The following is a 72089-nucleotide window of genomic DNA, read 5'->3' on the forward strand; positions in this document are numbered from 1 at the left end:
AAAAATGAGTGAAATAGTAGATTATTGTATTAAAAACATCCATTGCATGAAGAAAATATTAGATGAGTCGATGCCCAGAACAAACACCATCATTTTTATTTATTTATTTAGTTTTCAGTTAGTTAAAACAGATTTAAGTATATGTGAGACTAATTTAATTTAATTATGCATGTTTATTAACTAAGTATATCAATGACATGAGGTACCACACCCAATATCTGCTTATTTGGAGGACAGCGGCGCCCTCATACACACACAATGGTAGGTCTAACCTACTTTTAATTTCGTATGCTCTGCTTGTAAAATTATTTATTTAATTGTGGCCTACATAATTCGGACATGTGACATATTACTTGGTGGGTAAGTAAATAGATATCAATTAATATTATTTATTTTTGGTCAACTTATAATTACCTTTTTGGTAATTACTTATTGGAGAATTGTTTTCCTTTCTTATTCCTTACTTTGATGGAAAGTAGAATTATGTTACTATAAGGAAAACTAGTCCTCTCTCTGCCTTTATAAAAGTGCATATACTCCATCAATTATGTACAATTAATGATACAACACGTAAAAGTTTTATGTGTACAAAAGGCCAAGAGAGAGAAACCAGTTTACACCTTTGCCTGTTGATCAGAGTTGCAGATTAGTTCGTGGTTAAAGAATTTAGAAGTTGGATTTAATCTCAACAAGGTTTGATATCATGAATCGAGGTATTTATATCTAACTATTTATTTATGCATTATAGATATGTGAAAATCATGAAGTTTTAAGATTATGGGATTCATGTTTATTTGTGATGAATGGTTTAACACGAATAATTATAGTTTACATGTGGTATCAGAGTTAACGGTTTAGGAATTCATTATTTTTTATTAAAGTTGCATAAATAATATATATATATTTAAAATTAAATGATTGTATAATCTATTCTTTTAGAATCGTATGTTTAGATCAGTCCGTGTGGTTTTTGGGTTCGGGTACCTCAATTTCGTAGCCAAAATTGAATTATGCAAGTTGGCTACTATACATAGTTTACATATGTGTAATAGTACGAACGTATGCATAATGTGTGTAAGACAAACAACTTCAATGCTTTAGATTACTGATTTTCGTGCATAACTAATAAAGAACATTGAATTAAAAAATAATAATAATAATAATAGCATTTGTCTTGCTATTATTTATAGAAACAGTCAGTTGTGAAAGGATTACAAAAACTCATTATTATTATTATTTAAAAATTAATAAATACATAAAGTTTGTGTATTTATTTATTTTATTAAAGAGGTTTAAATTATTGTTATAAGTATTTGTCCAATGATTTGAAGATTCTGATTTTAATTTAAAATAAATTAAAATTAAAGTTATTGAATACATAAAATATATGTATTGATTTATTTATTTTAGGAATTTCAATTTCTAGAATAATTTGTGAGTTTAGAAATTTAATCTAATAAATTAGACATGCAAATAACTTGTTGTTTCGTATCCAAACATACATACATATTGTAGAATCAATTTTAAATTGATTCAATTATGATCTTTAAGTCCGAAAATAAAATAATATATTTTATTATGTATATAAAATAAAAAGATATTTTCTATGAAATTTCGGACTATTAAGTTTTTGAGATAGAAGTTGCTTAAACTTTAATCGACAATTATGAGTATGTGTGTATAATGTTAAATGGGTAAATTAATAATTAATTAATTACTAGTTAATTTAATATTCACATTATGTGTGGGTTAGTAGCTACCAAAGTGGCCTAACCATAATGGTCGATGAATATTAATTTTAGTAGTAAATATAACTTAATGATGAATTAATTACTGTCTAATTTAATATTCATATTATGTGAAGATTGGTAGTTACTAAAGTGGCCCAATCATAATGATTGATGAATATTAATTTTTGTAATAGACATAATTAATCATAAATTAGTTACTATCTAATTTAATATTCATATTATGTAAAGGTTGGTAGCTACCAAAGTGGCCTAACCATAATAGTTGATGAATATTAATTTTAGTAGTAAACATAATTGCAATATTTTATGAATTATGATACTTATAATTTTTTGTGATATTCATGAATATTGATTTTATTTAATTATGAGAAATAATTCCTCAAAGGGAATTGGTTTTCAAGTGATTAAATAAAAATTAAAGGGTCGTATGTATTTTTTTTTTTAATTAGGTAAATATAGGATATCCAAAGGTAACTTATTTGTTTCATTAAATAATGCATCACCAATAAAGGTATACATATAAATACATGTAAGCATCATTATTAGTATTTTATAATTGCCACCCAAAGGGGTACTATAGTTATACATTGTATTTATATTTTTAAGTTATGCATACGTGTTGTTAACTCAAAGCATTATTGTTGTTAAGATTTTATCTTATTATGTTAGTTTTATTACATCCCTTAATGCGAATGCTACATCTGTTCTGATTCTCAATATGACTAACTTCTCATAATGAAATGAGTAAGTTGTAATACCCCTAATTTTAAAAGGATAGTCTCGGTATTTATTTATTTATTTTTATTATATTTTTTAATTGTTTAATTGATTATTTGACTAATTGTTTATGTGTTTAATTGAATTAAGTGTTACTTGATTAATTGGCTACTTATCTATGTGTTATTGGTATTTTGTCTAGGTGTTATTTGTATTATTTGTTTAATTAGATTGTGTGCTTAAATGATGTATTTGATTAATGTTAATTAATTGTAAATTAAATGTTTTCATTTCTTTTATTATTTTATTTTATTTTTATTTTGTGGTTATGGTTAGTGGTAATGGGCTAACTAATTGGGTCTTATGGACTACTTGGATAGGAGGTTAGATGGGTATGGATAATTACCCATAGATAGTTGTATATGTATATATATAGATATATATGTATATACATATATATAAAAAGGAAAGTAATTTATTAATATTATAGTAACTTTAGTATTAATAAATAATCTGATGTATATATTTTATATATTTATATAATAAGGATATACATATATTTTATACGTAACATGTTTTAAGTTACCTTTTTAATATTATGGTAACTTTAGTATAAATAAATAATCTGATGTATATATTTTATTTATTTAATGAGAATACAGATAGATTATATACTTAACATGTTTTAAGTTACCTTTTAATATTATGGTAACTTTAGTATTACTAAATAATCTAATGTATATATTTTATTTAATTAATAAGGATATACATAGATTATATACGTAACATATTTTAAGTTACCTTTTTAATATTTTCATTTTTATTTTATTTTATTAAGTTGACTTGGATTGGGAAAAGGAATAGGGTTATTATTTAGCCTATAAATACACAACTATAGGTTGAAAAAGGAGTGAAAATATATCACGCAATATATTCTAGAGAGAGAGTTAGAGAGAGAAGGAGAAAGAGGGAGGAAGGAGGAGAAAACCCTTTAGAGAGAAGATCAAGGAAGAAGAAGTTTAACTTTCAATCCGAAAGTTTAAGGCAAGTTCTTCTTCTATCTCTTTCCCTTTGATTCGTGTTTCTGTACATGCCTAGGAAATTCCAGGATTTACTAAACACATAAAATTAAATAATTATGCATGTTTAATTGGATTAAAGTATAAGTTTTTGTGAAATTGGGTCATATCTGTTCTTGTGTTATAAATTAAAAAATGCATGATTTTGATTTGATTTCTGGTGTGAATTTTTATATGTTTGAATTATGTATTTTTCATATATGTGGAATGATGGAATGTAGAAACATGCCTAGGATTCCTGAACATTAAATAGGGATTAGGTTTGGGTTTAAATAAATTTAAATACACTCAATCATAACGATGCTTGCTATTTAAATGTTTACACAAACGAATGGATTTAATCTTTTAAAATGCTTTAGCAATTGAGAATAAATGTGTAGGATGAATTGGATATGGAGAATACTTATTTGACGATATAATAAAATATCATCATGTATAAGATTCAGTTTGTGTAGGACATATGATATATGAGCTTAAATAAATAATAAGTCATTCATATTCTGTGATAACTTGATATCATATTATCATAGTTATTTCTGGAATGTTTGATGTATTTCTTTAATTATTACATCAATTGTTGGATTGTGTGGTTTAATGCACCGGTATGGGACGGTGGCATTCTAGGGACGGATTAACTTATCAGTTAAGTCCTACCTATTTTATATAAGGGAATGGATTAACTAAAATGTTAAGTCCTACTTATATTCAAGTCAGGTCAGCTGAACAAGTTGAATGACTTATAGAGGATTAATTTATTATATAAGGGAATGGATTAACTAAAATATTAAGTCCTACTTATATTCAAGTCAGGTCAGCTGAACAAGTTGAATGACTTATGGAGGATTAATTTATACTGGATAGGATGGTCACTAGATTTTATATATATAAGTATGGTGCCATGATATGAGCTTGAGTCTCAGGATCAGTGGTTAGGGTGCGTATATCGCCAGGGATGTGTAGCTAGATATAGTGTAGTTGTGTACCCTGGTAGGTCTAGGTACTCATGCCTACTATATGTGCGTTTTGCATGTTGCCTACTATTCAGGTTGAGACAACCCTATAGTCTAGTGAGGTTCCTTTAGTGTGTATATATATATATATATACGGACTACTAGTTACTGTTGGATTGACTAGGATGTATACGTGTATCGGATCTCTGCTTGGACTGTAGTAGAGTAGAACTTGTTTGTGGGCCTGACCCATCATTATTTTTCAGGTGTTCGTCACGAGTAGAGGTTGTTCGTGCTGAGCGGGGATCAGTCTACTTCATTCTTCCGATGCTACATAGGAGTTCCTTTATGATTCAGTTTCCTGTTTTAGATTACTGTCATTTGTTTAGTTTGGATTTTCTAGGGGTCCACACAGTATGGATTCCCGAGTTGTATTTTGGAGGATCAGTTTTATCAGAAGACTTTATTAATTAATGGAAATATATTATGAGGTTTATTATTAGATTATCATTTTAGTTTCTTGTCAGCATTTTATTTATTCTTCTTTATTCTTTTGTACTCTGTGTTCGTTTATTATCAATTTGTTTTGATATCCTCGGGTATTCGGGCGTGGGCCTGGCCAACCCACATTCGGAAATTCGGGGGTATCACATAAGTTGAGTTCAAAATTTAGATGTGTTAAATCTTGATTTAGCATTTTAAATTGAGAAACCTACCGTTATTACTAATACAGACAGTGAGTGAGAAATTTTTTTCCATAAAGCTTGGGAGATATTGAACAGATTAAGCATTATAGTTATGCAAATAATTGTTTTCCATAGTTATAGTGCTAAGGAATATTTTGACTAGAAGAATATTTTCGTATCGTAAATAAATATCTAAAACGAAAATTATTAATTGATATCACTACTATGCATTTTTGTTGGTACTCTTACCATGTATGGGTAAGTTCTTAGGATGACTAATGTTGCTACCAAATTGAGAACCTTATGGATGATTATGGATAAGAATTTTCTTATTCAATTTATCTCAATTTTTGTCTACTCGGTATGGGTCATTTCGAATTAACACTATTAAGACAAGTGGAAAGTAAAAGAATTGACCATTATGTTAATTTAGGAGGAGACAAAGCTAAAGTAGAAGGTAATCATTATGTTCATCTGATAACTCAAGAAACTAAAAAGAAATTTGGGAATAAGTCAGAAAAGGCATTAAGTGAGCAACACCCAAAATTAAAAGATTTAGGTCAATCTACTAAAAGAAAGTAATGTAAAAATAAAAAAGTGTCATTAATGTATTGAACACTTTTAGAAAGATTACATGACATATAAAGAATGATTTGAAAAAGAAAAGTACGCTTTTGACTTTTGTATATTGCGAATTACTTGTTGAAATTCTTTTTAATACATGATAGGTTGATTTAAGTACTAATATTTATGTTTCTAATAGATGCAAGAATTTTTTATGGCCTAAACCACAAATTCAAATAAGAATTTCTTATTTATTATAATTGGGAAAAAGTTTTGTTGAAACCATTGTGACACTATGTTTAATGTTAGACAATGGATTTTATTTAAATTATTTTAAAAATTTTATGTTTATTCAATTTCCCATAATTTGATTTTATTTCAAAAACTTTATGTTAATGGTTTTTCATTTAAATTTGGTAATGATATTTATTTAAGAAATTATAATTTGTGAATTATGGTATTATTGTTGATGATTTCTGTAAATTCAAATTTGATGGTTTATTTATTAAAATTCGTTTGATCTTGTATCATAATGTTAGAATTAAGCGTAGCTCAATTAATAGAAAATTTATCTTTGGTATAAAAGACTAGGTCAATATCTAGTGAAAAGTTAGGAAAATTAGTAAAGGATGTGATTCTTCTAAATCTAAACTTTACTGATTTTAATGTGTGTGTAGATTGTATTAAGGGTAGAAAAACTAAACGCATAAAGAAATGAGCCACAATAAGTACATAGCTTCTTGAAATTATTTGTAGACCTTCTGATGTTCCATCTTTTGGAGGAGAAAAGTATTTTATCACCTTTATAGTTAATTTTTCATGTTATGGATATATCTATTTGTTGTATGAAAAATCTCAAGCAATGGGTACTCTTAAAGTATACAAAAATGAGGTTGAAAAACAACTAGATAGAAAGTGAAAATCATAAGGTCATATAAAGGTGGTGAATATTATGTAAAGTATGATAAAACAGGTTAATACTCTAACCGTTTGTTAAACTCCTTGAAATGTATGCCATTTGTATTTAATATACTTTGCTATACATGCCACAACAAAAGCGTGTAGCTGTAAGGCATAATCGTACTCTTATGGAATTGGTTAGGAGTATGTTAAGTAATTCCTCATTACCCATAATGTTGTGGATATTAAGTAATCTAAAGGGTACAAGTTTTACTATCCGAAACATAGTACGATAATTATTGAAACCGGTAATGTCAGATTCATTAAGAATGGTGAAATCAGAGGGAGTGATAAAAATAAGAATTTGATCATTTCAGAAGTTAGGGTACAAATATCTTTACCCATAACTTATAAGGAAATAATTGTTCCTTCAGTTGTTGAACCGTATAACAACGAAGAACAATTAAATGATCAACAACTCTACAATGAGATTGTCACCAATGAATAGATTGTAGAAGAATCATAAGGAATAACATTAAAACGATCTCAAAGAGAAAGGAGATCTGCTATTCCGGATGACTATGTGATATATCTGCAAGAATCTGATTTTGATATATAGTGAGATATATACGGATCCGGTTACATATTCACAAGCCATTAACAGTAATGATTTTACTAAATGGATTAGTGTCATGAATGAAGAGATTATAAAGAAACCTTCTCTCTAGTATTTAAGAAGGAATCTTTTAAAATATCATGGCATTAGTAGCTTATTATGATTTAGAGTTACATAAAATGGATGTGAATACAATTTTTATGAATAGGAGTTTATAAGAGGAAGTCCATATGGAACAACTTGAAGACTTCATATTAGAAGGTAAAGAATTCATGGTCCGTAAACTTAAGATGTCAATATATGGATTTAAACAAGCTTCCAAACAATGGTATATTAAGTTTAATGATATCATTATTTCTTTTGGTTTTAAGAAAAACACTGTTGATCAGTGTCCATACTAGAAGGTTAGTGGGAGTAAGTTTATATTTCTGATTCTATATATTGATGATATTTTATTTGTTAGTAGTGATCTTAGTTTATTATATGAAACTAAAAGTTATCTTTAAGAACTTTGAAATGAAATATATGGATGAGATATCCTATGTGATAGGAATAGAAATATTTCATTATAGATCACATTGATTTGTTTTTAGAATTGTCTCATAAAGCATATATTAAAAGAGTTCTAGAAGATTTGGTTGGAGGAACAATATTATGAAAAAGTGCAAAGTAATTTATGATTACTTTGTCTATTATGAAATTTTAATTTGTAGTATGTTTTGAGATTATAATTTATGGTTGCAGAATTTATTTCAGGACTTGGAGTTATGGGTACCGTTTTTAGATTGCTGAAAATTTATGCTGCAATTGTTGATCTTCTTGTATGAAAAATGATAGGTATTCTAAAGTTGAAATACTTTATCATTAAAGAAGATATTTAAAAACAACGAATGTCTATTGAAATTATAAGCACACAACTTATGATTGCAATCCATTAATGAATGGACTACCATCCAAGACATTTATGGAACATGTTGAAAGAATGGGTCTTAAATGTAATCAACGATGATTATTTTTTAATTGTGGATTGCTTAAATAGTGCTTATATATATTTGACATTTTGCGCTGATTAAATGTGTTTCTGATATTTCCTATTAATTAATGTACATATACGTATTGCTTTAATAAGTGGTAATAGGAATAGTCTTGGAAAAGATATTATTGTTAGATCATTATTGATACTTCTCATTTATAAACTATGTTGAATAGATTACTAGTGTTGTGGTACATGGAAGGGACTGTGTCATTTAAGGATATATAACCGCCATGACTCGCATTGGTAATTTATTTACCATGATATTTATGATGACCAATTTAATGAGTTAATCTGATTTATGGTGCATATTAATGACCATTTTACTAAACCACTACAGAAATTATCATATGTGCCAAGTGGGAGAATGTAAGATTATTTATTTAATTGTGGCCTACATGATTTGGACATGTGACATATTACTTGGTGGGTAAGTAAATAGATATCAATTAATATTATTTATTTTTGGTCAACTTATAATTATCTTTTTGGTAATTACTTATTGGAGAAGTGTTTTCCTTTCTTATTCCTTACTTTGATGGAAAGTAGAATTATGTTACTATAAGGAAAACTGGTCCTCTCTCTGCCTTTATAAAAGTGCATATACTCTATCAATTATGTACAATTAATGATACAACACGTAAAAGTTTTATGTGTACAAAAGGCCAAGAGAGAGAAACCAGTTTCCACCTTTGCCTGTTGATCAGAGTTGCAGATTAGTTCGTTGTTAAAGGATCTAGAAGTTGGATTTAATCTCAACAAGGTTTGATATCATGAATCGAGATATTTATATCTAACTATTTATTTATGCATTATAGATATGTGAAAATTATAAAGTTCTAAGATTATGAGATTCATGTTTATTTGTGATGAATGGTTTAACACGAATAATTATAGTTTACACTGCTAGCCAACTTTGTCTCTTTGATTAAAATATTTCTTTGGTGCTCGATGTAAACTATAATTAATTCGTGTTAAGTTATTCATCACAAATAAATATGAATCTCATAATCTTAGAACTTCATTATTCTCACAAATCTATAATGCATAAATAAATATATTTGGATCTAAATACATCGATCTGTGATTGCAAATATCGTAGAGATCAAGTCCAACGTCGAGATTCTTTCTGCGAAACGAACAACGTGCTAAACTGCAATAGTCAAAACGTGGAAACCGATTTCTCTCTCTTGGTCTGCACACATAAAACTTTTACGTGTTGTATTCATTAGCGTACATAACGGATGGGAATATGCACTTTTATAAAGGTAGAGAGAGAACCAGTTTTCCTTTTAGTAATTTTAATTCCACTTTCCATCAAAGTATGGAATAAACAGGAAAACACTCTTCTAATAATTAATTACAATAAAGGTAATTTATAAGTTAACCAAAAAATATAATATTAATCTGATACTTATTTAAATATATCACATGTCCAAAATATGTGGGTCACATAATTAATAAATAATCTGTCAATTTCAGTGCCTTTTTTAAACCTTAAATCATTTATATGCAAGTCAAAGTCTTCGCATATGCTAACAAAATAGAGGGAGGGCAAGTAGCCCCGGGAGAGTAGTCTTCGGAAGGTACACCATTTAAGTCTTTAACCTAATTAGTACGTGGACAATACTTGCATCCAACCCAGGTTGGATGAAGATTGTCCAACCTTGGTACGTGGCACAATCAGGACATAAAAAGTGTCCATTACACTATTCAACTTAAGTTGGGTAATACCCAACTTAAATGGGTTTGACCTGACAGATTAATTTTTATTTTATTTATTTATTTATTTTTTTTTTCTTTTTTCAGAAGATCGCTCCCTGCCTCGTATCTTTCCGTCGCCGTCGCCACCACCACCACCATTCTTGACCTCCTTTCTCTTTCTTTTATCTCTCACCCAGCCAACTAACCCATCTATGGCCATCTCTCTTTCACTCACCTAACCAGCGAACCCCATTAAAAATAAAAATAAAAAATAAAAAAAAAACCCATTTCATCATCAATCTTTCTCACCCCTAAAACCAGTAAACCCTTACACAGATATATATATATATATTATATATGTACACCACAACTAATACCTGCGAGCTGTCGGCGCAAAAGACGGCGTCCTGGCAATTGTAGGAGATGACGGCGGCAGGGCAGACGACCCACCATGGTGACGAGATACCGGACGACGACGGCGAGGATGATTGGTAACTCGTCCTGACCCAATAGAGCGCCGCTGCTGGGAATTCAACCAATTCCGCCGTCAAATCAATAGACGATGATGGCTGATTCGTTCTTCGATTTGGGGATTTCGGTGATGAATCAATAGCACAAAATGGTGTCTAAACCTGACCCTAGATTCTGACTATTGTGTGATCTAAACGGAGAGAGAGAGAGAGCGCTGGCGGGGATGCCGATTGTGGGTGGTGCGGGGAAGGGGATGAGATGGTTGTTTTGTATGGTGGGTGAGCAGTGGTGGAGGGGCTGATTGTGGGTGGTGGTAGGAGGTTAGAGAGATGAGAGGAACGACGGTGGCGGCAACCATGGTCGGCTACCAACCCTCCACCCAAATCGAAGCCATCGCCGTCGGCAACGAGGTCTTTGTCAATTCGGCCATGGCTCTGCCTCGCTATCGAGTCAACTCAGTCTCCAACAGCCACCAATCCAACACCATTCGCTCTATCCTCACCATACTCTTCTTAGGCCACCTCGGCGACAACAGACTACACCGCCGACCTCAACGCCGGTTGCTTCTTCGCCAATAGCCACCAAACAAGAATCGAATCTGAGGGAAGATGGAGGAGTTGACTCGGCAGCGAGACAAGAGAACGGGTAATATCCGAAAATTGACGGGCAATATTCAACATAATTTTATATTATTTATAACACGTGTCATGACTTGATCGGGCCACGTACCCAGGTTGGACAGCTTCATCCAACCTGGGTTGGATGCAAGTATTGTCCTTAGTACGTCTAGACTTTGTAGTGCCATATTTTGGCGAACATATTTATTAATTTATATATAAAGCGCCTTGATCACATTACTTGCTGTGAACCTCCTTAATTTCTCTGCATAGCAAAGAATCTAAAGAAAGCTAGCAATGAAGGTCTCGTTTGTGTTTTTAGGTTGTTTATCATTTGCAATGCTGGTTCTAGGACAAGATCAATCAGGTCTTTCTCTCTCTCTACAATATTTTTATGATCAATCAGTGAGAATAATGTTTTTGGAATTTGCTTGATTCTCTGTTGTTGCCCAATGTGCTATTATATATTTATTTATTTATTTGTGTGCGCGCGGGGTTTGTTTTCTTGGTTGTTATCTAGCTTGTTGGTCTTTGGGTATTTTTCCCCCTAGTTTGGCATTACAAGTCACCCAACTAGAAAAAACTGAATATATAAAGTTGACATATATTTGATTGCGTGGCAATTTGTGATTTGTCAATTTAGTTTGGGTCTTTTGAGAAATTATTGCATATATCGTCCCAGGGATTACATGGTCCCGGGCAATCATATGTTACCATGAAAGCAAAAAGCTATAAAAAGCTGACACAAAAGTATACATGGCTGCACGTGATTGGCTAACATCATGTAGTCCCGGATCATGTAATAATTTCTCAAGATTCTTCAGGGTTATATCTTAGTCCATACAAAAACTAGTTAGAAAAGAGTAATTGTCTCAAAAGAGCTCTCTTGATAAGAGACAACTATCTATATTTAATGTCTGGATTGAGACAAATTTTTTATATATATGTGAAAATTCAAACTAATCATTTAATACATATTTTACCGATTAAAATGGAGAGTTCATGACAAGAGAACCCTCTTAAGAGCATTACCATTTAGAAAGTTAGATCTTAGTATTACTCAATAATTCAAACGCCAACAATAATTTGGATATCAGTACCAATTTTGGTAACTACTTATATAGGTAAAGCAATAGTAGTAATATTTGTCTGGCAGAGATTGAGACCAAGTGGAAACTCTTTCCTCCTTCCTGATGGAAGATAGAGAATTTGAGTTCTCACGGAACAAATTGATGCATTTTTAACAAAGCATATAGCTAATCTCTCTCTCTCTCTCTCTCTCTCTTTCTCTCTTTCTCAGGATTCATAAGCATAGATTGTGGGATACCTGAAGATTCCACGTATACGGACACGACAACAGGAATATTTTACAGTTCAGATACAGGTCTTATAGACACTGGTGAAAGCAATACTATATCTTCTGATATTAGGAGTAAATACGCCTTTGATAAACATTTGTTGAACCTTAGAAGCTTTCCTGAAGGAAACAAAAACTGTTACACTTTGAGTCCTCAACAAGGTAGAGGTAATAAGTATTTGATAAGAGCAAGGTTTCTGTATGGAAACTATGATGGTAATAATCAGTTACCACAATTCGATCTATACATTGGAGCTGATTTCTGGGACACGGTGACACTGTCTAGTAATTCTTCAATGACTTCGAGGTATGAGATCATACACATATCCTCTACAGATTATATACATGTCTGTCTTGTAAATACAGGCAATGGAACGCCATTCATATCAGTTCTGGAGTTGAGGCCTTTGAATAATCTCACGTATGCAACTGCAAATGGATCATTAAGTTTCTTTTGGCGTTACGATTTGGGTTCAACAGCCAAAGACTATCAACTTGTCAGGTGCGCCATATTAATTTTGTGCACGTGGTAGGAATTAGAAGAATCTTGCTGTGCTTTATTTATTTATTTATGGGTAAAGTGCACTAAATCCCCTAGACTTTTTTCTTCTCTCTTCCTGAAAATCCCCCCTGAACTTTAATGTATACACTTGACTCCTAAGGGTGCGTTTAGTAATGTTTTCGTTTTCTATTTTTGCAATCTTAAGAAAGCAGAAACATGATTTTGTTTTCTCGAATGACAATAAAAAACAGATGTTTATTAACACTTGCTGTTGTCACAATTTTGAAAGCATAAAATAATAAGAGTGTTTAATAATACATATTTGTTACAGATTTACTTAACATTTTTTAATTATTTTATTTTTATTTTTATTTTTTTCATTAGTACAAAAAAAGCTTTAAACATTTTTGTAATTATTTTAATTTTAATACATATTTGTTACAGATTTACTTAACATTTATGCAATTATTTCACAAATATTAAAAATATTCAATACAGGATAATAAAATATAATATTCAATTTAAAATCTCAAATCCTAATAATACCCAATACATAAGTACAAAATAAAATATATTATGACAAAAATACTCACACCAATTATGTATATAACTGCATGCATATGCATCTTCTATACATTTATTATAAAATATATAATATAATTAACATATATTATATTATAATAAATAAAAAAATAAATAATATAACTATAATTTAATATAGATATGGTATATAATAATATATTAGGTCCGTTGCATAATAATTTAATAATATTATATAAAATAAATAATAAGTATATAATAAATCATATTTTTTTCTCAAAAAATAATTTACACTATTATATAATATATTATATTTTAAAAATATATTTTTTTTAAAATAAAAAACAATTTACACTAATATATAATATAATATAATTGTATATTAAAAAATTATTTTTATTAGTATTTAATATGTAGCAGTAGTATATAACATGAATAACATACAATTTATTTGAAATAAATAGTGTATATGTAATAATAATAGTGAAAACATTTTTGCTCAACAATGTCGAAAACGTAAGAAACACCTTTTCTATGTTTCCTCTTTTCTTCGCAAAAATAGAAAACGTTTTCTGTTAAAAAACAAAAACATATTATTAAACATGTTTTTTGTTTTTGTTTTGTCTTTTTAGGAGTTGACAACAAAAAACAAAAACGTTTCCCGTTACTAAACGTAGCCTAAATTATCCTATTTGTTGCAAAAAAAAAAAAAAAAAGTCTGTTAGTTGACCATCTTATAATTAATGTTTAGTAATGACACGTGTGATACCCCCGAATTTCCGGATACGGGTTGGCCAGGCCCACGCCCGATTACCCGAGGATATCAAATCAATTAGCAATAAACGAACACAAAATATAATTAAGAAAAATAGGAATAAATAATTTGTTAAAAAGAAACTAGAATGATAAACCAAAACTGGAAACCTCAGAATAAAATTTTATAAATAAATAATTAGTCTGATACACCCAACTTCTCCAATTCTATTACAACTCGGGAATCTATCTCTAATGGACCCCTAATAATAATCCAAACTGTAATGGAAGCTACTTAAAGAACATCCAGAGTAAACCATGGAGGAAAGTCCTACGTCGTCGGAAGAATGAGTAGTAGTCTACGCTCAGCACGATCAAGTCTAAGTCTGGAACTGACAAGTACCTGAAAAATAGAGGTGGGTCAGGCCCACGAACAAGTTCTAACCTACTACAATCCAAGCAGAGACTCGATACGCATATACATTCTAACCAACTCAATAATAACTAAATAGTCCGTAGATATGTATATTCACACTACAGGACTCTCACTGGACTATGGAGAGGGCCTCAACCTGAATAGAAGGCAACATGCGAAAACGCACCCATAGGTGGGCATGAGTACCTAGACCTAACAGGGTACACCTCAACCTCTCATATCCAGCTACGCATCCTACTGCATATACGCACCCTAACCAACGAGCCTGAGACTCAAGCTCATCTCGTGGTACCATAAAAATATATTTAAAATCCATACATATCCATCCACAGGAAATCTAATAAATCGTTCAGCTTATTCAGCTGCACAGACTTATACAAGAGATCCAATAAGTCGTTCAGTTTATTCAACCTCACAGACTTAAATATAAGGAGAATTATGTTTTTATAATTCACACCCTTATTCCAAAATAGGTAGGACTGAGTATTTTGAATCAGTCGGTCCCTAGTATGCCACCGTCCCATACCGGTGCATACAATCCACAAAATCCATATAATTGATAGAACAAGTAAAACCGTTCAGCAATTAAAATCCATAAGGTAGGAATTAGCGTTTTGAGCTAAACCATACCTAGTATGTCACCGTCCCATACCGGTGCATACAATCCTCCATATCCGTGTAAATTACAATATATAAATAATAAGCAAGTAATTTACAGTCCTAAACCAAATATTCATACCATTGCAGAAAAGTAATTAAAATTTTAGCAATTTAAATCCAAGATCTAAACCATGTATTTGCAAGAAACGGTGTAATAGTTCAACAACCAGCATCCAGAGCATGCATAGATCAGTTTTAATAAATCAACAACTCTATCATGCATTTAAACCAGTTTTATAATCATGTTATAATCCAAACAATTGCTAAATTAATTTAAGCAATTTAGTTCTTTCCATCCGGTAACAGCGTACTAAGTGCTATACTCGTATTCTGTTTTATCCTTTAACATGGAGCCATACCCTATGCCCCAAGTCCAATTTACTAATTAAAAAACTCCACCATGCATCTAAAACCTAATTTAGAATCATGTTATAGCATCTTAAAGTGTCAAATTAAACTAGACAATTAATTGCCTTTCAGTCATTAACCGTACGTATAGTTGTTAAATAGCGTACTATTAATTCCATTAACACAAAAGGGGTATTTTATGCAATTAAAGACCTTGATTACAGGTTAAACTAATTAATGAAAACCCCATTAAAATTCTAAAATTGTTCAAGAACCCCAAGTGCCCAAAGAGTAGCTAAAAACATTACAGTACTCGTCAAATTCCATCAAATTGGAAAGAGCCTGCTCTTGGCAAAGTAGAGCAGGCTCCAAAACAGCCTAGAGCCGGCTCTATACAACCTTGGAGCTGGCTCTAATCAGGTGGGAGCCGGCTCTTGGCATTCCAGAGCCGGCTCTCCTTTCCCCTGTGAGCCTTCTCTCCGTTCTGCTCTGTCTCAGCTTCTCTACTCCTTCACCGGATCATTCCTATCACTCTATTGGTTTTTAAAACTAATCATAGGAGTCTAATATACACCCAATAGCATCCCATCAGATTGTTATAACAGTAGGAATTTAATACGACATCCAAAACAACAATCGACTTAACATGTCTTTATGCTCAAAACTGAAACGAGTTAAGTTCTATATAACAGTTAATCCATAGCTAGCAGTAATTAAAGCTTAGGTATACTTGTTCCTACCACAATTCCATGTTTAAAATGGTGTAACCATCCTTAGTAATCTGCTAGATTAGATTAAAGGCAATTAAACCTCTACATCTCCAAAAACGGTAACCAGATTTGCCTTTAACAATTTATGCATTGTTTTATTATAAACACCAGTGTTTTAATCCAGTTAACCAACCCTTAGAACTTTAATATGGCCTTAGAACATACTGAAAACCCCAATTATACCTTCTAACAGGATCTGAAATTTCCAAAATCCAACCCTCGTAGCCCAAACGGTCGCCGAAACATCAAAATCTGGACAAACCTTGAAGGAGCCTGCTCTTCTAAAAGAAGAGCCTGCTCTCTTTTGCTAGGAGCCGGCTCTCCTAGTCTTGGAGCCGGCTCCAAGTCCCCTACTCTTTGATTTTAAGAGCCTGCTCTTTGTTTCCAAAGAGCCTGCTCTTTAAACTTTGAGTCGTCTCTCTTCCCGTGTGTTCATCGTCTCTACGTCCGGTGAATTTCTGAGGAACTGTCTTCCAATCCTAAGGTTCTTAGATGTTTAAACTAAGTTTCCACATGTTCCAAAATCTATTGAATTCTTTGTTCAATTACCAAACTCAATTTAATACATGGATTTTGCAACAAGAATTTAATACGAGCAGTTTAAGCATTCTTGAGCATCGACTGTTGCAGCAAATCAAACTTGCAACCTAAATTAATTCTAATGTTTCCCAACATGTTATAGAACTAATTAGAATCCTTACTCATCAGATTACACGAATTAAACAGAAGTTACACAAGGAAGACAATTAAAACAACTAGTACACATATTACAACTACAATCAGTTTTAAAACAACAGAGGTACAAGAAATCCAGTTTAATTTTAATCCTTAACAGTTCCCTGGAGTTGTGTTAGACATGCAAAGAACACGAATCAATGGGATAGAGTTAGGATTAGAACTTGCCTTACACTGACGTCGTCCTAAAGTCTCCGGCCAACCCTCTGTTTCTTCCCTCTCCGTTGCTTCCCAGACTTCTCCCAAATTACTTCTGCCTTTTCTATATCGTGAATACAACCCTCAACCCTAGGCAGAACATCACTGGTATATTTATAGACCACCAATTCTAGGTTCCATTAAACCCTAAATGATTTATCCGACCCATAGACCAACCTATATTATACCAACGTCGGCTGCATAATTGAAGGTAATAATAACACTAAACCCTAACCTAATCCTACCATAGTGGAAATTAAATAGAACAAATACAAATTCACAATTTAATTAATTCAAATAATTCACATAAAACAATTAATTCCATTTAATTCAAATCACAAATAATAAATACAAATCAATAATCAATTATTGTAATTAAACCCATCAACACCTAGCCACGTAAGCACCTCAAACACAATTAAAATAAATACTGAAAACAATAAAATAAATAATAAAATTCCGATTATATTCTTTTTAAGTTTTAGGGGTATTACAACACGTGACCCACATGCCTTGATAAAAATACAAAATACCACATATACCTTATGACCGTCAAGTTCATTATATTCACCATTATTATATATAGGGATTTTTACCTATAAATGGAGTTAGGGAGCCATATTTACTCATGGATGGAGTCAAAGTCTTATATTTTCACAAAAATGAGTTTGACCTAAATGATGACATGGCACATGAAATTTTACTGTTTAAAATTCTTGTTACCTAAAATGCCCTTCTCCCTATTCCAATGCATTTACCTTATCACCCTTGTTTAAGAAACATGGTACCTGGAGGCCAAACAGTGGTACCTTCAGTTCAAAAACGTGGTACCTTTAGAAAAAAAGTGGTACCTTCGTAAAAGGGACTTGTTTGTGCAATTGAAAATGACATTAAACCCCACACCACTAATTAAGTTGCACATTACATCCATAAACAGCTCCATTAGCGCCATGAATAGCACAAAATATTCTCCAAGCTAGCTAAGCGAGTGTTCAGAAAACATGGTAGCTGAAGACCAAAAAGTGGTACCTTCAGTTCAAAAACATGGTATCTTTAGAACAAAAGTGGAACCTTTGTAAAAGGAACTTATTTTTGCAATTGAAAATGGTATTAAATCCCAGACCATTAATTAAGTTGCACATTAGATCCATAAACTGCTGTTGAAAAATTTATAAACCTTCTTATTAAATAGAAGAGCCTAATATGTATTTATTAAATAGAACAACCAAAATTCATTACTTTTCATTAAATCAAAACCATCAAGTGAAGTACCATGTCTATAAAATACTTTAAGTCACCGCGAATGTCAAAAAAGTTATCATCCATCCAATCTAATAAAGTCAACAAGAAATAAAAAAACTAAATCACTAAATTTAAAGGAAGCAATCATCTTTTGCAAAATAAGAACACAATTATTAAGTTTGAACATTTATTAGCCCCCACTCGTCCATACAAAGTCTTGATTGCAATATTAGCTCCCACTCATCCATACAAAGTCTTGATGGCAAGAATCGATCCTCCAATCACATTGTCAAAAAAAAAAAAAAAAAAAAAAAAAAAAAAAGTTACTACATTTAATTGTATCACATTAACGAAAAAATTAACCAACCTTAAAGAAGTAAGCGTAACGGAAAAGGTGAAGGAGAGGAACTGAAAACGTGGACAAATTTTCAAACTCTTAAACAAAATGAAAAAATATAATTCAATGCATAAGACAAGGCATTCCAGAATTTCTAGGCTGGGGCATTCCAAAATTTCAATAACACATCAGTATAATTATAATTGTATGTAAAGAAAAATATAATTCTAGACTGGGGCATTCCAGAATCTTAATAACACATTAATCTTTTTAAGTTATAATGTATAAGATGTATGTTTGAATTCATGATAATCATTCTATTCTCATCATACAATTAATATATATATATATATATATAAGTAGCATCCTACAATTAATTAAGACCCAGATCTATATCAAAATTCTAAATGGTCTTCATGTATAAGAGGTCTAGAGACCAAATTGTCTCCCTATTATCATTGAAAAATTCTAAAGATTTAATTATGACCCAAATCTATATCAAACATGATCTTCGGATACCATAATTTTTTTAACAATTGCATTATTGAAATAGTTATTCAAAAGTCCCGAACAACCTTGCCGATTAAAATGGTGCGAAAAAAAAAATCTACCATACCAACTATTTAGATGTAGTATATGATAATTAAGAAATATTTGTGTTATTTATGGCGCTAATGGAGTTGTTTATGGATCTAATGTGCAACTTAATTAGTGGTGTGGGGTTTAATACCATTTTCAATTGCAAAAATAAGTTTCTTTTACGAAGGTACCACTTTTGTTCTAAAGGTACTACGTTTTTGAACTGAATGTACTACTTTTTGGCCTCCAGGTACCATGTTTTCTAAATATTCGCTTAGTTAGCTTGGAGAATATTTTGTGTTATTCACGGCGCTAATGGAGCTGTTTATGGATGTAATGTGCAACTTAATTAGCGGTGTGGGGTTTAATGCCATTTTCAATTGCAAAAATAAGTCCCTTTTACGAAGGTACCACTTTTGCTCTAAAGGTACCACGTTTTTGAACTGAAGGTACCACTTTTTGGCCTCCAAGTACCATGTTTTCTAAATAAGGGTAATAAGGTAAATGCATTGGAATAGGGAGAAGGGCATTTTAGGTAACAAAAATTTTAAACAGTAAAACTTCATGTGCCATATCATCATTTAGGTCAAACTCATTTTGTGAAAATATAAGACTTTGACTTCATCCATGAGTAAATATGGCTCCCTAACTCCATTTATATGTAAAATTCCCTTATATATATACATACCTTATATATTCATTCGAAGCAGGAAACCTTTTATAGGCTGAAAATCATAAAAATATAGGATTTTGGGGAGTAATTTCATAAACTCATTTTCTTATCATTGATAATTGGAGTGTTGGTGTGTTAATCTGGGAATGAGGTAGCTATTTATGCTTGAGTGAAAGATATAGAACTTTATATAACTTGGGTATGGCCATCAGGAATTAAAAAAGTGAAGTTTTGATCGGATCCAATAAAATAGGTCGATTCAGAACCAGATCTCTGAAAACCGGTTTTAGTAAATCAAGGTTGGGATAGCTTCACATCCGTAGCCAAACACCGCTCTTCGGTCTGCAGAACTGGGCTGAACTAGATCTCTACAAACCTGGTTTTAGTAAACCAAGGTTGGGATAGCTCCACATCCGTAGCCAAACACCGCTCTTCTTCTTCACTGTCAACGCTGACAAGGACCACAATCTGCTGCCGACAAAGATCCGAGGTCCAGAATGGACAATCGAGACCACCATAAGTCAATTAATAGCCAAGGGACGACGGTGAAGCCTCTGCAAATCTCTCGGCTACAACAAAGAACCACACTCAGTTTCAAACGAAGCCACCAACCACAAATCAGTCACAACGACGAATACACTCGGCAGCCACCGTCGTCAGCAAACGGAGAGGTCGTCGGTGGGCTACACAGCACAGTTGATCTCTGCAAACTTTCGATCTGCACACTGGTTCGCGACGAAGGCATAGTTATGACAACAACTCCTCGCCGACAGTCCAGAATGGTCGTCGATGAAGAAAAACGTCCATAGCACAATTTTGTCGACGCAAGGCGATCTCTTCACGAGCACACACCCAACAATCAGGGTTGAGAGAGAAAATTTGGAAGCAAGAGGGATGGAAAATTACGGAATTTTGAGATGAGTCCACGGTGTACATATGACTTGTTTGGCAGATTGTTAAGTCTAACAACTTGGGACTTTTTGGCGTGAGAGAATGACACGTTCGGAAGCCATTTGATATAACCGATGTTAATGATAAGATTCGGTAGGTAGGTACGTGTTACTTTTTTATTAGTCCTAGAAATTACAATGCCACATCATCATCTGATAAAAAAAACTGACAAAGACTATGTCCTTAAATTAAGGGGCTAAAAGGTAATTTTAATTTTTCGTTAACGCTGTTTCACCGCTGGTCATTGAATGCAATAAATTGATGGTTTGCTTACCTCAGAGAGATTTCTTGTCATTAAATCATAGTTCAAAGGAGTTTAATGCACTTTACCCTTCATTTATTTATTTATTTTTTAATCCCTCCCTGCCACTAAGGCAGTAGTTTTAGTAAAGATAACAAGAAAGTTAAAAAAAAAAAAAAAAAAAGTTTGATTTGATAGTATATATATTCATTCGGATATCTTACCGTGGCACTTATACGTCACATAGATACGAGGATGATGTTTACGATCGCATTTGGTTGCCCTCTAACCTCAGCTACTTCCGGACGTTAAAAACCTCCGATACAATTGACAATGGTTCTAATATCTTCCAACCACCATCAAAGGTCATGAGCACTGCCGTCATACCAAACACTTACGACGATTCTCTGCAGTTCTCATGGGAGGTTAACAGTCCCACTGTCCAGTTTTATATGTATTTGTACTTTAGCGAAGTTGAAGTGTTGCGAGCAAATGAAAGCAGAGAGTTCAACATTTATTTGAATGACCAACAAATTAATGTTGTTCCTGTTGTTCCTCAATATTTAGCCACAAAGACTATGTACAGCAAATCTGCTCATGAGAGTTCAAATGGAAACTTCGAGCTCTCAATCAGAAAGACCGGTAATTCAACCCATCCGCCCATCCTCAACGCCATTGAGCTTTATAATGTAAGACAATCACAGTACTCACAAACAGATGACACAGATGGTATGTATATATATATATATATATTCTCACAACTTAACTTTTGTGTATGTGTGTTTGCATCCTAGCTCATTCTTTTCATGTATAATTTAACTCATTCTCTCATATAACTTTGGATTAATATTAATTAGTTCAAGCTATGATGAACATCAAGTCGATGTATGGAGTGAAAAGAAACTGGCAAGGAGATCCATGTGGCCCTCAAGGTTACATGTGGCTCGGACTCAATTGCAGCTACAATGGCGCGGAACCCCCTAAGATCATATCCTTGTATGTTTAATTATGTCCAATATCAAATAATTAATATAGCTTTTTCATCACAATCCATCTTGATAAAATTATTCAACTTGGAATCAGGAACTTGTCCTCAAGTGGATTGAATGGAGATATAGCTCCCCACATAACTAATCTCACAATGATACAATCCTTGTAAGTATATCCGTCCCAATATAATTAATTAACATGCATTTCAACTTGTTGATAATGCAAAATAAGTTCAGCCTTTTCGTTACAGATAATAATCCAAGTTATCCTTTGTGTCTATTTCAGGGACCTGTCAAATAATAGCTTAACTGGACAGGTGCCTGATTTTTTCTCTCAACTGCTTTCTTAAAACTCTTGTAAGTTTACTAAGTAGGGATTTGAAACTTAAATTGCAAGTTCATGGCATCAAAACTAATAAAATAAAGGATCTGAGGTATAATAATGTTCACTCTTCTACTGCAGAAATTTGATAGGCAACAACTTCACAGGTTCAATTCCAGCAGAGCTGCTTGCAAGATCAAAGAATGGATCACTGTTACTGAGGTTTTCTCCTCCTCTCAAAAACCATAAACCTAAATTACCAAGATCTCTAACCATGAAATATAATTTCATATACATGAAATTAGATCCTTTTTAAGGGGAAAAAATTAATTTCCATAAAACAATTTTCAATAACTGTTATGTTAACCAGACAAATTTTGAATTGTTTTTTTATTTTATTTCAATAAAACTGAAAACAAGTAGGCTACATGTTTGCCACTTTTATAATAGGTACAACTAAGATAGATTAAGAAATGATTAGCATTTGTGCAATCCTTGTCTAACATTTGTCATCTAAACAGTGTTGATTGAATTGAAGGTGAAAACACAGATCCTTGTCAGTCTATTCCATGCGAAAAGAAAAAAAAAGAGCATGGTTGTTCCAATAGTTACATCCGTTGCTGGACTGTGTTTGCTACTAGGAACTGCAATAATGGTTTCTTTGTGGATCATTAAAAGGAGAAAACGAGGTATGAGAATCATTGTCCTTATAAACTTAATGACTAGTCTTAATTTGAACATAATATCCAAATTTTTGTAATAAAAATCTGCTCAATTGAATCATCTTTATCAAATTGATATGATTTCAATAGTCAAGAAAGAGGATGCAGAAACAATGTAACGACCCAAATGGGATACCAAAATAATAATAAAAATCTATAAAAAATTTCGGCATAGCCTTCGCAGAAAATGTCTCTAAACAACCTGTTGAAATACAAAAAAAATAATTACAATGGCTTCACTGGGCCTTAAATCTAACATATCCTGTCCCAACGCAATATACATATATTATATCATATCTCCAAAGTGACTACATACATACAAAATTCCATTCCTCCATCTCATCCAACAAGGAACATACGTTGGTTACATCAAGTTACAATCCAAAAAGCGTAGTTAGAATTTAAAAGTTCATGGCTTACAACATTATACTAATTAAACTAAAGTTTTACGAGTTAGTTAATATTACATTTACAAAATATTAGAGAGTTTTAATACAAAAGATAGCAAAAATAAAATAAAATAGGTCTCCGTGCTCGTCTAAAGGTGGATCGTCGTCCGCCACCTCTTTTCCATGTCCTGAAAAATGTTAGAAATAATGGAGTGAGCATAAGCTCAGTAGGAAGTGTCTAAGACACACTTCTTATATTCCCGTGAATCCATACAAGGAATAGATAAAAAGTGAAAGGGATCATGCTATAAGGAAACACACACTCTCAAATACAATAACAAGTATGTAACAAATACCACCCAATCACAAGTTTACCACAATGTCATGAAGTGCAATATGCAAACGTTACTCCCCATTTTCCGAAACATTTCCGTTTCAACTTCCAAAACCGTTAGTGTAATCCGACCCAAGGCACCTCCAAGGCGTCACGAATGGAGGGTTGACTAACTATCCACGACCACAAGGCACCTCCAAGGCGTCACATCCGGCCTAGTTAGCTCAACCATGGTCCCTTCTAGACTACACTAACACCACAGACCACTAGGCGCCTCCTAGGCGTCCGGTTTTCGCAAACTCCTTTAAAAAAATATTTTCCCCAAAATAATTTCGTTTGTTCAAAAAAAAAATATATATATATATATATATATATATTTTCCTTTCTCTTTCCCAATGAATGCATGAATGTGCATGTTTCGATTTATCAATTCAACCATAGGCTCTCACACATTTCATTTACATCATTATCACAATTTAATAGAAATTTCTAAGCAATCATTTCTTTTATTTATTTATTGACCATAACATCATTTTCTTTCAAAGCAATAAATAAATAAATAAATACATAATATTAGGACATACAATATGTCAACACTAAACATGCTCAATCACCGTAATAAATCTAGTCATATATATGAATTCAAATAACACATGAAACACATTTAGCATTTTAGTTAAACATACTTCAACCACAAACTAGATAATCAAAATTAGCATGCATAGGATCAAATTTAAGGGGAAAAATTCACAAAAAAACTAAGAAACTGTAGATTAGAACACCCCTACCTCAATGGAAGTGAAAACTCCCAAAATCCCCAAATCCAAGCCCAAGAACCCTAGAATTTTGAACTCCCTAGAGTGCACCAAATGATGATTGGCTCCTATCAAATTGAAGGCCTTGACGAGCTCTCCAACTTTGCTTCACAATACTCTACCAAAATTCAAAAGTTTAAAGCTAGATCAAGCTTAGAGATTGCAAAAAGAAAAAGAAGCAGTGAGATGCCGAGAGGGGAAAGATGCACTAGAGAAAGAGAGAGAAAACAATTGGGTTGTGGGTCGTTAATGCCTTATACACTTTTTGTGTGTTTTAAAACATGGGTGGGGCCCACTTGCTTTATTTCTTTTTCTTTTAGCATTATATATATATATATATATATATATATATATATATATATATATATATATATCACAACATTACAAACAAACCAAAAAGATAGGTCGCCCTTTGAGGTGAAGAATCGACAGTTAAAATACTCAGAGGTTTTCACTTTTCAGTATTACCAATAACTTCGAGAGGATTGTTGGTAGAGGAGGATTTGGAATAGTTTACCATGCCTCTATACTCTATAGGTTACTCACAGGTTGCTGTAAAGATGCTCTCTCCATCCTCAGTTCAAGGGTACAAGGAATTCCAAGCTGAGGTAACATGCATAACTCTAACAGTAGCTTTCGAAACCATCAAAGTAGGATGATGATATCCAATGAAATATGTGTCAAAAAAAAATAATAATAATAATAAAAATCAAGTAACATTTTGAGCCAATGGATGTATATGTTGGAATTAATAAATGTGGCTTTCTAATATTGCAGGCGAATCTTCTTACTAGTGTTCGTCATAAGAACTTAACTTCACTTGTTGGCTACTGCGATGAAGGCACCAACATTGGAATTGTCTATGAGTACATGGTTAATGGAAACTTAAGAAGGCATCTTCTAGGTATACAGGTCATTTAAATGTCATTTGAAAATTTTCTTGTGCCAAGCACATGACTGAGTTTCCCCTCTAAATTGATACATACTTCAACTGTTTTGAGTTGGGAAGAGAGGCTCCGAGTAGCAACTGATGCGGCACAAGGTTAGTAAGAAACTAGATTGAAGTACATTTTTTTCTTTAACTTTTACATGTTATTTATTTAAGTTGTAATCACAACTATTACTTATGTGGATTTTCAATTGAAGGGCTGGAGTATTTGCATCATGGTTGTAAGCCACCAATAATTCACAGAGATGTAAAGTCTGCCAATATCTTATTAAATGAAAATTTTCAAGTCAAGCTTTCTGATTTCGGGTTGTCCAGAGTTTTTCCAACTGAAGGTGGTACTCATGTATCAACAATTGTTGCTGGCTCTCCTGGGTACCTTGACCCTGAGTAAGTATTTTTCTTGTGTATACAAATGACTATATATCATCACTTCCAATAGTTCTAGTGATCATGTTAATGGCCACTCCCAACTACTTTCTATCACTTATTACTAACTTCTTGATCATATTAAAATGGACTTTTATAGACTATATAGATATTTTAGGCACAAGAATAGTCATGGATATAGACTGTTCTATACACACACACACACACAAAGGTTTCTAAGTTCCGATAATTGACTTGTAGGTATTGCACATCAAATAGGTTAACCGAGAAAAGTGACGTGTATAGTTTTGGGGTTGTTCTCTTGGAGATTATTACAAGTCGGCCACCAATACTAGAAGGCCATGACAAGTTACACATAAGCGAATGGGTTGGTTCCAAGATTGTAAACGGTGATGTTAAAAGTATTGTTGATCCCAGATTGTAGGGAGATTTCGACATTAATTCTGCTTGGAAAGCTGTAGACTTGGCAATGACTTGCGTATCTTGCAATTCCACCCAAAGGCCAACCATGAATTTTGTGGTGACGGAATTAAGGGACGGTTTGGCAACAGAGAGAGATCTTCATGGGACAGAATGGAAAGATTCAATTGGAGTGCCTTCGTATCTGGAGAGTGAAATAAATCTCCCATTGGTGAGATAACTCCACAAATTAAATGCATTCTTGTTGGGTGTTCAACGTTTTCTACTTTAATCCATGTCTGTGACTCAAAAAAGTGTGTCAAAAGTATGTATGGCTAGACTATATCTAAGCAAATGTGTTAAAAATGTGTAAGTTTTATTCAACCTTTGTTTTTTTTATTTATTTTAGTTTCAAATAGTGATTGGCAGACCAATGGCCCCGGTGCCATGTAATAATTTCTCCACAACAGGAGGGATTGCTTTTTGTACTGTGCAATTTTCTGAGTGGTAAATGGATGATGTGGTTGTTTATGGACTTCTGTCTCTATATATCTAAAGTATGTATGTATATTAGAAAATTACATCAACATAGGTTGTCTTTTCTTTTCGAAATATAAGGGAATAATTGCAGCATATGTGATGCAAAAGCAAAGTGGAAAAGGCTACTAAAATTTCAAAGAGGCTTTATTTGGATGGATGGATTTGAAAAGAAGTTTAAGGTTCAAGTCACAAAAATAATAGGAGGTTTGGCAAATGGATTTAGATTTCTGTTTTTCCCGGCAAGTTGCAAAGAGGGAGAAGTTTATTATTAATATTAATTTTTTTTTTTTTTTTTTTTTTATTTATTTTTTTTTAAGTTAGGTAAGTACTCACACACACATTTCACAAATTGCCCACTACAACATTTAAACTTTTCACTTGCAACATTCCATTAACTTTCTGTTCACCAATTAATCCAACCTTTATTCCCCAATCTGGTAAGTTGTAATCTTAAAGGAGAAAGTGTGTGAGTTTGCTTTACCATCTCGGGAAAAAAAATAATAATAATAAAATAAATAAATAAATAAATGGAGATAGTTTTCACACAAACACTGCAATTTGACATCTCAGAAGTAGATGCTCAACTGCTTCATCCTCTACTTCACAGTATCTACAAATTTTATACTCAATGATTCCCTTCTGGTTTAAGTTGCTTTGAAAAGCTAACTTCCCCTGGCAACACTCCGAAATTGTATCTATAGTTTCCATATTGAATTTTACAGTCATGCATATTATGTCCATTGTCGCTACATGTTCTGATAAAACTTACGAAGTACAAACATGTAAATATGCAATAAGTAGATAAGATTCAACACCAAACACATGAGATATTTAACTTGTGGAGTTATCGTATCGTTGGGAAATTCATTTCTGTGTCCAGATTTATAGGTCCTTCAATTGAATCTTTGGATTCTGTATGGTGGCAAGCTATCTCTGGTGCCAAACAGTCCCTTAATTCCATCACCACATAATTCATAGTTGGCCTTCTGGTGGAAGGGTGAGACACACAACTCATTGCCAACTCTACTGCTTTCCAGACAGAATTAACCTCAAAATCTCCCTGTAGCCTTGGATCAACAATGCCTTTAATATCCCCATTTTCAAGCATGGAACTAACCCATTGAATTATGTGAGTCTTTTCATGGCCTCCTGCTATTGGTGGCTCACTTGTAATTATTTCCAAGACAACAATCCCAAAGCTATACACATCACTTTTCTCCGTAAACCTATTTGATGTGCAACACCTGAAAACAAGCACATACAATTAAAATATTTATACCAGCTACTAAGAGAAGTTGATAATGAAATGATCATTTGGTAAACGATTTCTTCTAATTTATTATGTAATCAAATTGTTGAGGAAAAGAATTTTGAAGACTTCTGCTATTGAAAAAATGAGAGTTGATTTTGAGTAAAATTCAATCACGGTATAAAAAGAGCTAGCCCAGTGCACGAGGCTCCCACTACTGCAATGTTTGAGAAAGGTTAGATGTACTGCGCCAAGATATGCTCTCAATCATATATAAGAGAAAACAAATCATATACCAAAAGTAAAAATACTTACTCAGGATCAATGTAGCCAGGAGTACCAGCAACAGTAGTTGATACATGAGTTCCACCCTCAGATGGAAAAACTCTGGACAACCCGAAATCAGAAAGCTTGGCTTGGAATTTTTCATTCAGCAAGATATTGGAAGACTTCACATCTCTGTGGATTATTGGTGGCTTGCAACCATGATGCAGATACTCCAGCCCTTCAATTGAAGTCTTCATTAATTACTAGCTACACTCAGCAGCTAATAGCAAGAAAATAAGAATTAAACCAAAAATTGTATTTCGTCTCTATTCTTACTAACCTTGTGCCGCGTCAAGTGCTATTCTCAGCCTCTCTTCCCAACTCAAAACAACTGAGTTTTTATCTGCATCCATAAATTAAAAGAAAAAGGAAATTGTCCAAGCCAAATAATTTGTAGTTCCTTGCTGAAGCAGAGACTATATATCAGATGGGGTACATAGTCATATTGTGTAAAGTTTCAAGCATGACATGCATACCTAAAAGATGCGTTCTTAAGTTTCCATTAACCATGTACTCGTAGATGATTCCCATGTTGGTGCCTTCTTTGCAGTACCCAACAAGAGAAGTTAAGTTTTTATGACGAACACTCATACAAAACTCGGCCTGCAGTATAAGAGGCACATTAAGTTCAACGTTATATATATATATGATGAGCTCAAATTCCATGTAACATTTCATTTTATAAATATTCCTTTATCAGAGAGTACTGTGAAACAAAGATAGTTCATTGGATATCATCATCGAGTTATCCAGGGCACCTCTGCTTGGAGTTCCTTGTACCCTTGAACTGATGACGGAGAGAGCATCTTGACGGCAACTTGAGAGCCACCTAAATAACCATGGTAAACTATTCCAAACCCTCCTTTCCCAACAATCCTTTCGAAGTTATTGGTTATACGGGAAACCTGAGAGTATGTTAACTGTCGATTTTTCACCTCCATGCACGCATCTATTTGATTTATTTCAGCATCCTGCTTTCTGACTACTGAGATCACATCAAAATCAATAATAAAAATAAATAAATAAATAAAAATTCAATTGAGAAAATCTTTTTATGGTGAAAATATGGATATTTATGTTCTAAATCTTGTAAGTTTTCAACTATATATAATGATAATTGTTTTCTTACCTCGTTTTCGCCTTTTAATAATCCACAAGGCAACCATTATTGCAATTAAGAGCAAACAAAGTGCAGCTGCTACGGATGCTACTATTGGAACAACCTTCTTGTTTTTCTTTTTGCATGGAATCGACTGACAAGGATTTGTGTTTTCACCTTCAATCGAGTCAATACTGTATATGATGACAAATATTATACAAGTTGTCAATAAATGTTAATAACTTCTAATGCCAAGTTAGTCAAGGCTATTTTAGGAAACAATTGTTGGGATGGAGTTCATTTGGATTTTCATTTCTCACGGTACTGAAATTAGAAACTGAAAATAGTTCAAATATTGGTTTCGTTTACAGTATTTAATTCAAAAACTGAGTAGAAAACATCTAATTCTTTGAAAATGATAATTTTTGAGTTCTCTGAAAAAAAAAATTTGTCATAAAAAAACTTTCTTTTAGAGGGCTAAACCAAACAAATTCTTAATGATTACCTTAATGACAATGAACCATCATTGGACCTTGCAACCAGATCTGGTGGAAGTGAACCCGTGAAGTTGTTTCTCTTCAAGTTTCTGAAGAAGAAGAGTGAACATGATCTTTCTATCCATTTTTCTATTTCTTTTTTCATGCCAATAAATTTTCAATCTGATTACCAGATCTATGAAACTTACAGGACTTTTAGGGAAGTCAGTTGAGAGAGAAAATTAGGCACCTCTCCAGTTAAGCTATTGTTTGACAAATCCCTGAAAGAAGCAAAAGTACAACTTTAATTATCATTGGTTATAAAAAATAAATAAATAAATAAACTTCTATTTTTTCTTTCTATGACCAAATGAATAAATAAAAGTAGTAGACATATATGTTCTATTTAGTATTTGCTAGAAGAGACTTCGATCTCATACTTACAAAGATTGCAGCATGGTGAGATTGGATATGTAAGAAGCTATCTCCCCTGTCAATCCACCAGAGGACAAGTTCCTAATTTCAAGTTGAATAATTTTATCAATATATGAATAGTGATCAAATCATGAAAATTTATATATATATATATATATATATATTGGTAATTATATATATATATTGGTAATTAGAGAGGGCATAAACGTACAAGGATGTGATCCTAGGGAAATCTAAACCATTTTTGCTACAGTTGAGGCCATCCCAAACGTATTCTGGAGGGGCACATGGATCTCCTTGCCAGTTTCTCGTCACTTTATAGCTCGACTTTATGCTCATCATAGCAGCAACTAATATTTCAAAATACAAAGCATGATATTATCAATGAGAGACGCAGAGAGAATTAATTAGAACATATGGAAGGGCGGGAAAAACACATCGAAGTTCAAAATCAAGAACATATATAATTACCATCAATTTCATCTGTTTGCGAGTGTAAGGACTGTTTTACAGCATAGAGTTCTGCGGCATTGATGATGGGAGGAAGTGTTGAATTATTGGTCTTTCTGATTGAGAGCTCGTACTTTGGATAACTCACAGGTGCTGTGCTGTATATTAATGTAGTTGTTGATAAATAATTGGGGGAGACAGCTGGTTCTTGGTTCAATTGGTTCCCATTCAAGTAAATGTTGAATTCTCTGGTTTGGTTATCTTGCAACAACTGAACTTCCGCGAAGTATAAGTAGATATAAAATTGGTCTGTGGGACTGACAGGCTGCCATGGCGGAAGGTACAAGGATTCCCAGGTATCACTTGGTGTGATGGCAGAGCTCATGACTTTAGATGGTGGCTGGTACAGACCGTCGGATTTTATTGTAGAATCCGATGATGGGGTACTTAACTTCTTGTAGTTCTCGCTACAGGGCCTCCATATGCGATCATAAACATCATCTTTGTATCTGAGATACATTAGTACCACAGGCCTGACTCATGAGCATATATATATAAATATATCAAGTACTACAGAAATTCAAATGAAGGAGAAACTTAATTGATTCTTCCTAGCTAGTTAATTTCTAAATTCAGATAGGAAAGACCAACCTGATACTTTCACTGAAATAGTCACCCCTTATTGAACCCAAATCTAGACGCCCCAAGAAATTTAGTGATACATTATTTTCTGTTTCATACATAGAATTATTCAAAGGCCTCAACTCCAATGATGAGATGAATGGTGTTCCATAGCCTGTTTTTACAAGACAAACATTTATATAATCTGCAGTGGGAACATGTATGATCTCCTGAATCAAAGTAGAGAAGATATCATCCAGTAACACCGTAACCCAATAGTCAACTCCAATGTATAGATCGAATTTTGGTGGTTGATCTTTACCATCATAGTTTCCGTAAAAGAATAACGCCCTTATCAAATATTTATTGCCTCTCCCTCCTTCAGGTCTCAGAGTGTAACAATTTCTGCTACCGTTAGGAAAGCTTCTTACGTTAAACAATTGTTGTTCCAGTGCGTAGTCATACCTAACAGCAGAGGATATAGCCTTGCTTTCACCTGTGTCTACAAAACCTGCATCTGAAGTGTAACGTATTCCTGTTGTCTTGTCTATGTAGTTGGAATCTTCAGGAGGAATTCCACAAGCTATACTAATGAAGCCTGAGAGGACAGAAACATTAGCCAAATGACTAAAATGCTAAATAAACTCATTGAATAAATTTTAATAATAGAGCTGTTATAAATACTGACAGCAATAATTTTCTAATATTAAATATTATAAAATTCCATTGAGTCTAATTAATTCATTAAGATCAACTTATATTGGAAGGCCGTTGTAGAGTCCTAGAATAAATTAGAATCTTTTTTTGTTACAGAGTGTCAGATATTATTTGTTATTTGTTTGTAGTAGTGATAAAATTTTATTCATAAAAAATATAAAGGAATTAAATTGTCTAAAAAAATTGGTTATAAACCTCTATCCGTAACGTAATTTTAAAAATTACAATTCCGAACTTCACTTAAACGCGCTTTTTTGATGTAAACTCTACCACCTATCAGGGTTTTTTTTTTCTAACCAAACACATTGCACCGCAATTTTTTAAAATGAAAGTAAGAGAAGCAATTCCAAACACTCAAGCATAGTATCACACAAGCCACATGCACGGGCAAGAATGGACAATTTTAGGACTCAGTACAACTTAATTTGTGTGGTACTCTCATAAAAATTATTTATTCAAAAATTCAAACTTGATATCTAATAATATGTTATATCTGACTCAAAACATTTTCTTTTCACAAGAAGAAAAGCCAAAAAAAACAATTAAGCACTTAAATAAAGATGGGCCCACATAATTAATGTAATCGACTAATTGGGTGTATTCAATCATAAACCTATGATCACCGCCATCATATAATATGTATAATATATATGGGCGCGCACGCACATATATATATAAGATTATATATCAATTTTAGCTTGAATAAAACTATAATCACAAAAATTTAGGGTATAAAAAAAAGATTTAGTGATTTAGAATTTAAATGGAAAAAAGGTCTCAAAGTAGAACTTATTGGTCCTAAAAGAAACTTTGTAGGACTTATTTATCTTTTAGTGAGAAAGTATGGTGCTCTTTAATAAAACTGAAAATTAAGTACTTAAAGTTTTAAAAGTTGATTTTTATGTGTTGAAGATTTTAAGTGGTAATTAAAAAATAAAGATTTTTTGATATCTTTTTGAATTTTCAACGTTAAGTATGGCATGATAAGTAATACCTATGTCATTTCAAATGGCGCTTACTATTTTGTACATTGTAAAAAATTGGGCAAAGTTACCACCATCAACTTGTAACATTTTCCAGTAACTCCCATCGTCTAATTTTTTTATCAAATAACCACCCTCAACTTGTAGTCTTTTTTCAATAAATCCCCCCGTCTAATTTTTTACCAAAGAACCCCCCCCCAACTATGTGAGGGGGTAAGAGAGTTGATATTTAGACCAAAATGCCGTTTTATTTAAATCTTAATTTTTTTCAACTTAAAAAATTTATATCTCACAAACTGTACATCCAAATATTACAAATAATAAATGCACGGAAAGTTTATAAAATAAGGATTTCAGAAATATAAGATTTGTTTAACAAAACTTCAAAACCAGAGAGAAATAGACAATCTAAAAATATACTATAACAATCTTATTTTATTTTTTGAAAATAAACTACTCGAGATATTTGTAAGAAAATTTTCAGAATTATTCATTTTCATATGGAGCAGAACATAAAAATAAAAAAATAAAAAATAAAAAAAAAAATAGCCCCAAATAGAGACCGAATATTCATTTATATATTATTTTTTAAATGGTGAGGCTATAAAAGAATGAAAATTCTTTGACGCAAAATATAATATCTCATGAAATCAATTTTTGTTGGGGCTAAATTTTTATATATTCTGCTCCTAATGTAAATGAATAATTCTTAAAATTTTCCTGCAAATATCTCGAGTATTAAAAAATAAAATAAGATTGTTGGAGTAAAATTTTAGATTGTCTATTTCTCTCTAGTTATGAAGGTTAGTTGCACAAATCTTATATTTCTGAAATCCTTATTTCATAAATTTTTCGTTTATATATTATTTACAATTTTTAAATGTACGGTTTGTGATATATGAATTTTTGAAGTTTAGAAGAATTATGATAAATAAAAGGGCATTTTGGTCCAAATATCAACTCTTTTACCTTACTCAGATAGTTGAGCGGGGTTTTTTGATAAAAAATTAGATTGGAGTTTACTGAGAGTGGCTAAAAGTCAGAGGGTTTTTTTTTTGTACTTTGCCCAAAAAAATTAGATAAACATTAATTTAATCTGTTGCGTTAAATGTTGAAGTTATCAAACATCATCTAAGAGTTATTGATAATTATCCAAATTTAAAAAATAGCTAATAAAATTAACCATCATTTAATGGATGGCATTGTTACGAAGTCCGTTTGGCATGCGCTTTGTTTTTGGCGTTTTGTTTTTATCTAAAACAGAAATAGAGTTTTTGCTCTAGGGGTGTTTTGGAAAAAAATTGAAAGTACGTTTAGGAACGTTGTTTTGTTGTGGAAATGTTAGAAACAGAAACATGCACAGTTATGATTTTTGGGCCATAAATAGTTGTCAAAATAAGAAAAAATATCTTTTTAATGTTTTAATTTTGTACCACTGTTCACGAAGTGTTTTAACACTGTGTAAAATAAAATAAAACCGCATCAAATATGTTTTTGTTGTCAAAATTGACATTATAACAATCTAAAAACAAAAATAGTAGACAGAAAACACATGCCAAACGGGCCAATGTGTCGACAAATATTTGTAAATGTAAACATTTATTGATTCAATGATTGCAGCTGTGAGAGAGAGAGAGAGAGAGAGAGGTCTATTATACCTGATGAATCTTGTCCACGAACCAGCAGTGCAAGAGCTAAACAAGCAAACAAAAGAAAAGACAGCTCCATTGCTCTCCTTTGATTCTTTGGTGTTCAGAAATAGGAGATTCAGTGCAAAATAAAGGTGATAAGGTGGCGGCTTTATATAAACGTAGGTTCTCCAAAATAGGAGATGTACACACATCATTTCATGCATTTATTTACTTGTACCTTTCAAAGACTCTGTCCACCTCCACCCGTAAGTCTCTTTTGTTGGCATTCTTGACCAGCACAGGGAGTCTCGAAGGGCCGGAGAAATTAGAAATTGACGGTCTCATAGGTTTTTTTAGAAAGAAATTTCATTTGCCCTCAAGTTCTTCTTGACTTGACTGGACTTGACTTGACTTGCAATAATGTGAGGCGCGTGGACCAACAATTAGACATTTTTCCTGAAAAATTAAATTGTTGAATACTTTTTGTGAAATTAACGCATAACACGTACGATGGGTTAGAAAGTCACTCTCATATAAACTTCTTAATTTTATGGGTAGGAATTATTAATTTCTTATTATATTTGTACATGTGTAGTAAAAAACTTGAAAAATGAGTGAAATAGTAGATTATTCTATTAAAAACATCCATTGCATGAAAAAAATATTAGGTGAGTCAGCCCATAACAAACACCATTATTTTAAGGATTTATTTTACTGACATCCCCTCAGATTTTGGCCAAATATCAATCCCAAATATCTTTCGAAAATAACTATCACTATAACGACCCGAACCTAAGGGTTCGAATCGCTAACCGAGTCTTTACCCGAACCCAAGATCATCTAACGTATTACCGTTTTGTCCTATATCAATGCATAAAATATATACGTCATCCTAAGACTCATAGTACATCATATCACTAACATCACAGAAAACTCACAAATGCAGGTAGAATAGTAGCGGCGTCTAAGTGCGTGGAAAAAAGTCATACGTCCATACTCCTCCAGTTTCCTAAAAATGTTAAGATCAGGGGTGAGCTCAACAGCTTAGTAGGTAATGCCTAAAACACCGGTTTTGGACTCCTTTGAGCCAACAACCAAAGAATGGGAAAAAGATATCGGAATCATACACGGGAAATTATCAAAATCACAATCCACGTCATTCAATTTAAAAGATTATCATCACATAATTAGTCATAATCATAGGTATCAAAATGTCATGAAATGCAATGCATTGCATAACCATCCTGAGTCTGGTCTCAAACCAACCCCAAATCCCCACCTACACTAACTGACTTTACTGAGCTGGGATTGACACTCCTAGTGCCAACTTTTTCACGCCCTACACTGGGGCCCACTTTAGGTCACGTTAGCCGCTAACTGACTTTACCCAACTGGGATTAACACTGTTAGTGTCAACTTTTTCACGCCGGGCAGTGCCCACTCTAGGTCAAGTTAGCCACGAGCTCGTGATACCCGGTTCGTTTCTAAATCCTTTTCTCAAAATTCCCTTTCAATCACATTTTTTTACAAGAATCATTTCAACCTCACTTTTTCCAAACCATGCCTATGCCATGAATGGAATTATGCATGAATGAAATTGACAATACACATGATTGCATTTTATCAACTTAATCATATATAGCCATTATCGTCATCATGTATATATATATAACCTCAAGAGAACAATTCAACACAAGACTTGCTCATTAAACAACTTTGCAACTAAGCACATATATATACACAATTAACACTACAAGAAAAGTGTATTTTTACGACCAGTATTTACGAGGTTTATTTATTTTGCCTCGTAAAAATTGCATTTGACGAGGTTCATAAGGGTTCCTTGTAGTTGTCACACGCTTTCACGGGGTTGGAAATAGAATCCTCGTAAAAGAATGCTTTCACGGGGTGTTAAAGGTGTTCGTTAATATATACTTTAACGGGATATAAGCGCCTCGTTAATGAAGGTCAATTTTAACAGGACATAAGCGCCTCGTTAATGAAGGAAGCTAAAATTTCACCTTCCGGCACAATCTCACGAGATAAAAATTGGGTAAAATTTCACTGAAATTCTCATTTTCCCGCCCACAGAATTTCCCACTCCCACGCCAAACTTGATAATCAGCCAAAGCGCGCATGGAAAAAAAAATTCCTTTTCATTCCTACGAACCCTAGGCTTTTATCTGTATTTTCTCTCTAAAGGCAACAAGTCCCTATTACCAAACAAGGGCCTTTGTCTCTTTTTCAGAGCAGCAGCCTCTGAACCCACCATGCCCACCGGAGAAATTGAGCTTCAACGGATCTGTCTACACCCGTTTCTACTCAACCCAAAACTCCCTACCCAAATTTCCCTAATAGCTGACAAATTCGACCCAGACCAAGGCTCTAATCAATTTTTTTCTTCCTTTGTTTCTGCTGATGAGGCTTGAAGTCAGAGAGTTAAGATGAAAACCATCTTAACCTGTTCCGACCTAGACCAAGGCAGAGCTATATCTTCAACCCTCTCTCTACCCTCGAATGATCTGAATACACATTCATTCTTCAGGTAATCTTCAATCCCTCTTTCACTAACATTTTTAGGGCTTTTTTCAATCTCTCTTTCTCAAACATTTTAGTGCTTTTTTCAATCTTTCTTTCTCAAACATTTTTAGGGCCTTTTTCAATCTCTCTTTCTCAAACATTTTTAGGGCTTTCTTCAATCCCAACTTCTCAAACATTTTTAAGATTGACGCATGGTTTTTTTTTTTTTTTTTCTCTGGTTTTATTGTAAATTGTGTTGGCTGAATTTGGTTTGTTTTTGGCTGGATTTGGGTTTTATTATTTTCCATTTCCTAATTGATTGGGTTTTTTTTTTTTTTTTTTTTTTTTTTTTTTGTATTTTATAGTGTGTGTGTGTGTGTGTATATATATATTGTTTGTGCTATATATAATCATCTCTTGATTCTAGTCCAGCGTTATGATTCCCTATTTTATTTATTCGACTTATTTTGGATGGTGTAGGAAAACCTTCTTATTAAGTGTATCACAAGAGCAAAAATAGTTGGCAATCATGAGCCTTTACTTCCTTCATGGGAGTGAGACCGGATTTGCCACCTGGAAATAGAACATTAGAATTCCAAAAAAAAAAAAGAAAAGGAAGAGGCTATTCTCCGGAATTAGGAATTCGTCTTTATGTTATGTTTTTCCCCTGTTTGGAAAATTTGTGAACATAGAAACTATATATATGTGGATTATTTTTTTTCATTGTGAAGAGAAAACTTGTGAATAAAGAACTTAACCACAAAATAATTTTCTAACATAGCGGAAGCGGAAGGAGAAAATAAATTCTCAAATGATAGGAGAGTCGTAGCTCAAAATAACTCACAAGAGTTATAAAACATTGAACTTGTTTTCATTTCAAAATGGAATGCATTTCTTCTTCACACACACACACACACACACCTATTTATAGGTGAAATTACATGAATTCAACAACCTCACCAAAACTCCACTAGACAATTACCAACCATACTCATTAAAGGACTCCATAAAACATTCACCAAACCCACTCATTAAAGCACTCCATAAAACATTCACCAAACCCACTTAGTAAAGCACTACACACTTATTAAAATACCCCACAAAACATTCCTTATGTCTTCCACCAACTATTATTCTACATCAGTCCCCTCTACTTCAAAAGAACTCGTCCTCTAGTTTGATTGTGAATAAAGTTATTCGTCTGGTGGATGGTACTCGAATAAATCCGCCACATTCAAAGTATTGGAAATTGACATGTTTTCTAGCAGTTCCACCATATAAGCATTATCGTTAATTTTTCGCTTAATGCGAAGTGGTCCATACTTCCTGTTTGCCAACTTGCCGTACATCCCAGTAGGAAACCTGGTTTTACACAAGTGTACCATGACAAGATCTCCTTCTTGGAATACTTTCGCTCGTCTGTGCTTGTCAGCTGCAGTTTTATACTTGGCATTGGATTGTTCCAAATTCTTTTTGACTTTAACTTGAATAGCCTAGATTCTTTCACCCATATTTTCTACTACAACGCTCGATCTTGGAGTTTTGGGTAATGGAACCAAGTCTAAGGAATGCCTTGGAACCTTGGTATAGACAATCTCAAATGGTGTCTTCACAGTGGATCGATTGTACATACTGTTGAAAGCAAATTCGATTTGTGGCAGAGCCAAATCCCACTGTTTTGGCTTATCGAGACACAGCGAATCATGTTTCCTAAGGTTCTGTTAACCACTTCTGTTTGACCATCGGTTTGTGGATGACTAGTACTGCTATACTTCAGAGAGGTATCAAACTTCTTCCTTAATGTCCTCCAAATGTGGCTGAGGAACTTGACATCACGATTTGAGGTAATGGACTTTGGAACTCCATGCAAACGAATAATATCTCGAAAGAATAGATTAGCAACATGAGATGCATCTGAGGTCTTCCGACATGGAATAAAATGTGACATCTTTGAGAACCTATCAACAACCACAAAAACAGAATCCATACCTCTTTGAGTACGAGAAAGTCCTAGCACAAAATCCATGGTTAAATCCTCCCCAGATATTTTCTGGTGCAGGAATGGGAGTATATAATCCTTAATTTTGGGACTGTCCTTTGGCTATCTCGCATACTGGACACTTCTGCACAAACTTGCCAACTTCACGTTTCAATTGTGGCTAATAATAACATTCTTCTGCGAGGGCAATCATCTTATCTCGGCCCAAATATCCACCCAAACCGCTACTATGCAATTCTCGAATGATTTGTTCTCGCAGTGAAGTTTTTGGAATACAAAGTTAATTGCCATGAAACAAATATCCATCCTGAATATAAAAATCAGTGGCCAATTATCGTGAGCTGCACTTGTCCCAAATTGTCTGAAAATCTTCATCAGTCGCATACAACTCCTTTAGACAATCGAAACCAACAACCTCTGAGCTCAAGATTGTCAACAATGTTGCTCGACGACTCAAAGCATCAACAACCTTATTTTGCTGCCCCGATTTATGCTTCAGTACGAGGGTAAATTTCTGAAGAAAAGAAATCCACCTGGCGTACATGCAGTTCAAGCTATTCTGCATATTAATAAACTTCAACGCCTGGTGATCATTGTATAACACGAACTCCCTCTGGATTAGATAATGTTCCTAATGTTTTAGAGCACGGATCACTGCATATAACTCTAATTCATATGTGGTCCACTTTTGTTTTGCCTCACTGAACTTTTCACTAAAACACTCAATTGGTCTACCTTCTTGTGAGAAAATAGCACCTATACCCATAATAGAAGCATCACACTCTACTTCAAAGAGTTTTTTAAAGCTTGGCAGTGCAAGTATTGGTGCCGTGGATAGACTTTCTTTCATCAAAGAAAATGATACTTCCTGCTCAGGCCCCCATTTAAATTTACCTTTCTTCATGCACTCAGTAATCGGGGCTACAATGCTACTGAAATTTTGAATAAACCTGCGGTAAAAGGTTGCCAGTCCGTGAAAACTGCGAACATGACTCACAGTCTCTGGTGTAGGCTATTATCGAAAAACACGAACCTTTTCTTCATTAACCTGAATACCATTAACCCCCACAATGAAACCTAGAAATAATAATTTGTCTGTTACAAAGGTGCACTTCTTGAGGTTGACATATAACTTGTTGTCACGCAAGACCCGCAAGACCCTCTACAAATGCTCTATGTGCTCTATTTTATTATGATTGTACACCAAAATATCATTGAAGTACACTACTAGGAATCTGCCAATGAACGATTTCAAAACCTAGTTCATTAGACGCATGAAAGTGCTTGGTGCATTGGGTAGACCTTCCTTTGTCTTGAAAGCTGTCTTCCACTCATCACCTGGTCTAATCCAAATCTGATGATACCCACTCCGTAAATCAAATTTGGAGAATACTTTCGAACCCGCCAACATGTCAAGCATATCATTCAGTCGCGGAATTAGAAACCTGTATTTTACTATAATTTTGTTGATAGCGCAACTGTCGACAAACATCCGCCAGCTCCCATCTTTCTTTGGTGTTAGCAAAGCAGGAACTGCGCAAGGACTCATGCTTTCCCTGATCAGTCCTTTCCGAATCAATTCCTCAACCTGCCTCTGCAACTCTGCATTTTCAGCTGGACTCATGCAGTAATGTGGGAGATTCGGGAAACTAGCTCCCGGAACCAAATCTATATGATGTTGAATATCTCGCATGGGTGGTAACCCATCTGGCAACTCATCTGGAATCAAATCTTGAAATTTTGTCAGTAATGGTTATATTGCATCAGGAATGATTGAATTTCCTTTTGCCTCCAAAAAGTACCAACGATACCCTCATTGCTTCTCCTAACTAGATTCTGTGCTCTCCAGAAAATGCGATTCCACTACAAGCATATATTGTGAAGAAACGACTATATATATATATATACACGCGTGCACGCGTTATGTAATTGTCGTGGACAAGTTCCAAAGTCTCTCATGCATCAACATCAACATCTTCATTTCTCCAACTTGCTTGATTTGATCGATACTATTACAATTAGCAGACATACGTACGTACACACGTGTAATATTACTAAGTGGACTCTAACTCTAAGGACTAAATTAGAAAAAATTTAAGTGTATTCAAAGTTCTATAGCTGTTGATATGGTTCATAGCTATTAATGTCGTTATGTTTGCCCTGTTTATATATATATTTAGGGTGAAGTGCAAGAAACCTTCCTGAATTATTGGTTTTTTGTAATTAACCCTCTTAAACTATTGATTTGTTGCAATTAAGGACAAACTCATCACAAAAGACTATTTTACCCTTTGTTATTAAATTTGTCCCTTCTTATTAAATTGTTTTTTTTATTGTATTTTCTCTTATTTAAATATTAATTATACCATTTACCTTAATTTTATAATTGGTATCAATTGATTATAAAAATGAAAAAATAAATAAATAAATTTGTAGCTATCATTTTCTAAAATGATTAACTTATTATAGTAAAACTTATTATACTCACTTTGAAAAAAAAAAAAAAATTAGTATAAAAAAATATCTTCTTTTTCAAACAATATCCATGAAAAATTAATAAATTACGTAAATAAAAAATATCTTCTTTTTAATGTAATATATTCATGAAAATTAAGAAATTACTTAAATTATTTCAAAATTTTCTATTTAAATAATTAATTTAAGAAATTAAAGGCAAACTTATGCAAATTTAATGAAGAATATTTCATCAAATTAGTATGAATTTTTTTCATAATTTATTTTAACAAGAAAAATATATCAACTGTAATTTAATAAGAAAGGGTATTATAGTCATTTAATAAAAAATAAGTAAGACAAAAGGGTATTTTAGAACTTAAATGTGATAGTTTATGAGTTTTTATACACAAAACATAATTTAGAGGAATTATTTACAAATTTAAACATAATTGAAGAGTTTTTTTTTTTTCACTTTACCATATATTTATAATAAGTCGTACATTTTGAAGCTTCCTCCCTGCTTCACTTGACTTTTGCCATTTTGTTAGTATATGAGAAGACTTTGTCAAATTACCTGTCATATGAAGAATTGAAAAGATCAACCACATGTTTTTTTTTTTGAAAAGATCAACCACATGTTCACACTGATTAATTAGATGCATTCAAACAAGTTTCTTGAACTACTTAATGAATCTATATATCTTAAGTTGTGTAACAATTCAAACATTTTTTCTTTCTTTCTTTATTTATTTTTTTAAATGTCAATATTATATCTCTAAAGCAACTTTTAGATTTTCAGAAGTTTTTAGGAACTTTCATTGAATAGATTGTGAGTGACATATCTTGACTTAACATGCAATAAGCCACAATTAGACTTTTGTTCCTCCTAAAACAATTTCTTATTTTTTTGGGTAGGTATATGTCAAATCAATCTGCCCTTGGAAAAACAAATTGATGAATACTGATAGAAGGCAAAAGTGCAAAATACTCTCGAGGTATACTTCATCTAGCAAAATATCCCTGTAATAAAAAAGTAAACAACTCAATCATAGTAATTTTGAAATTGAGCATTTTGCCCCTCTCAGATGCTGGAATCCTCTTTGCGGTCTGATTTAAATGTGTAATTACATAAATACCCCATATAATAAACAATTTTTAAAAAAACCAAAAATATATAATTGTAGAATGTCCTATATACCCCTGACTATTTTATTTACAATTTTGCTCAAAGTTAAATTTTTTTTTTTTTTCTTTCTCTTCTTCTCTGTCTTCCTTCTCTCTCCTCTCCACCACCAACCCACACAATTACATAAACACTTTAATAGCAGGGAACCAAAGTAATCACAGCCAAAATCCTAGAAGAGGGTTGGGTTTCATTTCGTTTTTGATGCAGATGCAAGTACTCAATCCGGTACTGCTGCCGGTTTCCACCACTGTACGGCGATTGTCAACCAAGGACCTCCACGTGAAGGCGGAGGGATGTGGTCGGAGGATTCGAATACCTGTTACCTGCGCAGCCCAAATTTTCCAACTGACCCAAGAGCTTGGCCACAAATCCGACATCGATACCGTCCGGTGGCTCCTGAAAAACGCCGAGGAAGCGATCATTGAGGATACTAGAGCAGGGACCGTCCAGAAAATTCCTCCATCCTTCTTTATTATGTGTGACGACAGTGAAGGTCTTCTCCAGGGTTTTGGTGCGACAACAACGAATATGTGGGTTTGTTGCGATGGCGATGGAGATGAGATTTTGGTGTGACGACGATGGAGATGAGGGTTTGGGTACTCTCTCTCTTAGTTATACTTGTGATGGATTAAATATTTTGGGTCCTGATGGGATTTTTGCTATTTAATTTTGATTTTTTTGTTGATCTTAAGTTGAATGAATCAATTCTATCACTTATTGGCTATATAAAATTGAGATTGAATTTTCTGATGAATGGTTCACATAATCATTTTAACAAGAACTCTATTAGTATTCATAAAATCTACATTATCATATTTTCTCACAATAAAAATTAATCCAAGAATTAGCAAGGTTTTTGAAGAGAAGTTTGGATTCCTTAAATGGCTGTAATTAGGATGTGTTATTTTGGGTAAGTTGTGCCAATTAAATGGCGAGTTACAAAAGTTTTGGATTCCTTAAATGACTGCATTATCTGGGTGTGTGTGTGTGTGTATATATATAACCCCTATGTGTACTCTCTTTGTGTGTCAACTAAATATATATATATATATATATATGTATTGACATAAGGGCGTCGTTGGGAGACAATGGGGCATGCGTTTCAATGGGATAAAGAGGCCAAAGTTTGTGTATAATGTCAGAGGGTATAATAGTAATCATGGAGGGCATATTTGGAATTAAAAGTCACATTAAATCGCATGCAACAGCATATGATCGGGAAGAGGATTCCGGCGTCTGCAGGGGGCAAAACGCTCAATTTCAGAACTATTATGACTGAATTGCTCACTTTTTTACTTCAAGAGATATTTTGCTCAATGAAGTAAATCTCAAGGGGGTATTTTGCACTTTTTCCCTCATGGAATTAAATCATTGACTTGCGTAAGCTGTACAGCGTAATGGTGTGGAAAAAGACATTCTCATAGAAGCTTCTTAATTTTATGCGTAGAAAAAAATTATTTTATTAATATATTTTTTTTTATGTTTAGGTGCATGCAAAGTAAAAATGATTAATTATATTTACACTCCTTAAAGTTTGTCATACTGATAGCCAGAAGTTAGTTATTTTTTAAACAATCACACCCCCTCTCAAAAATTTGATCCAAATAACCCCTTAAAAGATGAGTAAAAATGAGATTGCCCTTCAATATTTAATTATTTTTAACTTTAAAATTTAAAAAAAAAAAAACCAAAATACCCTTGAGAGACCAAAATGTTCTCTAACCCTCCCTTGTTCTGTTGAGACCCCTTCTCTTCCTCCGGCTGCTACCATCATCACAACACAATCTAACACATTATTGACTTATTACTTCTTTTTTTTTCCCTTTTTTTTCTTTCCCAATAATGGCAACATCAAAGATGGCTCAAGCGTACCTTCACAAAAAAAAATAATAATAAAATAAATAATAATAATAATAATAATAATCCAACGCAAATGTTACTCTCGGGTAGACATTTTTTCGCCTCTAATCAACACTTGGATCACCTTTCCATTTGTAAAGATTTTGTTTGTATATGTATGTACATATATTAAATTCTGAATGCTAGGCTTGGCATTCAAATTAATTTGCACATGGATTGATTTAATGCTGAATAGCAAATCGTGATTTTATTGGTGATGGATTGTGATGGTGGTAGCAGCGGCAATGGTGGTGGAGGTGGAGATAGAGAGGAAGAGATAGATGGTGAGCAATTATGGGTAGAGAGAGACAGGGGGGAGAGAAGCTGAGGGTTAATTTAGTCTAATAAAGTGGTTTGAAAATGTTAAAGGGTAATAGTGTCAATTTATCATGTGTTAGATATGGTAGAGGTGTCTTTGTTAACTTTATCAAATCTAAAGGATTGTGATTGTTTAAAAATAGACTAATTTTCATCTGATTGTTAATAGGGCAAATCTCAGTAAAAAAAAAAAAAAATGTGTGTGAAATGGTATATTAATCTACCATTTGATACGGTGATATAATATTAAAAACATTCTCTCTACGACACACACACTCATGCACACGCCAAAAACAAGAAAACAAAAAAGCAAAATAAAAAAATAATAATTAATTACTGTAGAAAGAAGAAGAAACTGGCACAACTCTACCACCACTTAAATTAATTTCCTCTACTCTGCTAGGCAACTTCGTCAATTTTTTTGTCTTAAAAGTTTAAACATTAATTCATATGTAAGTCAAGTCAAGGTCTATGCTAACAAAATAGAATATATAGGCAAAGAGAGCCCCAGGGAGAGGGGAGTCTTCAAAAGGTACACTTTAAGTCTTTAACCTAATTAGTACGTCTGTTATTTGTAGTGACACACACACACACACACATGATATATATATATATATATATATTGGACAACATATTTATTAATTGGGTTAATTGCACTGACACCATGAGGTATTGATCAATGCTACTCAAGTGCGGATCAACGATTTTTTGGACAATGATACCCCTTGATGTTTCAAATGATATATTTATCCTTAATTATTCAATTCACAAAATATCACCCAATAGACAAAGCTACCATTCCTCTCTTTTTAACTAAATCTCTTAATTATTTTTATTTTTGGTTGCTTTTTTGTTCACTCATGGGCTCCTTCTCTCTCACATTCTCCTCTCTCCACCGATAATCTTCTCACTCTTCCATAAACTCATCCCCAATGCATGCTTCTGATATGCCGGCGACACTCCATCTCCAATTTCCTCTCTCACTTCCACTTTGTTCATTACACCGGCAGTAACGCCCCGAATGTAACGACCCAAAAGATACCAAAATAATAATAATAATAAAATATATAAAATTTCAGTATAACCTCTGCAGAAAAAGTCCCTCTACAACCTATTCAAATACATAAAAATGCAATAGCCTCACTGGACTTTAAAACTAATCTATCATGTCCCAACGCACAATACAAATATTATACCACATTCCCAAAATGATTACATACATATAAAAAGTCTCGTTCGTCCATCTCATCCAAATAAGGAACACACCTTAGTTACATCAAGTTACAGTTCATAAAATATGGCTAAACTTTAAAAATTCATAACTTACAACATTATACCAATTAAATTAAAGTTTCACAAAATAGTTAAGATTACATTTACAAAATATTAGAATTCTAATACAAAAGATAGCAAAATAAAATAGGTCTCCAATCTCGTCTAAACTTGTGGTGGATCATCGTCCGCCACCTCTTTTCCGTATCCAGGAAAATGTTAAAATAATGGGATGAGCATAAGTTCAGTAGGAAGTGTCTAAGACACACTTCTTATGACCCCGTGAATCCACGCAAAGAATAGGAAAAAGTAGAAAGGATCATGCCAATTCCGGGAGAAATACAATCATAATATTAATAACAATAATCCAAGTCACAAATAAAACATGTCATGCTATAGGATGCAATGTCATGTAATGTCTCTCCCCAATTCCCAAAACAATTTCCGTTTCACCATTCCAAACTGTTAATGCAACCCGACCCATAGCACCTCTATGGTGTCACGAGGAAAAGGTCGGTTAGCAAACCCCGACACCTCCATGGCGTCGTCTGGGCCTAGGTAACTCAACCACACTAGAGTCTCTCTCTAGTTACCTCTAGATCACATTAACACCACGGACCACTAGGCGCCTCCTTGGCGTCCAAGTTTTCACAAAATCATTTATCAAAGCATTTCCAAAAAAAAAAATCATTCTTTTTCCTTTCTTTCCAAAACATCTTTCCCATTTTCTTTTCCAATGCCATGCGTGAATGTCCATATATTACAATGCCGTGAAATAAGAAAAAAATCATGCCTTTCGATGCCATGTCAAATATACATTCTCATGTATCATATTCAAATCCAAATCACATAGCATGCTTAACAAATAAAATAAAATAAATTCTAATAAAAATCATATCATGCTTTCTAATAACAAGTATTCGACACATTAGGCATATAAGATATGGAATAAATTACTTAAGCATGCTTTTTTACATAATATCAACAAAATCCAACACATACATATCACTTACAACATTGAAAATTTATATTTCATAAAATTGCCACAAATTAAACATGTTATTCACAAGAATTGAGAAGTAATTCACAAAAAAAAAAATAAAGAATTTATGCCTTAGAAATCCCCTACCTCAAATGAGAGAAAAAGCCCCAATTTGAGCCCTAAATTCGAAATCCCTAGGCTTGGCTAAATGGTGCTTGGCTTCTATCAAATCGACGGCATCGATGAGCTCTCTTACTTTGCTTCACAAGGTTCTACCAAATTTCAATTGGTGTGAGAAAGATCAAGCCTTGAAATTTGTAGAAGAAAAAAAAGAAAAAGAAAAAGAAGCCACTGGAAGTCTAGAAGAGAGAATTACGCCGAGAGGGAAAACTGATGGTTTTAAGGTTTAATATAATGGTGGGGCCCACTTACTTTTTGAAAAAAAATATCTTACAACTTTAACATATATATAATCATAAACTTTACATTCTCCCTAACTTTAAAAGATTTCGTCCCCAAAATTAAGCCATACCTGAGGGAGAAAACAATTCTGGATATTTGGAACGAACCTCCTATTTGAGCTCCCAAGTAGCCTCCTCAACTCCGTGATACCTTCAAAGAACCTTTACCAATGGTATCGTCTTTTTCCTCAACACCTGCTGCCGTGTGTCAAGGATTTGAACTGGTCCCTCCTCGTAGGAAACATCTTCATTAATGTCAACCTCAATCCAACTCAAAACGTGAGATGGATCCGGTTCGTACTTCTGTAGCATCGATACATAAAAAACATTATGGACTCTGTCCATCTGCGGTGGCAATGCTAGTCTATAGGTAACCTCTCCTACACAGTCTAAGATCTCAAAAGGTCTAATGAATCATGGCAACAACTTGCCACTCTTCCCAAACCTCATCAACCCCTTCCATAGAGAAACCCTCAGAAAAACGTGGTCTCCCACCTCAAAGGATAGTGGCCGTCTCCGCCTATCCGCATAACTCTTCTATTGGCTCTGAGCTGTAAGCAATCTCTGCCTAATCAGCTTAATTTTCTCAGTAGTCTCGAGTACAATGTCGAGTCCTAAGGCGGCTGTCTCACCTCAGTCCAATAGACAGGAGACCTACAAGGTCTATCATACAATGCCTCAAATGGAGCCATCTGAATACTCATCTGATAACTGTTGTTGTAGGTAAACTCAATAAGTGGAAGGTGATCCTCCCAACTACATCCCAAATCAAGAACACAGGCCCGAAGTATATCCTCCAAGATCTGGATGGTACGCTCCGACTGGCCGTCTGTCTGTGGATGGAATGTCGTACTAAGGTGCAACGATGAACTAAACGTTGCTTGAAATCCTTCCCAGAACTTCAAAGTGAACTTAGCAACCCTATCTGAAACAATAGCCACTAGAACTCCATGCAATCTCGCAATTTTCTTTACATACAAAACACCAAGTGCCTCTGCGTCATCTATTGCCTTAATAGGCAAGAAGTGAGCCGTCTTGGTTAATCTATCAATAATTACCCATGCAGCCTCATTTCCCCTCGCGACCTAGGAAGACTTGTCACAAAATCCATGGCGATCTCCACCCATTTCCACTGCGCTACCAGCAATGGCTGCAATAAACCAGCTAGTCTCTGGTGCTCGGCCTTCACCTGCTGACAAGTAAGGCATCTAGCTACAAACTGTACAACGTCTTTCTTCATCCCACTCTACCAATACTGACGTCTCAGATTGTGATACATCTTAGTACCACCTGGATGAACTGCAAAGCGAGAAGTATGAAACTCCCGTAAGACGTCCTCACGACAAACTGTGGGGATAACCAACAAACCCCTAAACCGTAGACCTCCATCTACATGTAACGTCCAATCCTTCACTGTCTCACCACCAGAAATCAGAATGTGAATAGCATCTAAATTCGGATCATGTCGTTGTGACTCAATCACTCGGCCTACAAGAGGTGGATGAGTCACGAGACTAAACAAGAATGCTGACTCACTGCCATCATCATCGTCAAAGTAAAACAATCCCATCTTTACCAAATCTTCAAGCATTTTTCATTTCTGAATTGCTAAGCTGGCCAAAGTTCCACGAGATTTCCAGCTTAAAACATTAGCTACCACATTTGCCTTGCTAGGATGATACTGTAATTCAAAGTTATAGTCTTCTCAGAATTTAACCCATTGCCTCTGTCTGTTGTTCAAGTCCTTTTAGGAGAAAAGGTACTTGAGAATCTTGTGGTTCGAGAACATCTCAAATCTCTCACCATACAAATAGTGTCTCCAACACTTCAAGGCAAACACGACTACCGCTAGCTCCAAGTCATGAGTAGGGTAGTTATGCTCGTGAGTCTTCAACTGTCGAGACCCATAAGCCACTACTCTACCATCCTACATTAGTACACAACCCAAACTATCACGTAAGGCATCACAATAGATCACATAACCCAAGCCACGCTCGGGTATCACCAACATTAGAGCTGTAGTTAACCTTGTTTTTAACTCTTGAAAGGATGACTCACAGGCCTCATTCCATGCAAACTTGATCATTTTCTAGTCAATCTGGTCATAGGAGCTGCCAAATGGGAAAAATCCTTCACAAATCTCCGATAATAACCCGCTAGGCCAAGGAAACTTTGGATCTCAAAAACATTCTTGGGTTACTCCCAATTCCGAACTGTCTCTATCTTTGAAGGATCAACTGAAACCCCACCTTCCGAGACAACATGTCCCAAAAATTTCACCTCTTGTAGCCAAAACTCACTCTTTCAATATTTGGCGTACAAACGGTGCTCCCGTAGAATCTGCAACACTACACTTAAATAGATCTCGTGCTCCTCCCGAGTTCGTGAATACACAAGAATGTCATCCATGAAAACTACCACAAACTGATCCAAGTAATCGTGGAAGACACGGTTCATTAGATCCATGAATGCTGCTAGTGCATTAGTCAGACCAAAGGGTATAATGAGAAACTCATAATGTCCATACCGTGTACGGAACCCTGTCTTTGGGATATCTTCATCCCTAACCAGTAACTGATAGTAGCCTGACCTCAAGTCAATCTTCGAAAACAATTGGCTCCCCTCAACTGATCAAACAAATCATCTATCCTTAGCAAATGATACTTGTTCTTGATGGTGGCATGATTCAACTTCCGATAATCAATGCACAACCGTAAGAAACTATCTTTCTTCTTAGCGAATAAGACCAGTGCACCCCACAGTGACACAATCGGTCGGATGAAGCCTTTCACTCTTAAATCATCAAGCTACTTCCTTAATTCTTCTAATTCAATTGGTGCCATACGATACGGTGCCATAGAGATTGGCGTGGTACCAGGCATCAAATCAATAACAAACTCCACCTCTCGGTGTGGAGGCAACTCAGTCAAGCCCTGTAATACCCCTAGTTTTCAAAAGGATAGAATTGGAAATTTAATTTTGTTTTTCATTGATTAATTAATTTAGTTATGTGACTTAGTTGTTTTGTTTTTTTTAAAGTGATTAATTGTGGTTGCTTAAATGATTTTAATTGTTTTGTTTTCCTTATTTGAATTAAGTGTTGTATTATTTGTTAATTTTTTTTAGTTAATTGGTGTATTTGATTTATTTATTTACGTGTATTAATTGGCTGTTATTAATTATTGTAATTACATAATTGTTTAATATAGTTAATTCACGGTTTATAGGAGCTTGTGTATCGTGACTTAGGGTTTTAGGTGTTAAGATGTAGCCGCCTTGTTATTTTGCCTATTAAGATGTTTTATTCTCGGAATACAACTAGAATTAGGGTTTAGGGTTTATTAGTCTATAAATATACATATGTACATTCTACCTAGGGTTGCAAACAAATAAATTTCTCGGAGAAACAGAGGGAGGAGTTAGAGAGAAACGCAGAGTATCCTTGGTTGATTATTAAAGCAATTCAAAGAGGAAGGCATGGGGTGTTTCTAGGTTAAACTAAAGCACTGGAGGAGCAGACTTGCTGTTAGGACACAGACGTATCTTACAGAAACTGTGGAATTAGAGTTTCAAATCTGAAACTCCAAGGCAAGTCTCTGTTCTTCTCTTTCCCGTTAATTCGTGTTCTGTGCATGCCTAGTTAGACTCCAGGGATTAAAACAAGGATGAAACGGACTTAAATAAACTTTATAACAAGTTTTATATGCATGTATGAATTTCGTTTACTCTCGTGAATTAACTGCTTTGCAAAAATTGTTGATGTTCTGCTATTTGTTCTTGCTGTGGTTTACGGTTAAGCGTTATTTTAAATTGAGATCAGTAGGATGTTTGGATGCCTTGTAATCACTTTAGGACTGAGTTTGAACTCTAAAACAAGTGCTTGAAACATTATTTAATTTCACTAAATTAATCTGAGTTAAATCGGTTGTAATTTGCTTAAAAATTTCTAACGGAGGTTCTGTAAACGTGGCTTTAAAACTTGTGTTCCTACACATGTTAGGATTGGATCTCGGTGGTTTAAACTTATCTAGGACTAAGATTGAACCTATAACAAGGATTTGAAAGTATTACAGAGGTCTGGAAAACACCGCAGTCGAAGAAGAAGCAGTTTACGGACGACGGCAACTAAGGGGAGAAGAGCAGGCTCCAAGAAGAGGAGGAGCCGGCTCTTTCTACCTTAGAACCGGCTCCAAAGGAAGGTGGAGCCCGCTCTAGCATCTAGGAGCCGGCTCCTAGATTAGTTGAGCAGGCTCTTTTGAAAAAATAGAGCAGGCTCTTTGTTTTGAATGAGCCTGCTCTCAGTTGAACGCACCAAATTTTGTTTCTGTGCACTGTTTGGTCTGTATAGGTTCTTGGAACTTTGTTTAGGCTGTTTTAAATTGTTATTGGGTCTGGAATAAACCCATTATACTATGGAAAATATTAATCCATGATTGGATTAAGGAAAGGAGTAGAATACAGCTCAAGAAAAATCTATACGTTGCACTATTTTGCTAAGAGATTTAATTACTGGAACTTAGCAAATTGTTGGTATATAAATGAATTATATTTAGGCATATTGTCCACCATGTTATAAACATAGTGGATTAACTGTAATTTCAACTATGATTGGGTTGGAATCAATTGGTACTCAATTATTGTTAAATGGTATTAGTTTATGGACTATATGTGGAATTTAAATGCTATGACCTATTTTAGCTATTTAAATTATTGGATCATGATATTTAGGTTCTGAAGTGAATACCTAATGTTGATATATATGTATGAATTCATACTGGTGCATATTGTGGAGGATGGCAGTTAATTATATAGTGTTGTTTTAGTAACTATGCTATGTTAAAGGATTTGCTAGTTTTATCTATTGGAGCTTAACAAGATTGTTAAATATGATTTAAGTATATATAATAAATCATATTTCTGGGGTATTAGAAGTAAAGTGAATTAACTAGAATGACCTGTGCTTAGCTTGGTGGTAATTGATGCTTAAATTTCTGTTAACTGTATCAATTCATGGATTATGATGGTGAATGTGAATGCTTGAATTTATTATAGCAATTTACATTATTGGAGTTGGATTTTAGGCTGTATTGAATGTCTAATATTTATGTATATAGATTTACTTATCTTATGCATACTGTGGAGTGTGGTTGATGACTACTTAATATTGTTTTGTCAACTATGTTAACTAGAGGATTGTATGTAGCGGTATGGGACGGTGACATACTAGGTATGGATTAGTTCAAACACTAAATCCTACCTAAATTGGAATGAGTGGGATTAACCATAAAAAGGTTAAGTCCTACTTATATGGATGTATATATATGAACCGGTATGGGACGGTGTCATATTGGGCATGGCTTAGCTCAAAATACTAAGACCTACCTAAATTAGACTAAGGTATGGATTAACCATAAAGGTTAAGTCCATCATCTACATGTGTCATATCAATTGTGAATTGAAAGACTTACTAGGGTTTCAGGATAGATTTATTATACAGATATCAGACCACTACACAGATGGATGATATTCTATATTAGGAGGAGTACGGACTTTATATATTTATTATATGTGCCATGGTATGAGCCTGAGTCTCAGGACCATGGTTAAGGCGCGTATATCGCCTAGGATGGATAACTAGACATAGGTATTGTCCCCTGATAGGTCTAGGTACTCATGCCCACCTGCGTATTTGCATGTTACCTTCTATTCAGGCTGAGACAAACCTACTGGACTAGCGAGCGTCCTATAGTGTGTACTATATTTACATATATGGACTACTCTAGATATTGTTGAGTCTTTCTATGATGTATCTGCGTATCAGATTACTGTTTGGATCGTAGTAAATCAGGACTTGCATGTGGGCCTGACCCACTCTATTATTTTTCAGGTGTTCGACAGTACCTGTCTTAGAGCTGGATCGTGTTGATGCAGACACAGACACTCACTCTTCCGGTTACATAGGATTTCCTTTCCATTTCCAATTTTGGTTTTTAATTCTGTAAATTTGTTCAAGGATTTGGGATTAGGGGTCCAGTAGGTAGATTCCCGAGTTATACGGTTTTAAATCATATTAATTTATTTATTTCAAGTTTGAGGATTCTTATGTTAGATTTCTTTCAGCGTATTATTAATTTATTCTTAATTCAGTTTTTTTTTCTGCTTGTTTACATATTAATTGTTTGGTATCCCTCGGATCTGTGCTCGGACTTGATCACCCGTGGCTCTAGAATCGAGGGGTATCACAAGTCCTTTAGAAACATATCCAGAAAATCGCGCACAACCACTTGATAATCAACCCCACAAAACTCAACATCATCATCAGCGAAAAGGCTAGCCAAGAAGAACCTTTGTTGATCCTGACCTTTAATACCATAAAACGCAAGAAAAAGAGAATCACACCGATCTCCCACAAAGTAGAAACAATCCCCAACCGGGGTACATACTGAAACTCTGCCCCAAAAGTAATCAATAACAGCTCTAATGGATGACAACCAGTCTATCCCAAGAATGACATCAAATCTTGTCATCTTGAGAAGGATGAGATCAAACTCCAGTACCCGTCCGGCAATGGTAATGGAATAACCACGATAAACTCTACCGAGAGTGACTGAACCCCCAATAGGCATGTCAACACAAAGCGGTATGTCTAACTGACTGACCTCCAATCCCAATGCCTTTGCAAATGAAGAAGCAATGAATGAATAGGAAGCACTAGAATCAAAAAATACACGAGCCTAAGAATGAGACACAAGAAACATACCCCTGACAACTGAAGGACTGGATGATGGCTCGGCTGGAGTAAGTGTAAACACACAACCCTGAGTCCTCTGCCCCTGAGAACCACCTGTCTGATAACCCGACTGCTAAGTGGGTGCACTCGAAGAAGTCCCTCTGCCCGGCCGAGAACTCTGTGCTGTCATAGCTGGCTGAGATGGCTGAGGTGGTGGTGGTGGTTAAAACCCTGACTGAATTGTAGTAGACTACATCTGCCTCTGTTGTGAACCTCCACCCCTGCTGAACCGCTACCCCGCTGTGGACAATCCCTTACCGTATGGCCCTACTAGCCACACCCAAAACATCCACCTGACGCTACTTGAATTTAAGTGCACTGGTTCTTGTGGTGCCCCAACTGCCCACATCTAAAGCAAGTCAACTGAGTTTGAGTGCACTGGGACTTGAAATGTCTTGGCTACCCACATCAGAAACAAGTAACATTCGGTCTAGAAGACCCCAAATACATTGAAGCTATGGATACAGATCTGGTTAACTGTTGTCCCCTGAACCCTGACTGTTCATTCTTCTACTTCTTACTTGATTGACCTTCGGAGATACCACTCATGCTCATGTTGTGCTTATAGGACTCCCTGATAGCCTTGTTGTTCTTACTTTCGGCCTCAACCACTAAGGCCTTTATCACTGCTTTTGCATACTCTGTCGGTTCTGAGCCAGCTACAATTGGCCTGATGGTAAGATCAAGGCCATCAAAAAAATTCTATATATTTCTTTCCTCATCATTAGCAATCCCAGGTGCAAACCTCAAAAGCGATATAAACTTGTTCTCGTACTCAGTGACAGTCATATTTTACTGCTTCAACCCATAAAACTCTTTCTTCAGTTCTCTCTGCTTAGATGCCGAAAAGTACTCTCGTAGTACAACTTCTTGAATGTATCATAGGTCATCGTGTCCAAATTGTGGGTGTGAGAAACAGTCTTCCACCAAATCTCAGCATCCCCAGCAAAGTTATAAGTTGCCAAATAGATCTTCAACTTGTCCGTTGCCAAATTCATGGCATTGAGATGCTTCTCCACCCTATCCATGAAACTATCCGTAACAAGCGGATCTGGACCACCCTCAAATAGAGTTGGCATCAATTTCACAAACTTTGCAATGTGGTAAAAAGTGTCATCTGACTCATTTGTCTTTGGAGGAGGTGGTGCCGGTGGTGGCACAACCTGTGACGATGATGCCACTGCAGTCCAAAACATATCATGAAAGGCCGCCTGCACTGCCAACTTAAGCTGCTCTTCACTTATCTGAAGAGGTAGATCAACGGTCCCCCTCACTTGCCCCTCTCTTAGTGGGACCAAATCACGCAACAAGACATCTTTTTTAACTTGCTCCCGATCCCTTTCCATAGGATTGAAGCTGAAACTTTCCCCATGATCCGTTCGTGGTGGCATGACGCTATAAGAAAAAGGAAACGGATTAAAAACGATGACATTAAAACACGTCCGAAAACTGAGTCCTCACATGAATGACTTGACAAGAATGGAAACACATAAATACCTTCCATACTCCCAGAATACACAACTAATGATAAACATAACCATACTAATAATATACAACAACACTAAGCACTTAGCACGTAATCATATAAGCAGTTAAACATTTAAGCATGCCTTTCAAATAATTAAACACCTTAACACATAAGCATATAAGTATGCAATCACGTAAGCAATTAAGCAAGTAAACAAATAACTCAACTCCCCATGTAATCCTAGGTAGGCCTCTACCCGTTGTCCTAATGGTATTTGAACCATTATTCTGATACCAAATTTGTAACGACCCAAAAGATACCAAAATAATAATAATCATAAAATATATAAATTTCGGCATGACCTCCGCAGAAAAAGTCCCTCTATAACCTGTTGAAATATATAAAAATGCAATAACCTTACTGGCCTTAAAACTAATCTATCATATCCCAACGCACAATACAAATATTATACCACATTCCTAAAATGATTACATACGTATAAAAAGTCTCGTTCTTCCATCTCATCCAAATAAGGAACACACCTTAGTTATATCAAGTTACAGTCCATAAAATATGGCTAAACTTTAAAAATCCATAGCTTACAACATTATACCAATTAAATTAAAGTTTCAAAAAATAGCTAAGATTACATTTACAAAATATTAGAGTTCTAATACAAAAGATAGCAAAATAAAATAGGTCTCCAATCTCGTCTAAACTTGTAGTGGATCGTCATCCGCCACCTTTTTTTCGTGTCCTAAAAAATGTTTAAAATAATGGGATGAGCATAAGCTCAGTAGGAAATGTCTAAGACACACTTCTTATGACCCTGTGAATCCACGCAAAGAATAGAAAAAAGTAGACGGGATCATGCCAATTCCGAGAGAAATACAATCATAATATTAATAGTAATAATCCAATTCACAAATAAAACATATCATGCTATAGGATGCAATGTCATGTAATGTCTTTCCCCAATTCCCAAAACAATTTCCGTTTCACCATTCCAAACTGTTAACGCAACCCGACCCATAGCACCTCTATGGCGACACGAGGAAAGGGTCGGCTAGCAATCCCCAACCACGTGGCACCTCCATGGCGTCGTCTAGGCCTAGGTAGCTCCACCATACTAGAGTTTCTCTCTAGTTCCTTCTAGATCACATTAACACCACGGACCACTAGGCGCCTCCTAGGCGTCCGAGTTTTCACAAAATCATTTATCAAAGCATTTCCCCATAAAAAATCAATATTTTTCCTTTCTTTCCAAAACCTCTTTCCCATTTTTCTTCCTAATGCCATGCATGAATGCCCATATATTACAATGCCATGAAATCAGAAAAAAAATCATGTCTTTCGATGCCATGTCAAATATACATTCTCATGTATCATATTCAAACCTTAATCACATAGCATGCTTAACAAAAAAAATAAAATAAATAAATTCTAATAAAAATCATATCATGCTTTCTAATAATAAGTATTCGGCACATTAGACATATAAGACATGGAATAAATTAATTTAGCATGCTTTTTCACATAATATCAACAAAATCCAACACATACATATCACTTACAACATTGAAAATTTATATTTTATAAAATTTCCACAAATTAAACATGCTATTCACAAGAATTGAGAAGTAATTCACAAAAAAAAAAAAAAAAAAAAAAAAAAAAAAAAAAAATCAAAGAATTTATGCCTTAAAAATCCCCTACCTCAAATGAGATAAAAAGCCCTAATTTGAGCCCTAAATTCAAAATCCCTAGGCTTGGCCAAATGGTGCTTGGCTCCTATCAAATCGATGGCATCGACGAGCTCTCCTACTTTGCTTCACAAGGTTCTACCAAATTCCAATTGGTGTGAGAAAGATCAAGCCTTGAAATTTGTAGAAGAAAAAAAAGAAAAAGAAAAAGAAGCCACTGGAAGTCTGGAAGAGAGAATTATGCCGAGAGGGAGAACTAATGGTTGTGGGGTTTAATATAATGGTAGGGCCCACTTACTTTTTGAAAAAACATATCTTATAACTTTAACATTTATATATGTATGTATATATATATATAAAAAATCATAAACTTTACACCGAACTCGGGGGTCCGAATCATTATTCGGGTCCTTAACTGAACCTGATACCGGTGACACTCCATCTCCTATTTCCTCTCTCCCAGAAACTCATCCCCAATGCATGCTTCAGATATGCCGGCAACACTCCATCTCTTATTTCCTCTCTCCCTTCCACTTTGATCATTACACCAGCAATAACGCCCCCGAACTTGGGGGTCCAAATCATTATTCGGGTCCTTAACCGAACCCGAGGTCGTCTAGGGGCAACACGATCATTTCCATGGTCAAACTATAATTAATACACCTTACTAGTTTTTATAATACACATTGGCACTGTAATAACCCAAATCCGGAGAATCCAGATCGTTAACCGAGTCTTAATCCGACCCGAGGTCACAGAAGGGTAAAATTATCATTTTACATCAAAAAGGAAATAATTTGACCTTAAGTAAGTCAAATAAGGTTTATACAGTCCAATTAAGTTATTTCATGACATTCTAAGAGGTTCTAGGGGACCTAGCCATGGTTCCCCCACGAATACTCCTACTTCATCCTCTACTTCACAAGATCTACAAATTTTATGCTTGATGATTCCCTTCTAGTTTAAGTTGCTTTGAAAAGCTAACTCCCCCCTGCAACACTCTGAAATAAAATTTTAATTTTTCACCTTTTGTATCTATAGTTTCCATATGAATTTTACAGTGAATTCATGAATAATATATCAAATGCTGCTACATGTTCTGATAAAACTAATGATATGCAATACGAAGGTAAGGGTCAACACCAAACACATGAGATATTTAACTTGGGGAGATTATCGTATCGATTATTGGGAGACTAGTTTCTGTGTCCAGATTTATAGGTCCTTTAATTGAATCTTTGGATTCTGTATAGTGGCGAGCTATCTCTGTTGCCAAACAGTCCCTTAATTCCATCACCACATAGTTTATAGTTATCCTTTTGGTGGAAGGGTGAGACACACAACTCATTGCCAACTCTACTGTTTTCTAGACAGAATTAATCTCAAAATCTCCTTGTAGCATTGGATCAACAATGCCTTTAATATCCCTATTTTCAAGCATGGAACTAACCCATTGAATTATTTTCAAGCATGGAACTAACCCATTGAATTATGTGAGTCTTGTCATAGCCTCCAGCTATTGGTGGCTCACTTGTAATTATTTCCAAGAGAACAATCCCAAAGCTATACACATTACTTTTCTCAATGAACCTATTTGATGTGCAACACCTGAGAACAAGCACATATAATTAAAATATTTATACCAGCTACTAAGAGAAGTTGATAATGAAATGATCATCTGGTAAACGATTTCTTCTAAATTTTTTTTTTTCCTAATTGGTACTCACACACACTTGTCTCTTCTAAGACTTGAACCCCTAACCTCCCTTTGGTAGGTAAGAGGGTAATACCGCTAGGCCACTGCCCGTTGGTATTTCTTCTAATTTATTATGTAATCAAATTATTGAGGAAAAGGTTTTTGAAGATTTTTGCTATTGAAAAAAATAAAATAAAAAAATAAAAAAAAAAGAGTTGATTTTGAGTAAAATCCAATCACAGTATAAAAAGGGCTAGTCTAATGCACGAGGCTCCCGCTACTGCAGTGTTTGAGAAAGGTTAGATGTACTCACAATGAAGCAACTTTACCATTGCACCAAGATCCGCTCTAAATCATGGGATAAGAGAAAACAAAACATATATACCAAAAGTAATAATACTTACTCAGGATCAAGGTAGCCAGGAATGCCGGCAACAGTAGTTGAAACATGAGTTCCCCCTTCACTTGGAAAAACTTTGGACAACCCGAAATCAGAAGGCTTGGCTTGGAATTTTTCATTCAGCAAGATATAAGTAGACTTCACATCTCTGTGGATTATTGGTGGCTTGCAACCATGATGCAGATACTCCAACCCTTCAATTGAAGTCCTCATTAATTAGTAGCTACACTTGCAGCTAATAGCTAGAAAACAAGAAGTAAAATGAAAAATTGCATGTCATCTCAATTCTTACTAACCTTGTGCCGTGTCAAGTGCAATTCTGACCCTCCTCCCAACTCAAAACAACTGAGTTTTTTTCGGCATCCATAAATTAAAAGAATAAAAGGAAAAGAAAATTGTCCATTAATGAAATTTAGATGGAAATATTTTTGTAGATCTTGCTGGAGCACAGAGTATAGATGAGATGCGTGCATAGTCGTATTCTGTAAAGTTTCAAGTATGACATGTATACCTAAAAGATGCCTTGTTAAGTTTCCATTAACCACGTACTCATAGATGATTCCCATGTATGTGCCTTCTTTGCAGTACCCAACAAGAGAAGTTAAGTTTTTATGACGAGCACTCACAAGAAGGTCGTCCTGCAATGTGAAACGGATTATTAAGTCAACATTATATATTGATGAGCTCAAATTTCATATAAAATTTCATGTAATAGATATTCTTTTATCAGAGAGTATTGTGGAACAAAGATAGTTTATTGGTACTGGTGGTGTAAAAAGATATTGTAGGAGTATGCAGGGTACGTAACTCTGCTTCAAATTCCTTATACCCTTGAACTGTCTGTTATTGGTAATATCCAAGACTTGAGAGCCACCTAAATAGCCAAGATAAACTTTTCCAAAGCCTCCTTTCCCGACAATCTTCTTGAAGTTATTGGTAATATCCAAGACTTGTGAGTATGTAAACTGTCTGTTCTTCACCTCCATGCACACATCTCTTTGGTTTGTTTCGGCATCCTTCTTTCTGACTACTGAGATTACATCAAATCAATCAAAAATTCCATTGAGAAATTTTTTTTTTATTATGAAAATTTGAATATTTATATTTTAAATCTTGGGAATTTTTAACTATAACGATAATTGTTTTCATACCTCGTCTTCTTCTTTTAATAATCCATAAGGCAGCCATTATCGCAATTAAGAGCAAACAGAAGTAGTGCAGCTGCTACAGATGCTACTATTGGAACAGACTTACTTTTTTCTTTTTGCATGGACTAGAATTACAAGGATTTGTGCTTTCACCTTCAATCGGGTCAATACTGTATATGATGACAAATATTCTAGGAGGAGTCAATAAGTGTTAATAACTTCTGAAGCCTTGCTAGTCAAGCTATTTTTAAAATTAAACAATTGTTGGGATGCAGTTGATTTTGTTTTAATTTCTCACAGTACTGAAATTAAAAATAGAAAATAGTTTAAATATTTGTTTGGTTTTTACATTATTTAATTTTAAAACTGAGTAGAAAATATCTAAATCTATGGATATTAATAGTCTTTATAAATTATTTCTTGTCATTAAGAGTTCTTGAAGACGTTCTTTAGAGGACTAAACTAAACAATTTCTTAATGATTATTACCTTAATGACAGTGAGCCATATTTTTTTTAACATTTTCAGGCTCGGGAAAAGAAGGGCGGGCGACAATCCACCACAGTCTTAGTTTGGATTAGAAAAATGTATCTTTTGCTACCTTTTGTATTAAGCCCCATTTTGTAAAGTATTGACCCAAAGTGTATCATTTTGCAGCTTGTGAAGTATTTAGTTTCATTTTGTGTATGGCCATTGGGGAATTGTAATTATGCTTATTTACACTAAATCCTTTAGTGTATTTCATGTAACGTGTTATAAATTATGTTAATATTGGTGTTGTTGTTAATGTATTAGATGTTAAAATGTATTGAAATATGTACGTGGGTATGGTGTATAGGGTGATTGGTTATCAATGTTGGTGTATCTTGGACAGTGAAAAATTTCGAGTTTGGATAACCCAGAACCGGTCGACGTAAAGTTCCCACACATCGACCAGATGACCTGAACCAGTCAACGTGTAGCCTCCCACATGTCGACCAGCATCTTGGTTGTGCGTGACCCAAACCAGTTGACGTGTAATGCATACACGTCGATCGGTTCCTATCCCGTACATTTTTTGTTTAGTTTCCCTAATTATCATTTTATTCAAAGTTAGGGTATTTATTTTAGGACCAAATAAAATTCAATAATTATTTTTTTATCACAGAAAAGACTATATTGCCCCAAACTCTATCATATTTATTAAGTGACATAAATAAATGACCATTATGCCCTTTGAATCTCATACTATTAGACTTGTGGCAAATGACCATTTTGTCCTTGTTGGATTTTAATATACAAATTTAACGTGAAAGGACCATATTACCCTTGGATGATTTCAGGTCGGATAAAGATCTGTTTAACGATCCGGACCGAGTGGATTTGGGTCATTGCAAGACAGATAGGTCATTGATCACTTTCTTGGGTAGTATAAAGGTGCTGGACCAGTATAATTGGGTTGATATGAGCACAGATTTAATGAGTACAAGTCTACCAGCATAAGATAGACTTTTAGAAGACCAATGGTTGATTCTAGCTGTGATTTTTTCAAGCAATAGATTGCAATCTACAGCCTTAAGGTAGGAAAAGATGAGAGGGACTCCAAGATGTTTAATGGGAAGTGGTCCAATTTGAACCCCAAGAAAATTGGAAAATAGAAGTTCACTTGTATGGTCAATCCTCGAGAGAAAAATTGAGCTTTTTGTAAGGTTGATGGTGAGACCAGATAGTGAGGAAAAAAGGTCAAGGGCTGATTTAATAATGGAGATGGATGTGATATTAGCATGGCAAAAAAGAAGTAAATCATCAGCAATGTGAGGTGTGTGATTCCTACCTCTTTGCATCTCCAATGATATTTGAACCTGGGGACTTGAGAGATAAACCTTTTGAAGATTCCTAATAGAACTTCCATAGAGATAACAAACAATGTGGGGGACAATGGGTCTCCCTGTCTAAGCCCCTTAATACTATTGAAGTAACCATGGAACTCTCCATTAATGGCAATGGTAAAAGAAGGTGTAATGATACAGGCTTTGATCGATTACACAAGGCTTGCAGGGTAGCCAAACAGTGTGAAAGAATCAAGGATGAAGTTCCAACTAACTGTATCAAAAGCCTTCATAAGGTCCACCTTCCAAGCTCATCTAGGGGAGGAAGTAAAGGTGTGGTAACCTCTCATTAGCTCCTGGGCAAGGAGAACTCAGTCAGTGATTCTCCTTCCTTGAATGAAGGCTGTTTGAGTTGGCTCAATAATGTGTGGGAGGGTTGGTTACATTTTTAGTGCAATGAGTTTAGCTATGCATTTATAAACCACATTGCAGCAACTGATGGGCCTGAAATCATTAAGAGTTGAAGGGTTTTGGCATTTGGGAACCAGTGAGACGTAAATGGAGTTGCATTCCTTCAGGAACTTACCATTCAAGAAAAATTCTTTAATTGCTTTGGTGATGGTGGTACCAATAATTGGCCAAGCATGGTGAAAGAAATAGGCATTGAATCCATCTGGTCCAGGAGCTTTATCTTTGCTAATGGAAGTAATACATTGCTTGATTTCAAGGTCAGAGGGAATTGATTCCAACTGTGAGATGAATTCTGGAGGGATAGATTTGGTGATGAATGGGAATAAGGATTCTTGACTGTGGTGGGGATTTGGATTTTCACCAAGAAAGTTTTTGAAGAAAGCTAGTGTTTCAGTTTTGATGCCTGCAGGGGTAGTAATGAGGTCTCATGTTGAAGAGGTAAGGCTGAGAATCCTTTTGGAGTTTGCTCTTGAGAGAAATGATTTGTGGAAGTATGATGTATTGGAGTCACCTAATTTAAGCCAAGTGACTCTTGACTTTTGCCTCATGATATCTTCTTCAGTCAAAAGCAGCTTAGTGTGTTTTAAAGAGAGTGATTTTTCAAGAGATCTCAGTTCAGTGTTGGAATGGTGTTGATTAAGCTCAAGCTGGCAGCTACTATCTCTTTCTTGACTTTGGAGATCTTTTCCTGCAGATTAGTAAAGTTGCTCCTGCACTCTTCTCTGAGTGGTTGTTTCAGAGATTTAAGTTTTTGCACTACTTGGAACATTGAAGTTCCATGAATGAAGATCTTCCATTGCCTATCAACAATGGAGAGGAAGTTGGGATGGGAGGTCCAAGCATTAAAGAATTTAAATGGAATTGCCTTGTATGGAATAGGGGTAATGGTTATCTGGACAAGCATAGGGCTGTGATCAGAGCCCCCTTGGGGAAGGAAAGTACATTCTGAGAGGGGAAAAATGTTATGCTAAGTGGAATTGATTAGCACTCTATCTAGTTTTTTAGTAATGCATGCCTCCCCAAGACTCTGATTGTTCCATAAGAAGAAGATGCCTTTGAATCTTAGGTTTTCAAGCTCAACATCATGGAGGTAGTCTCTAAATTCAGTAATTGCAGGGGTTAATTTGTTTGAGCCACCATTTTTCTCATTGGGACTAATAATGGAATTGAAGTCACCCATCATAAGCCATAGGGATGAAGATGATAGGGCAAAGTGGGATATAAGGTCCATCCAAAGAGACCTTCTTTTAAATGCACAATTGGAGCCATAGACAAATGTGAGGTTGAATGCAGTGGGAGAGCCATATATGGAGATAGAACAATGGATAGCCTGTCTAGACTCAGAGATAACTGTGAGGTTGATTTTGTTGGGGTTCCACATGATCCAAATCCTACCTAGAGGGGAGTGGGTGTAGTTGTGAGTAATGGACCAGTGAGCAGCAATCCTCTTGTGGATGGTGTTGATGTTTGCAGAGGCTACCTTGGTTTCAATGATTAAAAGAATGTCAACTTTATACTCAGAGATCAAATTTTTAATCTCCAACTGCTTTAAGAGGCCATTAAGGCCCCTGATATTCTATCCTAGGATACAAGTCATTGAGAAGGGGTTTTGGTGCTACCTTTCAAATACCTCAAGCCATTGGAGCTGGAAGGTACGAACTCTTGCATCAGCTTTAATCTCTTATTCTTGGACTTCTTTGGATCAGTGATTTTTGTTTTTGTGGCAAGTAGGATTTGTGATGTGCTTGATTTACTGTTTGTGTCTTGGGGCTCTTCATGATCATCAGTAAAGACTTCCTCTTCAATTATACAGCCTTTCTGAAGAGGTGAGAACATGTTTCTGATTGTATTATAGGTTGAGTCGGTGGGGCTTGAATGATTGTTGACTGTGTTGGTGATAACCTGGATATTAAAATGAGGATAGGTTGATTATAATTTTGTCATTGCCATTGCCAAGAAGCTATTTTGAGGTTGAGGCTTTGGTGGGGCTTGGAGGGCGTGTAAGGAGTTTAATAGGTGATGTAACAGTTGTTTGTTGAACTAGAGATGATGGATTAGTGTGAGGTGGTGAAGTGGTAGGTGTAGGTGATCCACAGGAGATGGCTTTGCCTTTCCTTTTCCTTGTAACAGTTGTCCAATCCTCCTGCTGCTAATTATTTGAGTGTCGAGGCGGTTTGAAGAAAGATCCATGAATGGTTAGAGTAGGGCGGGCTGACTCATCATGAAAAAGGGTGTTGCAAACTTTACAAAATTTAGGGAGCCATTGATATTCAACACCAATATTGACAAAGGAGTTGATTCCCTTCTTAAGTTTGATTGTGCTGGGCAGAGGTTTTGACATGTTAACATCAATGCAGATTTTTGCAAACCTGGGTTTCTCTATGGTCTTGGTTGCTTAATCAGCATATAAGAGGATGCCTATGTTGTTTGCAATAGTACTGAGTCCCTTGCCAGACCAGTAGTTCATTGGTATGTTGTAAAATTTCACCCAAATTGGTACAGTTGTGTTGGATTGTGATATTGGTGTTGGTGAGAATGGTGGCTGTTGCATTTTTTTGAGGATGAGAGGTTTGCCAACAATGGACCAAGGGCCATGTGCTAAGACATTGTCAACAACTCTTTTGGATTTGAATCGAAAGAGGAAGGTACCATTATCTCCTATAATGGTAGCTGTTAATCCATGATGACTCCAGAGTCTTTGTGCTGCTGCCTGCATAACCTTGAATGGTAGCCTTTTATGCGAATAAATCCCAACAATATGGTAGGATGACCAAAAAGAGGCCCCTTCTTGAACAACTTCTAATGGCAGATCAAGGAAATCTTCAGAGGATGGGACAATATATTCAAGTGACATTGTGTCTGTGGGTTTGCTTGATCTAGCTACATCAGCCCAAGATTTGCTTGCAAACTGAGCATGGTGAGGGATCATGATTTGTTGGAGGTGGTGGTGGGTGAGGACAGGTGGTGGTGGTGGTGGTGGTGATGGTGGATTGTAATGGTGGGACTACTTCATGTGATGACGTAGGGAAGAGGCTGGTGTTTGTGCCGACTAGACTTTTGGTTAAGTTGACATGTGTGCGGGAGCAGTTGCCATTTTGGTGTAAAGAAGTATTGTCAGTGTGTAGAGTAGGTTGTACCTGTGGTAAGGGAGGGCCTGTCATGTTTGGAGGGGAGGTTGTATTCAAATTCAAATTTGAATCTGCTTTTTAGAGAGTGTGCCTGATGCGGTGGCCTAATTGGTGGTGGAGGGTTGTGTGGTTTTGCTCGGACATTTCCGACAGGTGGAGATTGGAGTTTGGACTTCATTATTAGGACTCTTCAGCTGAAACTTGATGTTGAGGTGGATCCATGGCTGCCAGCTGGTCATTGTGATGCTTCAATCCATCACCTATGATACCTCTCAGCCATTCAACTTCTTCTAGGAGATAAGAGTATTTGTAATTGTTTTTATACTTGTAGTACCCCTAATTTTCAAAAGGATAGTCTCGGTATTTTGTTTAATTGTTTTCTATTCATTAATTGTTTTTGGTTCATTAATCGTTTTGAATTATGTTTTAATATGTTTTAATTGACTTTTTACTTATTTGATTTACTTGACTTATTTGTGTTATTTGAATTAATTAGTTGGTTTATTTGTTTTCTTTGGTTTAATTAATTATTTGAATTATTTACATTAATTGTGATAATTGTGATTATTTAAGTAAATTGTTTAGTTATGTGTTTAATTGTAATGGTGTTATATTTAATTCTTTATTGTAAATTTAAATTGGTAATTGTCTTGATTTAATAATTAGGGTTAAATTGGTAATTGTCTTGATTTAATAAGTAGGGTTTTACTTTTAATCAGTTTGTAAGCCGTCGTAGGTTTCTCAGTATGTTGGATGGGCCGGTTAGGATTTCAGTTGGGGATTGAATTAATTTAGGGTTTAGTAAAATCCTATAAATATATGTTAGATGTTTGGTTAGGGTTTGAGAAACATAACAAAACCAAGTATACGACTGTGGAGACAAAGGAAGAACAGAGAGGGTTCACGTTGGTTTTCATCGGAACTTTAGAGACGGCGTAGAGATTTTTGGACAAAAATCTCAAAGGCAAGTTCTAACCTTACTCTCTCCCTTATACTCGTGTTCTTTGCATACTCAATAGTTCCAGGATGAATTACATGTTTAAAAATAAAAACGTTATCTGTTTCATGTTTAGAGTTTAACTGAAACTGAATTTGTTTTAAAATTGTAAACTGTTTAACTTTGAACTTTCTTGTTTAATTCTTGGTTTAATCCATATTAGTAGCATAATAAGGACTGAATTAAGGGTTGGAATCTTCTGGGATTGAGTTAAACTCCCTGAAAACCTATACGGTGAAGTGTCGGAGGCGTAAACGGCGACTGGAGAGGAGAACACGAAGAAGAGGAGGGAGAGAGCCGGCTCCTATTGGATTGGAGCCGGCTCTCCTTGGACTGGAGGCGGCTCCAATGGTCTAGGAGCCGGCTCCAGGGCCATTGGAGGCGGCTCCAATATTCTGGAGCCGGCTCCAGGTTGTTTTCTACGTGGGTTTTTGGTTCTGTTGTCTGTTGTTCCACTTTTCAGTGATTAGGCTTCATAGTGATTGTTTTAATATGTTTTAGTGGAGAATGAATACTGTAATGGATGGTTTAGGAGTGGTCTAGAGTAAACATAAATATTCAAAGATCAGATTAACATAGAATTGGACACAAAGCATTAATCGTTAGATTACATGGAGTTAATTACGAATGTCTTGTAGACTTGTGTGGATTTGGAGTTTCTAACTTCTAGATTATAATGTAAAATTTCTTGTGAGAGTTTGTGCACTGCTAATTTCAAATTCTTAGAGTATACATACATACAAGGAATCTGTATTTTTGCTAAAGATTAGTTGATGATTAAACTTAACATTTAACTGGTCAATTTTGTTGAGTAGGAGCTTAACAGTAGGATAAATTGTCTAGATTTATTATGCATGCCATGAAAATAAATATTATAACAATTGTTTAAGCTCTGTTAATTATGGATACCGGGAATAAACTTATATTTACAGACACAATCCTGTGGGTGATCAGGTAACGGCTTATTGTTGGATTAATTAAGCATGTTTTTCTAGTATACTTTAATGTGCTTAGTTTGGAACTGTGGGTTTTGACACTGATACTGTTAGTACTTAATCAGTGGTTGGATTTATTAAAGCATGATGGTTAATCTATTCTAACATGGTTAGGTTGGAATTGTTGGTTTTGGCATTTATAAATTATTTAAATGCGTGGGATAGAGTAATTAATATTGATATTTATGATTCCAATGTTAATCAATTTGTTGGGACTATTCAAGAACGGTTGTTAATACATTCTGATATGCTTGATATGGACTCATTGATATTGTTATGTACTTGTATATGCTTTATCAACTATTGGACGGATTGGATTGTATGTACCGGTATGGGATGGTGACATACTAGGTTTGGATTAGCTCAAATTGCTAAGTCCTACCTATTTTGGAGTAAGGGCACGAGTTATAAAATACAATCCTCCTTATATATATAAGTCGGTACGGTTGAATACGCCGAGTGACTTACTAGATTTCTTGTGGATGGTTAGAAACGGAGTTTAGATATATTGTTATGTTACCGTGTCATGAGCTTGAGTCTCAGTGTCGACGGTTAGGGTGCGTATATGCAGTTGGATGTGTAGCTGACTGTGAAGGTTGAGGTATACCCTGTTTAGGTTTAGGTACTCATGCCCACTCAGGTGCGTATTGTGTGATGCCTTCTATCCAGGTTGAGACCCCCTTCATGGCCTAGCGAGAGTCCAGTAGTGTGGATATATTTATGTACGGATTATTAGTTATTGTTGAACTATTTAGTATGTACATGCGTATCGAGTCTCTGCTTGGATTGTAGTTGGATAGAACTTGTTCGTGGGCCTGACCCACTCCTATTTTTCAGGTGTACATCAGTTCCAGGCTTAAGCTTGTTCGTGCTGAGCAGAGACGATCTTCCATTCTACCGACGATGTAGGGTTTCTTTCCAGATCTTGGATTTGGATTTTATCTTTCATTTTACTTTCATTCAGTGTGAGATTTTTATTAGGGGTCCACTAGAGATGGATTCCCGAGTTGTTCAAATTATGGATATTTGGTTTATCAAATTTAAGTATTTAATTATTTAAGGATTATCTTTTAGTTCTCTTTTCAGCTTTAAACTTTCATTTCTTAATTCATTTTGTATTCCGTGTTCATTATAAAATATTAATTGTTTGATATTCCCTCGGGTTTGGGCCTGGGCCTGGGCCTGATCAACCCGTGTCTCGGATCCGAGGGGTATCACAATACTCCAACAAGTCCACCCGAAGCCTGAAGATCTCATCAATCAAGGCTTAGGTATTGTGTGGGTCAATGTCATCCATTATGTGGTTGTGATCATCTTTAAATTTAGGATGTGCTTTGCTGGGAGTGGGGTATGTGAATGTGACTTTTTTTATGGACTTTAGATGGGTGGGAGATGGTAGATACTGGGTTTTTAGCAGTGGACGTGGAGGGTTTAGATGATGATTTCTTTAGGATGGATGGTGGTTGAGGTGTGGTATTGTCATGGAGAGCATGTGATGATTTGTTTGGGATAGGAGTGGGACTTGGTGGGGGAAGGTTAGACTGAAATTTGCAAAAGAATGGTGGTTTGAGATGGTTAGGCAAGGGGTTCCGGTGAGAAGGACGACAAGCTTTGGGAGCTCTCATGGTTGATTTCTTGGTGATGTTGCTTTGGTGACTGAAATTTCCACATGTTGCTTGTATCTGAGATACATTAGTACCATATATAGTCATGATCGAGCATATGTATATATTTATAAATATATCAAGTAATACAGAAATTAAAACAAAGTACGTAGGAACTTGATTCGATCTTCCTAGTTAATTATTTCTACTAGGAAATGCCAACCTGATAAATTCAGAAACATAGTCATTCCTTGTTGAACCAAAATCTCAACGCCACCAGAAATCTAGTGATACATTATTTTTTGTTTCATACATAGAATTATTCAAAGGCCTTAACTCCAATGCTGAGATGAAAAGGTGTTCCTTGGTCTGTGTTGACGAGACAAACATTTATATAATCTGCAATGGGAACATGTATGATCTCGTGCCTCCAACTAGTGGTTGAATCCTTGATTGTCACAGTCTTCCAGAATTCAACTCCAATGTACAGATCGAAAAGTGGGGGCTAATTTTGATCGTCATAGTTTCCATACAAGAACCATGCCCTTATAAAATATCTATTACCTCTCCCTCCTTGAGGTCTTAGACTATAACAGTTTCTGGTTCCTTCAGGAAAGCTTCTAACATTCAGAAACTGTTGGCTGTCTAAGTTAGGAATGAATTCAGATGATATAGGCATGCTTAAACCAGTCTCCACAAATTTTGCATCTGAACTATAATATATTCTCGTTATGGTGTCTGTGTAGCTTGAAGCTTCATGCATTCCACAATCTATGCTTATGAATCCTACAAGATTGATCAAAGATAGAGATATTCTTGGAGTTAATTTTGAAAAGCTCAAGTAACATCACATTTGCAAATTGACAAATCACTAATTAATTTGTCATCGCAACTAAAATCAAAGTAATGTCACCTTATGTACCCCATACCAGTGGTATCTAGCTCATGTACTTATCCCCTAGGGAATTGCATGGTTCTTCTAACCTGGTTTTATATATGGAAAATGAATCACACTAAACATAATAAAATTAAGGGCCCAGAGGTGCCTTGAACTTACCAACAATTGTCGTAGTAACAATAGTGATGTATAACTCCTGACCTCCCTTTAGAAATTAAGGGTTTGATACCGGGACAATGCTGGGGTCCTCCTAAAGGGAGGATGAATCTGATGTGATCCAATGTCATTGGAATGTTTGTCTAAAAATAAAGAAAAAAAAATTAAAAATGAAAATTACCCATTTTTTACGGATTAAACCATTTTTCTTTCCTTTTTTATTTTTTTTATTTTCTTCTTTCCTTCTTAAACAAGATCAGCTACGGGCCGGACTTTCCTCTATATTCCTTTCTCTCTTCTTCTTCTTCTCTTGATCTCATAAAAATACAAATTTCCATATCCAACTTCCATCGAAATATATAATACAGTTTTCTATTATAGTGTTCCGTGTGAAATTATATAGATTTTACACTTATTGAAGACTATATACTTAGGGTTTTAGAGACTCATACTTAGGGTTTTGTAATGGAGGCAACCACAAGTAGTGGAA

General features: G+C 34.7%; 1 protein-coding gene and 2 pseudogenes across 1 annotated transcript; 1 reads left to right on the top strand and 2 right to left on the bottom strand.

Moving 5' to 3' along the window:
* The first annotated feature begins 10423 nt into the window (after positions 1–10423).
* Positions 10424–26957, top strand: LOC132281663 (LRR receptor-like serine/threonine-protein kinase IOS1; annotated as a pseudogene).
* Positions 26958–27389: 432 nt separating this feature from the next.
* LOC132281665 (probable LRR receptor-like serine/threonine-protein kinase At1g05700) lies at positions 27390–39790 on the bottom strand. Its single transcript, XM_059783344.1, has 13 exons — positions 39398–39790; positions 31935–32548; positions 31314–31801; positions 31054–31213; positions 30852–30923; positions 30617–30688; positions 30437–30517; positions 29962–30125; positions 29591–29814; positions 29309–29435; positions 29113–29175; positions 28821–29010; positions 27390–28500 (listed from the first exon to the last, which is right to left on the bottom strand). The coding sequence occupies exons 1-13, from the start codon at positions 39788–39790 to the stop codon at positions 28101–28103; spliced, it is 3048 nt and encodes a 1015-aa protein (XP_059639327.1). The 3' UTR covers positions 27390–28100.
* A 19668-nt stretch (positions 39791–59458) lies between these two features.
* Positions 59459–72089, bottom strand: part of LOC132281666 (probable LRR receptor-like serine/threonine-protein kinase At1g51810) — a 15000-nt pseudogene continuing 2369 nt past the window's right edge.

This window comes from Cornus florida, unplaced genomic scaffold (genome assembly GCF_030987335.1).
Source record: "Cornus florida cultivar Cherokee Brave unplaced genomic scaffold, ASM3098733v1 CherokeeBrave_3.0.0_Hap2_Chr11, whole genome shotgun sequence".
Taxonomy (NCBI): domain Eukaryota; kingdom Viridiplantae; phylum Streptophyta; class Magnoliopsida; order Cornales; family Cornaceae; genus Cornus; species Cornus florida.

Bases quoted from the DNA above. Each gene is read 5' to 3' on its own strand.
- LOC132281665 (XM_059783344.1), bottom strand. From the start codon at position 39,790: ATGGATTTTGTGCTAGGACTTTCTCGTACTCAAAGAGGTATGGATTCT. The intron at 31,214-31,313 runs GTAATTATATAT...GATAATATCATG, and splicing joins GCAAACAGATGAAATTGATG to CTTTGTATTTTGAAATATTA. The intron at 28,501-28,820 runs GTAAGTATTTTT...GCTTGTTTTCAG, and splicing joins CCTGGCTACATTGATCCTGA to GTGTTGCACATCAAATAGGT.